The sequence below is a fragment of the Hirsutella rhossiliensis genome (genome assembly GCF_020360975.1).
Source record: "Hirsutella rhossiliensis strain HR02 chromosome Unknown scaffold00004, whole genome shotgun sequence".
Taxonomy (NCBI): domain Eukaryota; kingdom Fungi; phylum Ascomycota; class Sordariomycetes; order Hypocreales; family Ophiocordycipitaceae; genus Hirsutella; species Hirsutella rhossiliensis.
The window spans coordinates 4,227,308-4,285,583 of NW_025408670.1; the positions used below are offsets into that span (position 1 = coordinate 4,227,308).

Sequence of the window (58,276 nt, forward strand, 5' to 3'; positions counted from 1 at the left end):
GGTAATCCTTTAAAAGAGGTGCCTTTCTTACCCCCTTAAGGGTCGAGATAGGAAGACTAATAGAAAAAGCTACTTTTAGATCTTCTTCTTATATAAGAGGAGGCGTAGGAAGGTAAGTATATTCTAGCTCTATTACTTTCTTATAGTCTCTTTCTTTATTTAGATTATTTAATCTAGTATCTTCTTTTTCTTTAAAGTTAGCGTTATCCTTAACTACTTCGACGTTAGTTTCTTTTTTTATTTCTTTATCTAAGACTTCTTCTTAAGAATATTAAGAAGGAGGGATTTAGATATTTTAAATTAGCTAATATTATAAGAGTAAGAGGGGCTATTAATCTCTTTTTCTATTAAAGAAGCTAGATTTATCGAAAATTATATCCCTAGTTAAAATAACCTTCTATAAAAAAAGAATCTAAATCTAAAAGATATTTTTAGAATTATAGCTAATAAGGTAACTAATAAAGGCTCTAAGATTAAGCTTTCTTTTCTTCTTTCTTTTTAGCTATATATTAGTAGTTATAGCGTATACTTTATAGCTATAAGTATAAAGGTAGGCTAGTAAGGCCCTCTTTTTTATAAAGAGCTTAAAGGGTAATTTTTAGTTTATTCCTTAGGTCTTAAAAAGGGTTTCTAGGTCCCTATAGTCCCTTAGGCCCCTAAGGTCCCTTAGGGTCCGGTTCTAAAGGTAATAGGTAGTCTTAACGACTTCCCTTTAAAAGTTATAAGGAAGCTTTATAGTAAGTCTTATCGTATAGGCCCTTTTTATTATAGTACCCCTTAATCTTTTTACCCCTCCGTTCTAGGCCTAGGTATTTAGTACTAATAAGAGGGGTAAAATACCCTTTTCTTAAAGCTAATTTAAGATATCCTTTATAAATAGCCCTTTATTAAACCGTATTTACTTTACCTTATAGCTAAAGTAGGATTTTATTTAGTTAATAAAGTCTTAAAAAGTAAACTAGTTATACTTACTTAAGTAGGTCTATAAGAAATAAGGAAAAACTATCCCTAAAAAAGCGTTTATAAAAAACATTACCTTAATAAAGCTTTCTTAGTCTTTAGAAATATTAGTTTAGTCGACCTAAATTTCCTTATATAGCTAGTCTAGCTATATAAGGGTTTATTTAGAAATTCCTTTCTTAGTCTTCCCTTAGCTATAGTATTTATATTTAATAGTCTTTAAGCCCTTTATTTATACGCCTTATTATTAGCCTAGCTTATATAAAGCTAAGGGGCCTAGGTAACTAAGTTATATATACTAAAAAAGACCGTCTCCTTAGGCTACTAAAAGAAGGTCCTTAGAACCTACCCTCTTAATAGGGAAAGCTAACTTTTTAAGAGGTTCCTTTCTAAGGATAGGTCGGAATTTAAGAATAAATTAACCGAATTTTTCCTTAATAAGCTTAATTATTTAATTCTTTTAGACTAGCCTTATAAGCTTAAACGTTATATCCTAAAAGATTCCTTCCTTTTAAAGAAAGCGAAAGGAAATTAAGCTCGTTAAAAATAAAAAGTAAAAAGCTACTATTTTTCGTCGAAGAATTTATATAGATCTATTAAGTAATTTTATCGTAAAATTTACCCTTTTATATCCTTTTATCTATATAGTTAATTCCCTAGTAGTAAGGTATTCCTTTTATACTTTCTTAAAGGACTAAAATTATAAGAGTATATTATAGATATTAAGGGAAGTACTAAAGTTAAGGATAGCTAGCTTTTATAAGGGATAGTTAGAGGGTCTTAATAAGTAGTCTTATTAATTTATAAGGAAGATAAATACCGGATTTACTATACTAACGATTTTTCCTTAAATTTATAGCTTAAATAAAGGTAGCGGCGTTATTAGTTACTATTTCTTAGTAACCTAAATCTCGTTTATCTTCTTTTATAATAAGGGGTCCTCTTTAAGAGACTTTTTAATAATATCTTTTAGTCCTTTAAGAGGTATAATTCTAAAAGGTCGAATTTCCTTAAAAATCTACTAGTAGTCTTTTAGCCGATAGGGCCTTTTATATACTTAGTAGGTAGGTCGATTCCTCCTTATTCTTTTTTTATCCTAGTTTAAAAGGTCTACTTAAAAACCCCCCCTTTTTACCTTTTATTACTAATTTTAATAAAGAGGTTCGATTTCGACTAGTTCCTTAATTTTTTAACTAATAGACTAAAAGGTTTATTAAAGGACTAGTTAGGCCGGTCTAACTAATAGGACCGGGGCCGGGCCTAGAGTAAGAGGCGGAGCTAAGGCTATAGCTATAGTTAAAGATAGCGTTAAGGCTCTTAAAGGAGGAGGAGCTAAAAGGGCAATAGCTATAGTAGTAGTAGTAAGGGCTATAGTTATCGCGAAGCGTGGCCTGATTTCGTAGTTCTCGGAGATATCCCTTAGCACGAGGGACCAAGGAAGCTAAAAACACCTAGTATAGAAGAAGGAAGAAGGAGCTAAAAAGAGGTGCAGAAAGGAGGGTAGGGGTATAAGGGGAAGTAGAAGTAGCGATGGCTTCCTATAGAGGTAGCGAGAGATAAGACGGATGGGCCGGCAACGGCTAGAAAGGAGGGGAAAAACCGGCAAAAAGCTCGGTAGTCGAAAGGACATTAGTAGCTTCTTTAAGCAGGATGTTCTTTGTTAATCGAGATGCTAGACGGGTATAAAGAGGGGCGTTGGATAGAGGAAAGAAGGACAATTAAGGCAATATAACAATCACTCCCCTACCTTTATTACTGCTCCTATAAGAATCAAATCTCTCTGCCCTGCCTGTCCGACCCCTTACTTCTAATTTCACCTTCGTGCATTTTATATATATTTCTCGTATCTCTCTTCGCGAGAATAGTAGCTATAAGGGTAGTAGGTCGAGCCGTTTAGATTAAGTACTAGCTATAAAAGAATAAGACTACTTACTATTATACTTTAATAGCCTTTTATAAGGGAATATATATTATAGTATAATTAGTTAAGTAGTAAAGATAGCTAGAGGTACTATACTATATATATTATATTCTCCTCGTTATAAGACTAAAGCTTATAAGAAGAGGGATTTCTCCTCTTTAGTTAAAGTAGTAAGTAGTCTATAATATATGTAACGGGCTGAGCCCGTGAGGGTCTCGGCTCCGCTCTCGACAAGACCCACCGGAGCTCCGCTTATAAGCTCGTGCCATCTTCGAGAGCTTTCCTTTCTTTTCTTTTCTTCTTCTTTCTCCTTAGCTTTAGGATACTCGTCGCAGTCGCTCAGCTAGTTGTCAACACACTCAGTTGAGACCGTTACATTATCCTAAAGCTCCGCTTTCATCGTTAAAGCCTTTGATCACAATCAATTGGCAGCGCTGTTCAGTTCCCTTTGTGGGTACGCGGGTGGCAGTAGCTTGGGCAATCCTGTGTGGAACGCCCGCGACGAAAGTGCGTGTGTACGGCGCCAAAGCCAGCTTGGCTCGCGTCGCGTAGCTCTCATCTCCCGAGCAAAGGACGTGGAGCGTCAATCTGCTCTCCGTACGGCGTGCGGTTGAGCGAGAAGTACGTGATTGCTGCTTGGCTCCCAGTGTGGACGGCAGCAGCTGGACTAGAAGCCCTGTGCAGAACGTCCAGCCGTGTAGGAAGGAGCCTTCGAGGCGTTGATAGCGTTCGACCGTTGTCGAGATATCCTTCCGTATCAGACTTGCTGTGTGATCAAGTCGCCCTCAGTCCTGAGAGACGAGGAGAAAATCTTCAGTCATGGAGGCAATCGATTCCCAGCAAGGTTCTTTTGAGCCTCAATCGATGATGCAAGCCCTGGCTGCAGTGATGGACAAACTAGAAAGTGTGTGCAAGCCAAGAGGCCGAACGCGAAGAGATGCGATCGCAGATCCGAATCCTCCAAACAGCCGTCTCAACTCCGACTCCGGCAAATGAACCAGTCGCTCCTATCGAACCGATGTCCGACAACACGCCTCAATCGATCGAGACATCCGAAAGAATCCCATCAAAGAGGGTAAAACCAACCTTGCCTGATCCGCCGAAATTGATGGAACCAGGAAAACTTCCGTCCCTGGTTCTTAGAGATGAAAGCGAAATTGGCTGTGGACCGACAGGCATTCGACAATAAAGAAGCACTCTTCGCCTATGTGTACTCCCGGTTGGCGGGAACAGCCCAGAACATGGCCGCTGCTTATTACGAACAGGGCGGTATCGATGGTGCTCGCTCCCAGATCTGTTTCTCGACTACTTGAACCGTCGGTACGGGGACCCGAACGCAAAGGCACGAGCACTGGATCGACTTCGATCGTTGAAGCAGAAGCCTGATGAGAGTTTCGCCAGTTTCTTCCCAAAGTTCGAGAAAGAGCTTGCCGATAGTGGCGGTGGCGAGTGGGCCGACGTGGTGCAAATCAATTACTTGGAAGGAGCAATTAATAATAGGCTCAAGTCGAGTCTCGTCAGTGCCGTCAGTCTCCCGAAGGATTTCAACAGCTACGCCGAGCTACTCTTGACGATTGGCTCGCGCCTAGATAGCCTCAATTTCCACCAACGACAACAAGGCCGCGAGCAGAGGTCAAGAAAGGAGTATGGTCGTTTATCCGAACCGCTCGAGTCCCGACAAAAGCCCCCGTCACCCGGATCGCCAACCACGTCGTCCCCGTCCGATGATCAGATGGATTGGGAACCCGTGAAAGCAAATCGGTTGATAAACGGCAGGAGGGCCCCGGAGGAAAAGCAATTTGTTCCGTTGGAGGAGCGCAAATGTTACGAGTGCGGGAAGCTTGGCCATCTTGCGGCCAAGTGTCCCGGAAGGAGCGGCAGCAGAGAGTCAAGGTCCGTGTCGAAGAGAAGACAAGAAGCTCGAGAGCAAAGCACCAAGAGCCCGCGGAGAGTTCTAGCGGGGATACCTCCGATGACCATTCGGAAAACGAGTAGCTCCTGACGAAAATCGCCGTCAGGAGCGCGCAAAGGCTGAGGCGGAATGGGCAACTCAGAAGGACGAGATGGACTGTGAAGGCCTCTACGTAAATTTCGGTATCAATCGAGAGTATTTCACCACGGCCTTCGTTGACTGTGGTTGCCTGTGTTATGGGACCATCAGTGAGCGCCTTGCCCGCAAGCTTCACCTGCCGCGTATTCCGATTAAACCTCGAGCGTTGGAGCAGGTCAACACATTCTCACCCGAGGCCATCTGTGCCGTGACCTACTTCGACTTCGATATCGACGGGTACCAGAAGAAAAGAGCTTTTTTCTACGTTGTGCGAGACCAGACCGATCCTGTGATTCTGGGCAAGAAGTGGTTGAACCAGGAGGATGTCACCTTGCGATTATCGCAGAACCTCTTGCATATCGGGACGCACGACCATTGGGTGAAAGGCCGAGACCCGAAGGAGGAGGAACGGTGCAACATACGAGGACAGGCGGCGTTCGTGTTCGCCGGAATGGTTCGCCGAGCAAGAAAGTTCAAGCATCGAGACGATGGAGTGCGGATCTTCGCCGCAAGCCTGAAAGACATTGAGAAGGCATTGACTCGAGGAAGAAGTCAGACCCGAGAGAGAAGCTGCCCCGTCACTACCACGAGTACCTATCCGTCTTCGACCGCGACCAAGCGGACCAACTCCCACCGCGTCGTCCGGGGTGTGATCACAAGATTCAGTTAGAGAGAGGTCCTGATGACAAGGAGAAAGAACCGCCGTGGGACCATTGTACGGCATGTCACGAGAAGAGCTCATTGTTCTGCGAAAGACTCTCACTGAGCTACTCGACAAGGGTTTCATTCGAGCAAGTAGTTCTCCAGCGTCAGCACCAGTTTTGTTCGTGAGGAAGCCCGGTGGTGGTCTGCGCTTTGCGTGGACTATCGAGGATTGAATGCGATCACCAAGAAAGACCGATATCCCTTGCCGTTGATCGAGGAAACTTTGCGGTCGCTGTCCAAGGCCAAGTGGCTCACCAAACTTGACGTTATCGCAGCATTTCACAAGATTCGCGTCGAGGAGGGAGACGAGTGGAAGACAGCATTCAGAACACGTTACGGACTCTACGAATGGCTTGTCACGCCATTCGGGTTGACGGGTGCTCCCGCAACGTTTCAGCGTTACATAAACCACACGTTGCGAGATTTCCTCGACGAGTTCTGTTCCGCTTACATTGACGACATCTTGATCTACTCGAGCGGTTCGCTCGCAGATCATCGCAACAAAGTCAGGCAGGTCCTTGCTCGACTGCGAGATGCAGGCCTGCAGATTGATATCGACAAGTGTGACTTTGAGGCAAAGAGTGTCAAGTACCTGGGCTTCATCGTCGAAGCCGGAAAGGTATCCGCGTGGACCCGGAGAAGGTGCAGGCAATTCAGCAGTGGCAGCGACCCCGTTCTGTCAAAGGCGTCAGAAGCTTTCTGGGGTTTGCCAACTATTACCGGCAATTCATTCCCAGATTCTCCAACATCGCCGCGCCTCTAACGGCGTTAACAAAGAAGGATGCGGTGTTTGCGTGGTCGAAGGAGTGCGACAAGGCCTTCGAGGAGTTGAAGGCTCTTCTGACCAGTGCGCCGGTCCTTGCGCAATGGGATCCGGATAGAGAGACGATTGTGGAGACGGATTCATCCGGTTATGTCACAGGAGGGGCGCTCGCAAAGGGCGATGACGGCATCATGCGGCCTGTGGCCTTCTTCTCAAAGAAAACGCACCGGCGGAGTGCAACTACCCAATCCACGATAAAGAGCTGCTGGCGATCATTCGCTGCCTTGAGCATTGGGACGCCGAATTGAGGAGTGTGAAGTCCTTTACCGTTTTGACGGATCATCTCAACCTCCGTTACTTCACCAAGAAGCAGCAACTGAGTGAACGTCAGGCGCGATGGGCTGAGACGCTATCGCGGTACAGCTTCACCATCAAGCATCGACCGGGCAAAGAAGCCGTCGTACCGGACACGCTGTCTCGACGAGAACAGGACATGCCGCACAGCGCCGAAGATGATCGGTTGCAAGGACGACGTGTTCAGCTGCTGCAACGTAACAAGGGTGGCCTGGTGACAAAAGTCAAGAGCGGTTATGTCACCAAGGGCGACACGGATCAACCCGATGACGCAACAACTGACCAAGACGACTCAATCGAAAACCCTTTCTCGGACCCGGAACTGCAGAAGTTATGGGACGAAGGTGTCAAGAAGCACAATCGTTATTGGCTCATCCGAAAGGCCGTACAGCAAGGCGAGAGGCGTCTGCCGTCGCATTGGGGACTGCCCGTGATGCTCTCGGAATGCTCGATTGACGATGGACAGCGGCTCTGCTGGCGAGAGCGAATTTGGGTGCCGAACCACGAACCCCTGCGCACGCGGCTTATGCAGGAGACGCATGACTCAACGCTTGCAGGACACCCCGGACGGGACATGCTGAAGTCCTTGTTGAGCCGCAAGTTTTATTGGCCAGGCCTCGATTCAGACGTGCGTCAATTTGTGAGAAATTGTGATGTGTGTGGCCGAAGCAACATTTGGCGAGAGAAGCGTCGCGGTTTATTGAAGCCGCTACCTATTCCAGACAGGATCTGGTCGGAGCTGTCAATTGACTTTGTGACAGACCTGCCACCAACCAAGTCGAACGGTTCGACCAACCTTATGGTCGTGACGGACAGACTGTCCAAAAGTGTCGTTCTTGAGTCATTGAAGGACATCACGGCCGAGACGACGGCCAGAGCATTGCTACGGAACGTGGTGCAACACCATGGCGTGCCGCGCGCGATCGTCACTGACCGTGGCACGCAATTCACCAGTAGACTATGGCAGAGGCTCTGCGAGCTGCTACGCGTGAAGCAAAGATTGTCTACGGCGTGGCATCCCGAGACTGACGGTGCAACAGAAAGGGCGAATCAGGAAGTCGAGAGATATCTGAGGATCTTTGCTGCTTATGCTCAGGATAACTGGGAAGAGCTGTTGCCAGCGGCCATGATGGCCATCAACAATCACAACTCGACGTCGACAGGCCTGAGCCCGTTCTTTATCACGCATGGGTATCATGTTGACCCGATACAAGTCAAGGAGAAGTTACGGACGGACGGAAGGTCCCCAGTGACCAGGGCTGAAAGCATTGTGCAACGATTTCGAGAGGCAACGGAATGGGCCCAGGCGGCAATTGCGTCAGCGCAAGAGCAGCAAGAGAAGAACGCCAATTCGCGAAGACAGCCGTCAGACCAGTTCAAGCCTGAGACAAGGTATGGCTGCGACTTCGCAACATCCGATCCAATCGGCCATCCAAGAAGCTCGATTGGCTGTCGGCCAAGTACACCGTCCTGGAGACCATTGGGTCACACGCGTGCAGGCTGGACACGCCTCCGGAATACACAACGTGTTCCACGTGTCGCTCTTACGCTTAGCAGCGGACGATCCGCTACCGTCACAGACGTCGGATGACTACCGCCCACCGGCCATTTTGACGGACGATGGCGAGCTGTGGGAAGTGGAAGAGATTCTGGACAGGAAGAAAGTCGGAGAGAGTGGAAAGTGTTGGTGAAATGGGTCGGATGGATAGGTCCGACGTGGAGCCAGTCAAGTACGTCGCAGACACAATAGCACTGGCTAGGTATGAAGAAGTTCATGGGAAAGTTGGATCGAAACCACCCCAATCGAAACGATCGAAACGGGGAGGGAAGGAGGGGTTATTGTAACGGGCTGAGCCCGTGAGGGTCTCGGCTCCGCTCTCGACAAGACCCACCGGAGCTCCGCTTATAAGCTCGTGCCATCTTCGAGAGCTTTCCTTTCTTTTCTTTTCTTCTTCTTTTCTCCTTAGCTTTAGGATACTCGTCGCAGTCGCTCAGCTAGTTGTCAACACACTCAGTTGAGACCGTTACATATATAAGCGGGGTAGGTATAATTCCCTACTAATACCCTACTAATATATTAGTACTATATACCTAAGTACTTTATTAGCCTATACCTCTTAGTAGCGCTCTTATAATTATCTCCCCTCTTATATAGATATCTTAGCTATATCTTTAATATATATTACTTCTACTATACTATATATATTCGGTTAAAAAGAGAGGTAGTTTCGGTTATATATTATATATATATACCTATATAAGTATATATTAGTCTACGCTCTATAATATTAATAGTTATAGTACTAATAGTTACCGCTAAGTAACCGTTATAGTATCGCTTATATATTAGTTATATAACTATAATATAAAGAGTATATATATATATCTCTTACTTCTTTTATTTTCTTTTCTTTTTTAACTCTCTTACTTACGATTACTATAAAGTTTTATACCTTTTTTTATTAATCCCTTATACCTTTTTATATTACTTTTTATTAATAATTTATTAACGATAATACTTTTTACGCTAAAGAAAATAAAGAGCTATAACGCCGAATTCCTATACTATATATAAGAGTAAGTAGCGGCGGGTTCGCCCTTAAAGTATAAGCGATTAGCCTAGAGGTCTTATAGTAACGCTAGTTCCCCCTTAGCGAAGAAAGCTAAGAAAGGTATAAGGGAATCCTAGTCCTAGGAGACTTTTAGTCTAAGACCTAATATTAGTAAGGGTCGTGCCCTTATTACCCTACTAAATACCTTAACTCTAACTACTAATAAGCTTACCTTTATTAGCTAGGAAACTTATAAGTCTATTACCCTTATTAGCGATATTAATACTAGTAAGGAGATCGTGCCTAAGCGCTCTTATATAAGTACTAATAACCTAGCTACTCTATCTTAATAGGGCGGCTCTAGCTAATAAGAGATTATCGCTTAAGCCGCTCCTTAGAACGAGTAGGCTAATATTAACGATAAGGCCTAGCTAAATAAAGGCTAAGATAACGATAACGGTAATAATAAAGACGGCCGCGATCTAACTCCTCCTACTAATAAACCTAAGAACGGCGGCGCTAGGAACGAGGGCACCTAGGCGGCGGTATAAGGCGGTCGCGCTCTTATAAAGAAGCGTACCTAATCTAAGGCTAAAGTCCGCTTAGTTAGGGCCTAGGAGGTTATCCCTTATAAGCTTTAGTATATATATTATTTTAGGACGGTCGTTAAGGAGTATAGTATAACTAAGCTTAAGCCTATTAAGGTACTCTCGATTAGCTATATTTTCTTAGGGGTTTCCTTAACGCGCTATAAGTAGTACTATAAATATACCGCGACCTATAATTAAGTAAGTTTCCTATTAACTTAAATATTATAATTAATAAGCTAATTTTTCTTAAGGCCGCTACTCTTATATTTAGCGACTAAGCTAATATAGTCGCTATCGTTAAGTACCTACGCGAGCTTAATAAGCTAAAGACCGGTAATAAGGATACTAAGGATAATAGCTTAAATATAGGCATGCTTATTTTTAAGGAGGGTAATCGGCGCCGTCTTACTATTATAGTATAGTATTTAGCTAAGGCTTTCGACGCCGCTAAGACGGCCTATTATAAGTCCTTTAGGACTATAGGTATATAGAAGTCTATTATCGTAAGTTTTATCCGACCCTTTTATTAGCGACCGCTTAATAATACGCTAGGTCGAGCATGCCGACTACTATACGCTAATTAATAAGCGCCGTAAGCTTATTATTTACCTTAACCCCGCGCCCTTATTTAATATCGCCTATATAAGCCCGGAGTACTAAGCCTAGGAATCCTAGGTAAAACTCTACTTTATCGATAGTAATATAGGCTATACTTCTTAGTAGCACGCCTTACTATTTACTAAGGCTAAGGTAAGTGCTATACTAATAGAGATAGGTCTTAACGTAGAAGATAAGGAAGGAGCGGAGGATAGGGTAGTTTTAGTATTTTTAAAGGTATTTAGTATAGTAAAGGAGGCGCCTTAGTTAGTTCCTACTACGCCGGCGAAGAAGAGGGGTAATCGGAAGTAATAGATAGGTCTTATCTTTCTTTTATTTAGTTATAACTATCCTTTTCTCCTTTATTATTAAGGTTTTAATAGAGTTATAGTTTAGTTTTATTTTCCTTAATAATATTTAATAGGTAGTATAAATAGTTTTCCCTTATTTTCTTATTTTACTATTTTATATATAGTTATAGGACGTTTAGGCGTGCTAATATATTAATAAGTTAGTAGCGATTTAATAGGGATTTATTACTAATTTAGTAGCGCCTCTTTATACTAATAAGTTTCCTTACCTTACTTAGTCTTATACTTTTTTTTCCTAATTAAGCGAGTAGTATATTCTTTAATAAGGTCTTAGCTATTCGCTATATCTTTAGTATTAACCTATTAGTTATACTTAGCTAGCTATCCTTTCTATTTAATAAGGAAAAAGGTATTATTCTTAGATCTCTTTTAGTCTTTAATCTCTTAGACTTCTTATTCGCTTTCGTCGTCCTTTAAGTCTAGTATTAATAAGGTTTCGCTATCTCTTTAAGTTCCTTTATACCCCTTTTATAGCTCTAAGAGACTAATATAGAAAACGTTATAAAGATATAAGTACTTCTTAGGGAGTATAAGATAATATACTTACTTTCTAATAGCTTATAAGACCTAAAATAGTCTAATATACTTAGGTAAGAGTTTTCTTTTTTTATCCTTAAGGCGTAAGTTCTTTATCGATAGTACTATAAGGTCTCTTACTTTTAGTATAAGCGGTTAGTGCCTTAAATCGTAGTATTTTACTTACGATTTAATAGCTTTTTCCTAGTATTCCTTAAGCCTCTTTTATAGCTCTTATAGCCTAGTAACTCTTACTCTTACTTTAGATACCCCCCTCTAAATAATATCGTCCTTAATATTAATATAGAAGTTTAGTTAGTAACCTATTAATACTTTATTAAGTAATAACTTAGTTATTGCGTTCTTTATATTATTATATATAAATTAAGTAATATATAGGAGTAACGCTTAGTTAGTTTATTCTAAGTTAGTAAAGTATCTTAAGTAGTACTATATAGCTTAGTTTATTTATTTTATTTACCTATTAGTTTATAAGTAAAATACTATTAATAGCTTATATTTTACTTATAAGATAAAATAAAGATCTAACTAAAACCCACTTATAAATAAGGACCCTCTATCTAAGATAATACCTTTCGAAGGTCTATATATTAATTTAACTTAGTAATAAAATAATTCTACTAGCTCCGGAGCTATTATTATCTTAGAGATAGGAAAGAAGAGGTAATACTTAGTATATTAGTCTACGATTACTAAGATCGTATTAATATCTTATTTATTATACTATACTTTAGGTAGACCTATAGTAAAGTCTATTAATAATTCTTCTTATAGTTATATAGGATATAGTAATAATTATATAGTACTATAAGGGCGATGCCTCTTAGATACTATACCTTAATTTACTAGGTATAACTAAACATATTTATTTATATCTTTTATTATTCTATCCTAGTAAAAGTTCCTTATTAGTAGTTCGCTAATATATTAAGAGCTAAAGTATCTTATTAATAGATCGTTATAAAAGAGCTATATTAGCTCTTACTATAAGGCTACCTTTAGAGGTACTATAATACGACCTTTCTATAGTAGTAGTCTATCTAAGCGTACTTATTAAAAACCCTTTCTTTTTAAGAAGTCTTTAGTCTCTTTTAGCTTACTTATCGCTACGTTAACCGACTAAGTACGTTTTAGTAACTCTAGTAGCGGTTTTAAAACTTCTACTATATAAACCTTTATATAGTAGGCTGCTTTTTTAGCGGTCTTTCTTAAGAGTAACTATTTATAACTAGCTCTCTCTTTAGCTTAATTAGCTAATCGTTTAGGTCTTAAGCCTAAAATATTATAGTTTTACTATAGATAAGCTTATATATTTTCCTTATATAAAAGCACTTTACTATACTTATATTAACTTAAGGTTAAGTATCTCTTTACCTATAAAAATACCTTATTATTTCTCTATATAGATATAGTATTAATAGTAGCTAGCTTCGCTTATAGCTCTAGTAATAATTCTATAAATAAGGGCTTCTTACTTTTATATCTAGGTATTCTTAATAGCGCGTTTACTAGGTTTAATTTACCTATATAATACTTAATTATAAAGTTAAATAGTACTAAATATATATATTATCTTACTTACCTCCTATTTAAGGAGGTCTAGTATATAAACGTCTAAAGGTTATAGTAGTCTAATAATACCTTTACTTTATACGCTACCCCTTCGATATAATATTACTAGTATTTAAATAACTTAATAATAGCGAATAGTTCTTAGTCTAGAACTCTATAATTAAGTTTAGCTCTAGTAAACTTCCTTAACTAAAATACGATCGGATAGTAGTACCTTTCGTTATTAGGTTAAGAGATAATCCTTACTATCGCGAATTATAATATATCTATTTTAATATAAATACGTCTTTCTAGATTATAATATTAAAGGAGTATAGCTCCTTAAAAAGTATCCTTAAGAGCCTAAAACGCTACCCTTTTAGTAAGGTTTAGCTCTATACTCCCTAGCTTCTTTTTATTCTTATTCCCCTTTAGTAATATAGTTAAGGGCGCTATAACTCCTAAGTACCTATATATAAATCGTTAGTAAAAATTATAGAACCTAAGAAAAACCTAAATATTATAATAAGTTATAGGTTTAGGCTATTAAGCTATTACCTCTACCTATTAAAGGTCTATTAATACCTTATTAATAGATAAAATAAACCTAAAGAACTTAACTAACTATTAATAAAAGATATACTTCGATAGTTTTATATAGAGCTCTATAGCCCTTAGCCTTTCTATTACTTATCCTAAGTATTTAGTATATCCTTCTCTTATCTTAAAATATATAAGGATATTATTAAGGTAAACTATATAGATTATATCTATAAGCCCTTAAGTGCTTAATAGATATAGCTCTAAAATATAGCTAGTACGTTAGTAAGTCTAAAGGGTATTACTAGGTATTCGAAATATCTATAATACGTTTAAAAAGCGGTCTTTTATTTATCTCCTTCTTAAATTTAAATACGTTAATATATATTTTATATATTAATCTTAGAAAAATACTTAGCTCCTTAATAATAGTTAATAATCTTTAAAATAAGGGGTAAAAGGTACCGATTCTTTTATATAACTTAGTTAAGTCCTTAATAGTTTATATATAGCTATAAGGTACTATCTTTCTTTAAAACGAAAAGAATAAGCGCCCTAGCTAAGCTCTTTAACTCTTAGATTATTTTCCTTTTTATTATATCTTAGATCTAGTCGCGTAATACTTAGAGTTCCCTTTATAATAAAGGGTAAATCGGTCTATAAGGGGGTTTTATATTAAGGATTAAATTAATTAAGTAATCCGTCCCCTTTCTAGCTAGTAATAAGTCGGATTTATTAGCTAAGAAAGTATCTTTAAACTAGTAGAGAGTTAATAGGATTTCGGCCTATTCTTCCTATAAAATCCCTTTATCTTTATCTTTATCTAGTAGCGGGATTAGCTTAGGGTTAAGCGCTATTATATATACCCTTACCTTATTCCTATATTCTTAAAGGAATCTATAGGGATTTTATAGGGTTTCGCTACTTAAGTAATACTTAAACTACTATTATTATTTCTATAAGATAATATAAATACGTTTATCCTTTAAGGTAGTAACTAATAAAAGGATTAGTACTTAATCGTTTAGCGTTAACTTATTAGTATTAATATAGAAATAAGTAATTATCTTTTTAGTGCCTCTTATATCTATTATTTAAAGTAGTACTAACTATACTTTATACTCCCTTACCTTACTATTACTAAGCCTTAATAACTTAGGGTATAATAGCGCTACTTATAGTAATCCCTATTATTAGGTAAAGTATATATTTATAAGGTTAACGGTACTATAAGTATCTAAGTATATAGGGACTTTAATAAGGTTTCGCTTTAATATCGTTATAAGAGTTTTAAGTAACTATCCTATAAGTATTAAGTTTACTAAAGGAGAGGCGTTTACCTTAATATCTTACCTTTTCCTTATTTTATAGTATTAAGTCTAAGAGTCTTTACTAGGGTTTTTACCTTTAAAGAATTAATATATTTTATAGATAAGTATCCCGGCTTATTATATTAGAAATATATAATTCCCGATTAAGTAAAAGATCTTCTTCCTTAATAACGTCCCTTAGTTTAGCCCTTAGTAAGTATATTACTAGCTTACTAGTTATCGGTTAAATTAGTAGTATTTCTTTAATAATTCGGCTTAGCTTATTAGCCTTTTTAATTTCTTCCCCTATATATACTACCTTAGGGTATAGTACTACTTCTATTCCTAGTTCCTTTAAGGGTAGAAGTAGTATTAGTACGTCGCCTCTTATTAATAGTAGTATCTTAATATCGTTAAGCGACTTATATAAGCTCTTCCTATTAATAGGTATAAATAGGTATTAAATAAAAGTTAATTTAGTCTTAAAGTTATAGCTCTAGCTTAGTAAAAAATATAAGAGTACGCGCCTTTTTTAATAAGCGTTCGAAATACCTCTCTAAGGAGTTAAGGTATAAGCTAAACTCTAAGAGGGACTAGCTTTCTCGTTAGCGAGCCTCCTTTAATTATATCGCTAATAATATCTCTTTATTTATAGTATCCTTAATTAGGATAAGTATCTATTCTTTAAAGTATACCTAATCTATACTATATTTAGTTTAGTTAATCGGCGTTTATTCTATAAGGTATTAGCGCTATCTTACTTTATAATCGCTATATATATAATTTACTATATAAAGGATCTTCGTTTTATTATAATAAAAACGTCTAGGCGCTGCCTTAAAGGCGTCCTCTAAGTTATAAGTCTAGTTTAGACGTTTCTATATATTAGTAAGTTAAGATAATTAAGCGATATTTTTAATCTTAACCTTACTACCGCGACTACCGTCCGATTTAAGGGAGTAGGACTATTAACGCTTTCCTAAATAAATAGTAATAGCGCCGGTACGTTTAGTAATTTCCTCCTTTAATTATATAACGCGGTCTTATAGGCGTTTTATCTCCTTTAGCTCCTTAATACGCGCTTATAGAGCTATAAGCTTTTCTTTATAAGTCGATAGTCTTACGCTTATAGGTAGCGATATCTTCGATATAGTTAGAATATTATCTATAATAGGGGTTTATTCTAAGGATATATCTTCCGGTTCTTTATCTCTTAAGTAGATACCTAATATATATAATAAAGAGGCCTTAACTAGTTAATTACTATATCGCGCTATAAGAGCGTTACGTAGTCTTCTTTAAGTAGCTATCTTTACTAAGTAATTAAAAAGAAAAGCTTTAGAAATTATAAGGGAATATATATTATAGTATAATTAGTTAGGTAGTAGAGATAGCTAGAGGTATTACGCTATATATATTATATTCTCCTTATTATAAAACTAAAGCTTATAAGAAAAGAGATTTCTTCTCTTTAGTTAGAGTAGCGAGTAGTCTATAATATATAAGCGGGGTAGGTATAATTCCCTACTAATACCCTACTAATATATTAGTACTACGTACCTAAGTGCTTTATTAGCCCGTACCTCTTAGTAGCGCTCTTATTTTATAGCTAGGGACCTATTTTCCTCTTACTTTTTCCTTAAGGACCTCTTCGAAAGACCCTATCTCTTTATATAAAGCTAGGTAGTCTTTTTAGGCCTAGAAAAACTAGTCTTTAAAGGGGTGTTTTTCTAGCTGCTTTTAGTTTACTAGTAGGTCTAAGAGGTCTCTTTTATATACCTTCCTTACTAATAGCTATAGCTTAAAAAGCCGGCCTACTATAAACGCTTTATAGGAACCGTCTTTTATTAGCGTTAGATAAAAGTCGGAAAAACGATCGAAATAAAGGAGAGGTTAGTCTTCTTTTATATCGGGCCTTATACCTTTCTTTACTTCTTAAAGCAAGGATAAAAAAGCAGCTAGGTAATCTTTTAAGAGAGGTGCCTTTCTTACCCCCTTAAGGGTTAAGATAGGAAGACTAACTAAAAAAGCTACTTTTAGATCTTCTTCTTATTTTATAAGAGGAGGCATAGGAAGGTAAGCGTATTCTAGCTCTACCGCTTTCCTATAGTCTCCTTTTTTTAGATTATTTAATTTAGTAGCTTCCTCTTCTTCTTTAAAGTTAGCGTTATCCTCGACTACTTTAATATTAGCGTTATCTTTAACTACTTCGACGTTAGTTTCTTCTTCCGTTTCCTCGTTTAAGACCTCTTCTTAAGACTATTAGGAAGGGGGAATTTAAATCTTCTAAATTAGCTAACGTTATAAGAGTAAGAGGGGCTATTAATCCCTCTTTCCGTTAAAGAAGCTAGATTTATCGAAAATTATATCCCTAGTCGAAATAACCTTCTATAAAAGAGGAATCTAAATCCGGAAGATATTTATAGAATTATAGCTAATAAGGTAACTAATAAAGGCTCTAGGATTAAGCTTTCTTTTCTTCTTCCTTTTTAGCTATATATCGGTAGTTATAGCGTATACTTTATAGCTATAGGTATAAAGGTAAGCTAGCGAGGCCCTTTTCTTTATAAAGAGCTTAAGGGGGGATTTCTAGTTTATTCCTTAGGTAGTCCCTCTAGGGTCCTTAAGGTCTTAAGGGGTCTAGTTCTAAAGGTAATAGGCGGTCTTAATAACTTCCCTCTAAAGGTTATAAGGAAGCTTTATAGTAAGTCTTATCGTACGGGCCCTTTTTATTATAGTACCCCCTAATCTTTCTACCCCTCCGTTCTAGGCCTAGGTATTTAGTACTAACGGGAGGGGTAAAATACCCCTTTTTCGAAGCTAATTTAAGATATCCTTCGTAAATAGCTCTCTATTAGACCGTATCTCCTTTACCTCGTAGCTAAAGTAGGATTTTATCTAGTTAATAAAGTCTTAAAGGGTAGACTAGTTATACTTACTTAGGTAGGTCTATAGGAAATAAAGGAAAACTATCCCTAAAAAAGCGTCTATAAAAAACATTACCCTAATAAAGCTTTCTTAATCCTTAGAGATATTAGTTTAGTTAACTTAAATTTCCTTATATAGCTAGTCCGGCTATAAAGGGGTTCGTCTAGAAATTCGTCTCCTAGTCTTTTCTTAGCCGTAGTATTCGTATTCGACGGTCTTTAGGCCCCTTATTCGTACGCCTTATTATTAGCCTAGCTTATATAAAGCTAGGGGGCCTAGGTAACTAAGTCGTGCGTACTAAAGAAGACCGTCTCCTTAGGCTACTAAAAGAGGGTCCTTTATAGTAGACCTATTCCTCCTAGTAGGGAAAGCTAACTTCTTAAGTAGTTCCTTCTTAAGGATAGGTCGGAATTCGAGAATAAATTAACCGAATTTTTCCTCGATAAGCCTAATAGTCTAATTCTTTTAGACTAGCCTTATAGGTTTAGACGTTATATCCTAGAAGATTCCTTCCTCTTAAAGAAAGCGGAAGGAAATTAAGCTTATTAAAAATCGAGGGTAAAAAGCTACCCTTTTTCTTTAAAGAATTTATATAGATCTATTAGGTAATTTTATCGTAAAATTCACCCTTCTATATCCCTTTATCCGTACGGTTAATTCCCCGGTAATAAGGTATTTCCTCTATGCCTTCTTAAAGGACCGGAATCGTAAGAGTATATTATAGATATTAAGGGAAGCACTAGAGTTAAGGATAGCTGATTTTTATAAGGGATAGTCGGAGGGTCCTAATAGTTAGTCTTAGCCTTATTAATCTATAAGGAAGATAAAGGCTAACGATATTTCCTTAAATTTACGGCTCGAATAAGGGCAGCGGCGTTATTAGTTACTATTTCTTAGTAACCCGAATCTCGTCTATCTTCTTCTATAACGAGGGGTCCTCCTTAAGAGACTATTATACTATTTCTTATAGCCTCTTTAAAGGGTTAATTCCTTTAAGTCGGTTTTCCTTAAGGAACTATTAGTAGTCTTCTAGCTAATAGGGCTTTTTATATGCTTAGTAGGTAGGTCGATTCCTCCTTATACGTTGTCTCTTCGAGGAGTCCTTATCTCTTTCCGGAAGGTCTACTTAAAAACCCCCCCTTTTTACCCCTTATTGCTGATTTTAACGAGGTTTGATTTCGACTAGTTCCTTAATTTTTCGACTAACGGACTAAAAGGTCTATTAGGGGACTAGTCGGGCCGGTCTAACTAACGGGACCGGGCCTAGAGCAGTAGGCGTAGCTAGGGCCGGGACCGGGGCAGCCGTTAAAGACGGTATTAATACTCTCGAGGGAGGAGGAGCTAAAGGAGCAACAGCCGTAGTAGCAGCAGTAGTAGGAGCCATAGTAATAGGGGCTGCAGCAGTTATAGGGGCAGTAAGTCGAGCCGTCTAGGTCGAGTGCTAGCTACGAAGGAATAAGACTGCTTATTATTATACTTAAGCAGCTTCTTTATTTAGTTCCTAGCTAGCTTCTTAAAAGATAGTCGAGTAACCGTTACTAATAGGCTTTATTAGTAGAGATATATCCTATAGCTACTAGCTAGAAAGAGCTTTTATTAAGAAGTATTAGTTAGCTTCCTTAAGGATTTCTTCTTACTTAGCTAGCTATAAAGAAGCTAGTAGGTTCCTAGTAGAAAAAGCTCCTAGGTATACTATATAGGTCTTCCTAATACGGTTAGTTATATAGCCCCTCGAGGGAGCTATTAAGGTCTTAAGCTTTAAAAGCTACTACTTAAGAGTCTCTTCCTCTTAAAGAGAGATTAGCTTTATAGTATTAACGGATTCCGTTATTACTATACGAGCAGTAGTTAGCAGCTTCGTCTCGTAAAGGTATTCCTTACGATAACTCTTATAGTTACCTAAGGTAGTAGAAAAAGCTCTCTATTATATAGAGGTTAGCTCGGAGAAGAGGGAAGCTCCCTCTATAAATTCCGTTGCCCTAAGATAAAGAGGGGGCTCGAGAGGGTCCTACTTATTAAAGAAGACTAAATATAGATAGTATTATTTATACGAGCCTATAGCTCCTTTACTTACTTATCTTAATCTTAGGGCTCTATAAGAATCGTCTTATAAACTATAAGGATAGTAAAAGAATCGTTTTTCGATATTATTATAAGAGAGGGGGTAGAAAAGTTAGTTAAAAATCGGCTTTTTTAGTAAGAGGGGTAAAAGGGAGCTATAAGGGATATAAGAAAGGTGCCTTTTATAGTAGCTAGAAGGTATAGGAATTCTATTCCTCCTAGGCTTATAACTCTCGCGAAGAGAGATATAAGAAGTATATAAAAATATATAAAGGCAAAATTAAAAGTAAGGGGTCGGACAGGCAGGGCAGAGAGATTTAATTCTTATAGGGGTAGTAATAAAGGTAGGGGAGTAATTACTATATTACCTTAATTATCCTTCTTTCCTCTATCTAACGCCCCTCTTTATACCTATCTAGCATCTTAATTAATAAAGAAGATCCTACTTAAAGAAGCTACTAATATCCTTTTAACTACCGAGCTTTTTACTAGTTTTTCCCTTTCTTTCTAGCCGTTGCTAGTATATCCGTCTTATCTCTCGCTACCTCTATAGCAAGCTATCGCTACTTCTACTTCCCCTCTTACCCCTACCCTCCTCTCTATACCTCTTTTTAGCTCCTTCCTTAAAACCTATTTTTTAGCTTCCTTAGTCCCTCTTACTAAGGGATATCTCCGAGAACTATAAAATTAAGCTATGCTTCGCAATAACTATAGCTTTAACTTATTTTATAAGCGGTAATATAAAGAAGTCTAGCTATATATTTACTTAGTATATAATAAGCCTTTAAATATATATACCTATTTAAGAGAACTTATTAATAAGTACTAAGGGAATTATACTTTTATTATTTTTTCTTTTAAGGTAAAGAGTTTTATTTACTACTTTATATATTATAAATCCGATCTTATAGTCCTAAGAGTATACCTTATACTTATTAAGGTAGTATCTTTCTTTACTATAATAAAAGTATCTCTTAAGCTAGTTAAAAGTAATAACCTAAAACTATATATATTAATTAAATAAGTAGTAAAGTCCGATATTATTTATACTACCTCTTTATTTTTAACTTAAAAAGTAGCCTTTACTATTAATATATTTTTATTTCTTATTAAGCTAGTTAAATATCTACTTTTACTAATAAGTAAGGTTAATCTTTATTTCTTTAAAGGCTTTTATTAAGTCTAAGATCTCCTTCGCGGGCTATCTAGGTTTCTTATCTATTTTCTTTAACTCTTTAAGAAGTTTTTCTTTACTTTTATTAAATTTAGCTTCTTTTATTACTTTATTAGTTTTTTTAAAGAGCTAATCTTTTTTTAGGTTCTTAAGCTTTTAATTATAAACTTTAAATACTATATCTTATTACTTAATATCTTAATAAGGTACTACGTAGTTATTAATTATATAGATAAGGCTTTTATATAAGAGTTTTAAGATAACTTTAAATATCTTTTTATTTCTTTTTATAATATTAATAATAAGTTCCTTTAGTATTATATAGTAGATAAAGTATAACTAAACTATAGATTCTTCCTAGCTATTAAGTTATACCTTATACTATAGGTATAAGTAAAGACTAAGCTATTATATAACTTTTATAATAGTCTTAGGCTTTTTAATATTATAATAGTCTAAGTAGTTATTAATAGTTTTTAGTTATTTAATATTATATATATAATAGTATTAAAGGAGTTTCTTTTTTACTTTTCTTAAGTAAGTCTATTTATAAGAATTTTAATAGTAAGGGCTTATATAAAAAAGATATAGACTTTAAGCTACTTTATTTTATTCTTACTATAAATATAGTTAATATATTATTATTATTAAGATTATACTAAGGACCTAGCTAAAGGTATTTAAAACTTTAATATTAAATAAAAGGGAAAAACTAAAGTACTTAAGAGAAAACCCTCCCTTCTTTTAGTATAGGTCCGCCTTAAACGAGGTTATAGTAGTAGTATATAGGAAATTTACGCTAGCTACTATAGGCTTCTCCTATATATTTATATTTTAGTATAGGCCCTCTTAGGCTATAGCCGCTACTATCCTAAGCGGCCGCGGCCTAGGCTCGCTAGCCTAGGCCTAGGGTTATAGGTAATAGTCTCTCTTTAAGGGCCTAACTCGCGGGCGCCTTTATTTTCTACGGCTCCTACGTCGCTACCGCGTAGCCGCGGCCGCGTCGGCCTATCGGTCTATTAGTTAGTAGGGCAGGTAATATCCGGTTACCGGGCCGGGCACTAGTATAGGTCGCTCTTAGGTAGGGTCGGCTAATCGAAATTTAGTCGGCTAGCTCCGCTAATCGAAAATCGGTTCCTATCTAGCTACGCGACTTCTTAATCGGGGGCGCGGCGGCCTATATTTACTATCTATTATATAGTTACTAATTATATACGCCCGGCTCGCGTATATATATACCTACCTTCCCTCCTTAGTTTTATTCCTACCTCCTCCTACCTCTTTATTTACTATCTCTTTTATAGGTCTTAATTTCTTACTTATATTATTTCTATATCTTAAGGTCTCTTTAATACTATATCTAGTTTATTTATTATTATATTATAATATCTAACTAAAAAGCTAACTTAGGTAGTAGCGGCTTACCTCCTTTAAAACCCCTTCCTTATAAGAAAGTCGCTACTATAGTAAGATTAAAGCGCTCTATCTTATATTTTATATATATTAAGCGCTTTATTAATAAGCTTACTTATAAGTCCTTTACTAGCTATTAAAACTAGTCTTATAAGTATTAGTCCCGGTCCTATCTTAAGTTAGTCTTACTTTTAATACTTTTTTATTAACTTTACTAGCTATAAAAGCTAAAGTATATATTACTTATACTAACTTTAACTAGTCCTATTACTAAGTAAGTAATCCTATCCCGCTATAATACGGTCTAAGTTTAGTATTAATCTATATTTTAGATTACCTTTAAGGGCGAGGAGGCTACTTATGCTTTTTACTAAGCTTAGTCTAAGGTTAATAGCCCCTCCCTTATTAAAGGCTTAGTATAGGAGCGCTTTTACTACGCTACTTTAAAAACTTATATTCGCGCTAGTTAAAAGGCCTCTACCGCTAAAGGTAAGGGCACGTTAAGCGAGTCTGCCCTTAGTTTAGCTATAGTCGCTAAGAATATTAAAACGCTTGCCTTAGCTTTTACCTATTTTATAGATAATACCTACTATATATATAAGTCCCTAAAAAAGCACCTAGGTAAGTTTAGTAATACTATTAAGACCTTAGCCTAGGTCGGGCCTAAGTCGCTTTTAGTTACTTAAAAGACTCTTATAGCGGTTAACGATCTCGCTAACTATTTCTATCTTATCGCTAGCGACGACTATAATAGTAGGGATAATAGTCTTAATCTTACTAGGTCTAGTTTAGCTTTAGCCCTATTTAATAAGGGGAAGGGCAAGGGCAAAGGTAAGGGTAAAGCGGCTATCGCGTTTAAGGCTTTATCTAAGGCTAAGGGCAAGGATATAGTTAATATATATTTCTTATTTAAACTTCTTAAGGAATTTAGTTATATTTTTACTATTAAATTTACTAATAAGTAAGAGTTATAGTTAATAGAGTCTTCTTATAAAGTTATCTTAGCTTTTAATAAGTATATCTCTAAGTTTATTAGTAATCTTATTAATATTTACTTTAATCTTTTTAGTATTATTAATAGTAAGATTAAATAATCCCTTTTAATAGCTAGCGTTTTTAAATATAGTATACTTATAGATTATAAGGTTATAAAATTTAAAGTTAAAGCTTTTAAAGTTAAAAGATATCTTATTATAACTATCTTATTACTTCCTTTCTTATTTATTAAAAGAAAGTAAGCGTTCTCTATAAGCTATTATATAAAGGAGAGCTAAGGTTAAGGTTATTAAGGTATCTCCTATTAATACCTATATTAATATTATTAGTATATATATAAGTAAGAGGTCTTAGTAAGGTTCTAAAATAGTTTAGATTATATTATTATCGTTATTTATATCTTTTAAAGTATTATATAAAGATTATAGTTTCTTAACTAAGTCGCTAATATTAAGGGTTATAGGGCTAATAATAAGATCTTAGGGGTTTTTTAGCATTAGCTTATTACTTTTCCTTTACTACTAGTAAAGGTATAATTTAATTATTTACTTCCTAGTAAGCTTATTACCTTATTAAGTTCTTAACTCTAGCTATTAATCTAAAGGTATATGAGCAAAAGCGGAATTTTAGGAAATCAAGGAATCACGTAAGACTACATAATAGAGGGGAAGAAGGAGTATAAGGTAGGATTTTCAACGGAATTTATTGGTAGTGTATTGGTGTGTGGAAGAGGTGTTAAAGTTAATAATCCTCTATCTATCTACTAGCGGACATGCTGTCTTATATAGACAATTGTAGCTGAACGGAAGAACCTTTCGGGACCAGATTTAGGCTGCCGTATAGCCCTGAGACTGGGGAATTCCGTGATACCTCGAGTGAATCTAGAAGTGTCTTGGTTCCACTGATATTTATGTTTAAAGGAGGTTGGTCGTGCCGGTGTTCTTAAGAGGTCTTAGCTAGTATTCTAAGCTAGCTCTGTTCCTTCGATTCCCGATTGTACGATAACCGGCAACCCGTTTAATGCATAATGACATGCAAAATAACGAGCGATTCTTACTCTATAGGATAAGATTTTGTCTATAATTAATATACTACTTATTAGCTTATATAATCGGGAGAGTATATTATAGCTGCTTTATTTATAGTAGGAACACCGTTCCTTACAATTAAGGTAGTTACTACTTTAATTATTAAATCCCTAGATTTTATTTTTTTTAAATAGTACTATTATCCTTTAAATATTCTTAGCTTTATAAAGCTACTTATCGCTATATAAATAAAATAGAATAATAAGTTTACGCCCTAGAAACTAGTTTTAATAGGGACGAGGGTATATACCTAAAGTATATATAGTATATAGCTAAGGATTAATAAAGTAATTAACCGCGTAATTATTTAATTATCGGTCCTATATATAGCTCTAAAGGTCTTAGGTTATTAATATAAGTCTTAGAGATTTCTTTACTTTATACCTCTTTATCTTTATTAAAGTCGCGTAACTAATAGCCTTTACTTTAAAAGGGAAAAATAAACGTTTAAATTAATTATAATTAAGGAGAATACTTAATTAAATAATCTTAGCTTTTATAAAGCCTTTAAGTATACTTAGGAGGGGGGGGTAGATAGGAAGTACTAAGGGTCTTATCCCTTTAACGGGCTAATATTTATAAGGGTGCGATCTTACCTATTAAAATATACCTCTCTTATACCCTCTAGACCTTATACTTCTTACCTAGTTACCCTATAAAGTAGGCTTATAACTGTTAAAAGGTATAAGCAATAAGCGTAGGATCGGGTAATCGATAACGTAAGCGGAAAGATCGGTCGAAGGAGTATAGGGTGGGATTTCGTCCGGAATTTATAACGAGCATATAAGGGGCTGAATAATATATTAAAAGAATAGCGTTGCAAAAGATGCTTACGAACTTGCTTATTCTATCTACTACTCCCAGGGAAATCCTTCGTCTTTTATAGACCACTGCTCGCTTACTAGTAGACCAATTAGTTAGCTTTCTAGCACATTCTATAGTGCTTAAAAAGCTCTATCTATAGTATATCTTCCTAACTTAGTAGGTGGTCTGATTGTGACGTGATGGTTAACGTAAGACTATGGGTTCTGGTATAAGTAGTAGATTTAACCAGAATGTTCTATGCCCTACCTATTCTCGTATCGCGGATATCTTCGGAACCGCTAGGCCAAAATAGGCAATAGGGTATCCGTTCTGCTCGTAATTGACTTATGCATTTTATGCATATTTTTATTTATTAAGATAGGCTTATCTTAACCCGCTTTTCCTAAAGGAAGGTATAGATGTCTAGTAGAGGCCTTTATCTTTAAGGGTTATTCCCTTAGACTATATTATAGAGCCTCTTTTTACTAGCTTATTCTATAGAGCCTCCCTATGCCTATTATTTCTTTATAATAGTAAAATAGGAATATAAGGGTATATTCTTATAATAACCTCGCTAACTTAGGCTCTAACTTAAGGGCCTTAAGCTATATTAAGCTTTATATATAGCTCTTTTACCTTCTTAAAGGCCTAGTAGCTATTATAGGACTTAATTATAACTTAGAAAAAAGGAAAGCTAACTAAGAGCCCTTATAAGCCTTAAAGCCTAAAGCCTTTATTATAATAATAAAAGCTTATAAGCCCTTAGCTAAGAAGTAGTACTAATACCTCTTAGCTAGCTTAGCTAGCCTAGAAGACTTTAAGTTATAGCCCTTAACCTTCTATACTAATAGCTTTAAGGGGTGCCTTAAAGGGTCCCTTATAGAGACTAACGCTTACTTTTTTTATAAAATAAACTTAGAAAATAGGCTTATTAAAGCGTACTATAAGAACCTAGGGCCCTTAATTAAAGTAGCTAATATAGAGCTATTCGCGATACTAAAGGTCTTAAAGGACCTAGCTAGGAGGCCTTAGCCCTTAAGGCTTAGCTAGCCCCCTTAACCCCCTTATAGATACCTATATCTTTATAAATAGCTAAGCTATTATAAGGAAGGTTATAGGTTTCTTAGACCTAGCTATATATATTAAAAGGCTCCTATCTAGCTTAGAAGCCTTTTATAATATATAGCTATACTAATACCTTAGCTACCTAGGGATCTTTAGTAACGAGCTAGCTAACTAGCTAGCTAAAAGAGGCTTAGGGGCCCTTACCTAAGGGACCCCTTTAATCTCTATTAGCTACTTATAAAGAAAGGTCTAGTAAGCTACTAAGGACTATTAAAAGGGCCTCTAGGCTACTAAGGCGGCTAAAGGCCCTAGGGCTAAGGGCCTAGGTAAGTACTATATATCTATTTAAAAGACCCCCTGCCTAGCCCTTAGCCCGGAAAAGGACCTTATAGGGCGGCCTAGGCCGACCTTCTTAGCTTTCTACTAGCTCCTCTTTAAGGCTAGCTTCCTATTTTCCTTCTTAAAAAGGACTAATAAGGTAGACCGAGACGACTACCGCTGCGGCTAAGGAAGGTATATAGCTAGGCACCTTATCTTAAGGTGCCCGAACTATAGGAGGGAAAGAGAGGTCCTTTACTAGACCTCTAAGAGATAGAAGGGGGCCCTTAGCCTACCTATTCTCTATAGCTTTAAGGAAGGAAGGGAAGCCCTTCTAACCTTCTTAGCTAAAATAGAGATAGGGATAGCTAAGTAGCTCGAAAAGGAGTAACCTAGGGGCCCTAGGGCCCTTAAGGAGGAAAAATACCGCGCGGGAGGAACTAGACTAACCTTTCCTTTATTATTGCCTTTATAGCTACCCTTTCCCTAATTAGTTATAAGCCCCTAGGCTCTATAGCTAGCTAGGACTACTAATAGAGGCCTAGGCCCCTACTAGCCTCGCTATAGCCCTAGAGGCTATATACGAGTAATAATATAAAAATAATTCTATAGTATCCTATTTCTAATATTAAAAAGGGCTTCTTAGAGCTAATCTTTAGTATATTTAAAAGCTTAAGGTATTATAATTCGAATAGTATATTATTTATAATTATTAGATAGAAGATGTAGGAGAAAACGCGGTTGCGATATAATATTAATATCGGCGCGAGGGTGGTAGGGATATGCTAGAAGGGGGGTATGCTGTAAGCTAGGTAGCTGACGTTAATATAGGCCTAGGTAGCTTCGCCGCATCTAAGAGATCCAAAGAGAGCAAGGCAGGGACACTGCGTCTTAAGCTTGCACCTTTCCTTGTGAAAGTGCTCTAGTAGAGACCGGAGCCCCCAAGACCAAGGGACCTGGCAGTTGGTGCCTGGTTCTTTCAGCTGGAGGAGTAAGGCAATAATGTACTTGCACGGCAGCCAAATTTAGCGGGTAAAAGCCATTTAAACACTCCCCAAGCGGCTGTTCCCCTCGTGGTGCTATTCTATTGCGATGCCGCAAGGCTATAGTGTTATAGGCGGTGAGTCACGGGCTACGTGTTATTGGCTTTGTACGCTAACGGCCAGTACTTGCTTATGCCCATTGATTGCGCCTGCAATCATGTACCATGCGTTTGCGGCTGCAGCTATACCTAATAATACAGCTTAGATAGGGGGAGGGGGGGGGAAGCGCACGGGACGATTAAAGGGAGTCAACGTCTTCTACCTGAAACAGGCCATCGTCATCTTCCACGGTTGGCAGTGGGATCTGGAGCTTATGCTGGCTTCAGCCCTCAAAACCTCCACCTCCTGAATAGTATTCCCTACGGTCAATGAGCCAGCGATCAGGTGTAGGGTCTCGATTTTGACGGTTTCGCCTTTCTTTCTCTGGCACCCCTGGCATCTCTGATGCAACCTGGACCATGATACGTGTAACTGACGTTCCCGCCAAGCAGCAGCTTGTCGACAAGCTGCCCAAGCGCTTCAAAGAAATCAAGTTTGGCATACAGTGAGTTCATCCATACTTTAAGTTGTTCGCAATATTGCTTGCTAACCATCTATCATCACGATGACAAGATCCGTTCAAGATGTCGCAAATCAAGCCGTCGTCGAGGTCTCTGATAGACTATTGTACGACATCGAAAACAACCGTGCTCCGTATCGCAATGGGCCTCTTGATTCTCGGCTGGTAAGTGGTAACTCAGGGAACCTATAGGGGATAGCGCTGACGGAAGACTGATCGCAGGGCACCTCGAGCAAGACCGGGAGATGCTCCACGTGCCAGGACACGCTGCAGCAATGCAACGGTCATTTCGGCTATATAAGGTTAGCCTTACCGGCATTTCACATCGGATATTTGCGCTTCATCATCTCCATGTTGCAAAACATTTGCAAAGTACGTAATCACTCCATATCGTCGCAATCTCAGCTCGATGAACGCAAAAAGACCTGACCGCGTTGCAGAACTGTGGTTGCGTCCTGCTTGGAGAGCATGATCGACAGGCCTTCCTCAAAGAGCTACGACACCCGCATCTCGACAACCTTCGCCGTACCCAGATATGTAAGAGGATTAATGAGCAATGCCGCAAAGCCAAGGATTGCCTTAAATGTGGCTCTACCAACGGCCAAATTCGCAAAGTTGGCGTGCTCAAACTCGTACACGACAAGTTCTCGTCTTTTAATAAGTCGACTTCCGCAAAGAAAGCACCGCCGGCAAGTAAGGTTGCATTTAACGAATCCTTTTCTCAAGCTCGCCGCGAAAACTCTGAGCTCGATAAGCATTTGCGTAAGGCCATGGAAGATCTTAACCCACTAAGAGTTCTTAACCTTTTCAAACGTGTTAGTTTGGTAGATTGTGAGCTGCTTGGTTTAAATCCTTCCGAGAATCGGCCCGAGATGTTCATTTGGCAATATCTTCCTGCCCCTCCTATATGCATAAGACCCTCTGTCTCCCAGGACAATGCCAGCAATGAGGACGACCTGACTACTAAAATCGCCGATATTGTCTGGGTTAGCGGCATGATCCGCTCCGCACTACAGAAAGGCTCTTCTATTCAGACTATCATGGAGCAATGGGAATATTTGCAAACCCAAATGGCCATGTATGTCAACAGTGATGTACCAGGCCTACAGCAACCTGGCTTTGGGAAGAGTATAAGAGGTGTCTGCCAGCGTCTCAAGGGCAAGCAAGGGCGATTCCGCGGCAACCTCTCCGGAAAACGAGTGGACTTCTCTGGCCGAACAGTTATATCACCGGACCCAAATCTCGATGTCGATAAAGTGGCAGTTCCTCAGCTTGTTGCACAGACTTTAACCTATCCAGAAAGAGTCCAGCGACAGAATATTGAGAAACTACGGCGATGTGTCATCAACGGTCCAAACGTCTGGCCTGGTGCTCAATACGTCTTGAAAAAGGGTGATAGAGGGTACAAGATATCTCTCAAGTTTGCTGATTCTGGGTCCGTCGCTCGCGAGCTTGCTATCGGAGATATCGTCGAGCGTCACCTCGAAGATGGCGATATTGTGCTGTTTAACCGCCAGCCGTCGCTTCATAAGCTAAGTATTATGAGCCACTTTGTTAAGGTCCGACCTTGGAGGACATTTCGACTTAACGAGTGCGTATGCAATCCTTATAATGCCGATTTCGATGGCGATGAGATGAATTTGCACGTTCCTCAAACAGAAGAATCCCGTGCCGAAGCTATGACTCTAATGGGCGTTAAGTATAACCTCATTACTCCGAAGAGTGGAGAGCCTATCATCGCAGCAACCCAAGACTTTATTACTGCTGCATTTCTATTAAGCAGTAAGGACCGCTTCTTTGATCGCAAGTCTTTTGCCTCTATATGCATGCATATGCTAGAGCAAACTCCACTAGACCTTCCGCCACCAGCAATTCTCGTGCCAAGATCATTGTGGACTGGCAAACAAATATTCAACATTCTAATGCGGCCAAATAAGCAGTCCCGTATTAGGATCAACTTTGACGCCAAATGCAAAAGTTTTACCACGCGGCTTGGTCAATCTCCTGATATGGATCCCAATGATGGCTGGCTTGTTATTCGCAATTCCGAGATCATGTGCGGTCAGATGGATAGGTCTACCGTTGGACCAGGGAAGAAAGATTCTATTTTTTACGTCATTCTCCGAGAGTATGGGCCAAATGAAGCTGTCATAGCTATGAATCGCTTGGCCAAGTTATGTGCCCGGTATCTCGCGAATCGTGGTTTCTCTATCGGCGTTGACGATGTTTGCCCAACCGAAAGTCTAAGGATAAAGAAGCAACAGCTCGTCTCTATCGCGTACGAGAAATGCGACAATATTATCGAGACATTTCAAGCGGGAAGACTGGAAAAAGCTCCTGGATGCAATATGGAACAATCACTAGAAAATTCCATTTCAGGCGTACTCAGCAAAGTCCGCCAACAAGCTGGCCAATACTGCATTAACACTCTCAGTCGCAATAATGCCCCACTGGTTATGGCTAAGTCAGGCTCTAAGGGCTCTGATATCAATATAGCCCAAATGGTGGCTCTCGTCGGCCAACAGATCATTGGTGGGCAGCGAGTCCCCGATGGTTTCCAAGATCGAAGTTTACCACATTTCCATAAAAACGCTCGCCAACCCCCTTCTAAAGGATTTGTGAGAAATAGCTTCTACTCAGGGCTTCTCCCCACCGAATTTCTTTTTCACGCTGTCTCTGGACGAGAGGGTCTAGTTGATACAGCGGTTAAGACTGCAGAAACTGGGTACATGTCACGGAGACTTATGAAGTCTCTTGAAGATCTCTCAACTCAGTACGATAATACGGTGCGGACATCTGGCGGTAAGATTGTGCAGTTTCGCTTCGGCGCTGATAATCTTGATCCCGTGGATATGGAAGGCTCTGGCACACCAGTTCAGTTCCAACGGACTTGGACCCATGCCGAGAGCTTGACTCTGGATAATTGCGAACCTTCTTTAAGCCCTAGCGAGGTTCGCGCACTCTGCGACTCTATGCTCGAGATGGAACGTCGGCGCTTTCCACGCAAAGGTCTTCTACACGAAGATCTTCAATACGAAGATACCAGCGATTACGCAGTTGATGAACACGACAGTGGACGGAACTTCCTCCGATCGATCGAAGGTTACGTTGATGGCTTGGCTTCAAAGCTGTGCAAAGTACGGAAGGTCGCTGGGTTTACCAACGAGTACATGGCGAAGACATCTCAGGACCATGTCAACCGGACAGCCAAGGTATCGGCCACAGCACTTAGACTCTTCATCAAGCTCTGTCTCGAAAAGTACCAGAGAGCTCATGTCGAACCCGGTCACCCCGTCGGCGCCGTTGGAGCCCAATCGATCGGCGAGCCTGGAACCCAGATGACGTTGAAAACCTTTCACTTTGCTGGTGTAGCTGGCATGAGCATTACCCAGGGCGTGCCTCGCATCAATGAGATCATCAATGCGTCGAAAGCCATCAGTACGCCGGTCATCACATGTCCGCTGCTTAATGACTGGCAAATTGAGGCTGCACGGGTCGTCAAAGCACGCATCGAGAAGACACATTTGGCTGATGTCCTTCACTTCATCGAGCTTGAATGGCACCCCGATGAAGGGCACATTATCCTCCAGATGGACTGCAATGCGTTGACAGACATGCATTTGGGTATCGGTACAAGCGATATCGCTCAAGCTATCTGCCAACAACGAAACCTAAAGATCCTGCTGGAAGACCTGACTATTGATAAATAAAGGATCATTATTCGCATCAGAAACGCGACCGACACGCCGGTAAGAAGAAGGAACCAGAGCAATTCAGCAGCAGAGGAATCTGGCGATATGCTGCTCAGGGCCAACGCTCTTCGTCGAAAGCTTCCAACCGTGCCGATCTCTGGTTACCCTGAAGCTACGAGAGCTCTGATTGAGACTTCTGAGGACAACACGCACAGAGTCTTAGTGGAGGGCTATGGTTTTCGGGCGTGCATGACAACAGAAGGTGTAGCCGGTACACGCACTCGGACGAATAGTGTGATGGAGTGTGCTCAGGTGCTAGGCATTGAGGCAGCCAGGACGACCATTGCGAACGAGATCGCCGAAGTTATGGGATACATGGGTATCGATCCCCGGCACATGCAGTTGTTAGCAGACGTGATGACTTATAAGGGGGAGGTCCTTGGCATCACGCGCTTCGGCTTGGCCAAAACCAGGGATAGTGTGCTGCACCTTGCTTCGTTTGAGAAAACGGCTGATCATTTGTTTGATGCCGTCGCTGGTATGAAAACTGACCAGATCGAGGGAGTCTCTGAATGCATCATTCTGGGGCAGACCATGAATGTTGGTACTGGCGGATTCAACGTTGTGCGGCGCCTGGGCTTTCGACCAAGAGATTTCGGCCAGAAGTTAACTCTTTTCGAGCACGCGTGGAAGATGGTACAAATGATCAGAAAAGGTTCCCGGCCGATGTAGTGCGATGGGAACATGGGGGGTTTTGCTTTGTCCATATCCTCTAGAATGTTATTGAAGGCGTCGCGTAATTGATATCTTTATCCAGCATGGCTGTTGCTATCAAATATGGCGATACATTATTTAATCGAGCCCATGCCATGTTATCCTTCCACCCCTAGCGGTCAAACTGATGGGGTGACTTGCTCTGGCAGCCCACCGAACGCGAGCAAATCTAGATGGTTCCCTCGGAAGACATTCTTGTGAAGAAGGTACGGAGCTCAGTAATTTAATCAAGAGTCTGTAGGTAATCAACTTGGCCTTGAAACCTTCCAAGATGAGGATCAGTCTTGGTCGAATGAAATCTAATATGGGGAGAGAAAAACGTGATTCAAGATAGGGGGGTGTGGAATTGAGGTATTGACTACAGAGATAGTACGTTCTTAGGTTTAAATACAATTTCTTTTGTTTCAAAGTAGAATTTGAAGATCCGAAGCCCTCGCGAATTGATCTGTCCTCTTCAACTACCGTTGGTAAGTGTAGTGTATGCCAGGCCTTGAATCTGTTCTATTACTATTTCTTCCTTGGCTCAACAGGTGCAATAACCGTGGTATTTCTCCCACTTTGAGCAACGAGTATGGACCCGTTTGTCGCCGCAGACAGTTCACCCGAAATGAGATCGGACGAAACCTTCATTGGTGCAGGCCATGATTGCGTATCTATGGATTGATTAACAGTTGCAAGTAATTAGAGAATTAACATTGCTACCTTATTAAGAGGATCGATAGATTGGAGTGGGCTCAGTGCTATCAATTTGGCAGTGAAGAGGAACCGTTCATCTAATGGCTGCAATGAACATGCCTTGTATACTCTTTCGTACCTCACAAACTTGGTTCCAAACCTCTTTCTAGCGGAGATGTCCGAGGCGAGTTACAACGCTCGCACGACGCGCACTGGCACCTTTCTATAGCGTGACCATAGTGCATCAACATTCTCGTATACTTGCATTTATTACTGGTAGGCGCACCCTATGATGCTAAGCCTATGGCCAACTTCTATATATTTGCCTATAATGCTCTCTGGTCCGTAATATACCCCTTTAGGCGTCATAGAATGTATCGTAGTTCGGCATGATGAAGAGAGGCAGTATGTAGCTTGAGATCGGGCAAAAACAATGGCGACGTTGACTGTAGAAAATATGGCTGCAAAGGCGTCAAGCCTGTTGGATATAGACGAGGCAGAGGCAGTATATAGCTTAAAAACCCCGACGGCTGCAATTGCGCAAGTCGCCAGTCAGAGACATGCAGGTAAGCCAAGCTGTGGATGGCGATGCCTGCGTCGACGCATACAACGACACTTCCTCTGGAAGATTATTTCGTTGTTGGTGAAGAGCGGCACATATCTGTTCAATGACATAGGAACATCGGCACCAGAGGATAGGGAATCCGACTGAACACACCATGGAGCCTCCTCCACGTAACGCAACAGCCTGCGCAGTCGGGAATATTCCGGATAGGCGACCTCTCCTCCAAGTACATGCCGGTTATCATGAAGTCTCGCAATGAGCCATAACCGCTGTCCTGTTCCTCCAGCCATGTCCTCCAATCGACCCGCCAGGACCTAGCAACTGCAACGGCATGATGCTGTTGGTCAGATAGAAACTGTGTTTTTGTACCTGCACGGTGACGTGCCGCTCCGGTGTGCCCCGGACTGGTTGTTCAAGCGAATCATGAATGCCCGTGCATGTGCGCCCCACGCTACCAAAGACGCGCGTTCATGAGTGCATACACTCTCGCAACCTATGGTGGTCATAATAAGACCATCTTCTGGGGTCTAGAACACGAACTCTGCTCGAGTGCCTGCTGTTCCTTGAGACGGGAACTGAGTCGTGACTTCCGAGTGAGTCGGCTTAGATGAGCATTGTCGAAGGCCAGTAAGGCAATTCTAAGTCGTGGCTCCCTCGCTGAACATGGCAGGCATGGCTTTCATATGGGAAATACCAATAAACTCGGGCAGTGAGGCTATCCGGCTCACATTGCCGTCACTCCGGAGCGCCGCGAAGCAACAGTCATGTCCAGGGCGTAAACAAAGGCGATAGTCCACGCCGTTGGTAGCAAGCCACCTTTCTGACCAAGGAATGCAATTGATTGCTATTGCTCCACCCGTATCTCGCCCAGTTTGATGCCAGTTGTCCAGCCTAGTTCATGGGTCTGGAACCAACAGACGGCGGCGAAGAAAGGGTTACGGCTTGTAGGGAATGGCGGTGATGCGAATCGTCATCGATGTCGGTGCCAAAGGCGGGACGGCAGGAAAATAAAGCTTGTTAAGGAACGATGAGGATATGCGGGCCGTGTAGAGCTATGTGAGGCGCTGGAGAGGAGCCTTGAAGGAACACTGGAGCAACTGGAGCTGCCTGTTGGTCCAGTGCGGTGGGGCAACAAGAAGTCGTTCTCGGCAATGAAGACGAGCTATTTGATTGACGTATAGATTATCGGCCAAAGATATGGATAAGACGGAAGCATCAACGATGAGGGCCGCATCGCGAAGTCATTTGGCATGAAGTGAGAGCCTCAGAATTCACTCGTGCTTGCCTGTACGGAGAGTGGCTCGCTACCTTCACTTGTCCTCGCACTAAGGTGTTAAAGCTCCGACGGCTCCTGTCCGACATTACACTTCGGAGGAAGACGCAGAAAGGGATGCCAAGCATGGAAGCCGTCCGGACGCACAATGATGCGACCCACGATTCATCCCCCACCGAACACCTCGTGCCACTAACAGCAGGCGCCGCTTCAGTCGCCGTAGATGTGACACTGGACAGTATGGGAACACAGTAGCCTTCGAACTAGCTTGCTAATAATTCAAGCCCATGAGTCCCCGCAAAGAGACGAAAAAGGAGGAGGCAAAAGCGGCGTTTATAATACCGAGCGAACATGTACCATAGCATTGAGCGCCCGTATTGACAACCACCGGGCGTAATCAATCTCGTGTGTCTTCGAGTGTAACATGAGCCTCATCGGGGAATCGAATCTCCCTTTCCCGCCGAACGGGGATTTCGGTCCCCGAATCACTTTCCGCATGGCCAGCAGCGCCGGGTGCGATACCGGCTCGGTCCCGGGTCGGAACTTCAACCGCCGAATAAAGCGGACGGGGGTCGGCTGACACTATAGGTCCTTGGATGTGCCTGGGCTGAGTGGGCTCCATGTCGCCAATCTTGCCGGTAAGATACCTGCCGATGACGGGAATCCTGCGTCGGGCCTCAATCGCTTGCGGTTCGTCACTCAAGCTCTCACTCAGGACGCGGCCAATCCTCTTCGGCGCGAGATAGCCCATCCTTCCAAGCGGAATGCTAAGTCCGTGGACCACCTGCCACGGCGTCAGTGCGGCACGGTTGAGAAAGATGGGGGTTGCTTACAGTGCTGCACACGGCAAGGAACCAGACGACGACCTGAAAGGTTTCACCGAGGTTCTTGACATCACCTCGCGGCACTCCCTTTTCGTCGCTCAGGTGCTCGTCGATGAAATTGAGGCTGATAAACAGGTAGAAGATGGCGGAAACTCCGATGGGACCGAAGAAGCCCACGAAGATTGCCTGCTTTACCTCCTCGACTTGATGAATCCACCTGTGCATGCCGTATACCCACGGCAACCGCCTGAAGATGAGGACAAGCAGGCCGAGAATGACAAGGCGCCAGGTTGGGACAACAGCGTTGCTGCCAAAAAGCTCCCAAGGAAGGGACGCGCCGAACCACAGGAAGACAGTAACGTTGAGCAGCATATCGATAGTCGGCTGCAGAGAGTCGTCCTCGGTCTCCAGCCGAAACCAGTCGTCCCATGTAAAGGTATTCCCGGCAATGAAGCAGGCGAGGACATCATCGGTCCCAATCAGGCCGCAGGTGCCTAATATGAATAAGGCGAGGGCGACTGCGAAAACGAGGAAGCTTTCGCGGTCCACGTAATTGCGCTCCTCCGCCCAGTGTAGCAGCTCTTTGCCTATCCAGCCTACCACGGCCCCGTAGACGATGCTAAATATGATTGTATACCCCCAGGTAAACGCAAACCAGAGACCCATGGCGTCCTTGGCACTGCCAGACGTGGCCCCCGAGCCCACGTACTTGATGAGGTAAAGGGCAAAGAATAAAAACGGGTAGCCAAGTCCATCGTTGGCACCCGATTCGGCGACGATGAGGTCTTGAAGATCCTTGGGAATGTTTTTGTCGGCAAATTTCCCTTTGACTATTACGGCCGAGAGAATCGGATCCGTAGGCGTTACACACGCGCCGACGGCGAGGGCATGCAGAACGCTGGGTGTCCCTACGAGGGCCCAGATAAGCAGACTGGTGGCCAGCCACATGCATACCATGCCGGGCCCGATGAGTAGGAGGGTGGGCTTCAATTCCTTCTGAAGATATTTACTGGGTAACTGAATACCAGCCAGAACAAGCTGCACTCCGAGCACCAGCCGAGAGAAGTTGAGCGTGATGCTGTCTAGGTTGCTCTGACACTCAATCTCGGACACGCCGCTCTGGTAGCATTCGGCATATGCCTTGGGCCGGATGAAGTTGGCGGCATTTGGTCCAAACGCGACGCCCACGAGGAGCGATATGACTGTTGGGCGCAAAGCTTATTAGCACTCGTTATGCTGTAGTCAAGACAGCCAATGCCATGGGCGACTCACGGGCTTCGGAGAGATAAAAATTCTCTTTAAGAAGAAATGAAACCAGGCCAAAGAGCGAGATAAAGCCACCTAGCAGGGCCAGGATGATGTTGAAGTTGGACAGCTCCAAAGGGATCGCCCAGATATTGCGCGCCATGCCGAACACATGAGTTGAGCAGGGCAAGAATTGGCCCTCATTGGCAGGAGGCGTCGAGGGCGGCCGCGATGGCGATGGCGATGGCGGCTTGACGCCGGAAGTTCCGCAACCGTGCGGGTCAACAAGCACCCTCAATGATCCTGGAAATAAACTTGTGTGCCGCGATGAATCGATCCCGGATACGGTTAGTTCTGGGTCCCTAGTACGTAATCCGTCATGATTACGGATTACTGGCTAATATTAATAACTTATCCACCCATCTGCGTCAAGACTTGTTGAGGCAGACGGTGTTTCTGTCGTGGAGTCGCCTTGCTCCTGGCTGACCTCCGGCTTCCCCTCCCTCGCCTAAGCCCTTGGGCCTCGGGCTCGTGAAACTTGGGAGGGGTTTCACGTATCTTCCCTGAACCCTTGGTCAAGTTACACAGCCTGCGCATGGGTCCATTGACAGGCGGGCCTGGCGGTGTTGATTGTATCCAATGGCCCAGAGGCCGAAAGCAACGCTGTCGAAGAATGACGAGCGCGCCAACATTATTTTGCGAGACGAACACAAGTAGAAGTCGGAGATGTCGGCCGAGGCCATGCGCTAGGCACCATCCACCGGTAACCGACTTGGTTTGCTGCTTAAGTTGGAGTACCGTGTCAAATGTAGCAATATTTTTCTTTGACCGCGCGATGGCCGGCTGCGCATGGTAAACCAGTTTCACAAAGGAGACAATGTCGTCGCAGTTGCCGGCGACGGCGTCAACGATGCATGTACCCGCCTTACGGGCCGCCCGTGTCACGATCGAAACCCGGAGAGATATCACCATCGAGGTTGCATATCACATTTTACAAGATAAGGGCTGTTCTGCTAGGCCGTTCTATCTTCTAGAACCTATAAAAGGCTTCCCTGGAATTTAGCTCCAAGAATATACCACTCTGTGGCAGTTCTGAGTTAGATTTCTCCTGAGCAAGACCGGTGACTGCCGTAAGCTCGCCGTCGCTATGCTTCAGTTCTTTTTATCGTTTTTAACACTAAAATTGCCGTAATGCATTGCGCGTATATCCCACCAGCGGATAGTGTCACCATCGATTGCCTGAGGCGGTCGTGCGAGGATAAGTGGTATTCGATCTCTCTCATCTCGATATGGCGACTGTGAAACTTGACCTGTGTATCCTTGCGACCGATAAAGTTCAGTCCCATTCGCATTATATCTCACCAAGTCTCCGGTCTTATAGCACCGTCGGCACTGACCGGGCTGTACCTCGGCCCATCTTGGATTCTCGATAAAGGACGGTTTTGTCTGCTCAGCATCTAGGTAGCCCCTAGCGAGCACTAGGCCTTCTATAAGCAGCTCACCGATGCATCCAATTGGGCAAAGTCGGCTGTGACTGGTGCTTCTTGTGATCCAGAGCAATGCTGCAAGGCCGCTGCCAATATTGTTCGAAGAGCTGTCGGCTTTCAGGCCTGTTTGTGTAGGGCACCAGACCGTTGCTTATCAAGCTCCCAATAAGTGAAACTGCCGCCCGACGAGCAAATTTCTGGGGCTTCTGGCGCATGCTGGACGGTTGCTTGGAAGCGCTGATGGGAGCAGCGGGCGTTAGGGGACCGAGGTTAGCGGTACAAGAAACGGCTTCTAGAAATGGGACCTTGTATAGCCCAAAATGCCTATAATTATAGAATATTTTGTACGTGCTACGACGACTTGCCGTAAGGTAATGTTTTCTCAAAATTAAAGTGAAACCTGAGGGCTTAATCTCCCTACATACATGTGCTTCTCCTTGATTGCGTGTTTTTGGCCGTAATGTCCTCACGTTTGGTTGACCCTCCCGGGCTTTCAAAGAGCAACTATGACCCCATTAGGGCCTCAGTCTCTTCCGCTCGGGGAATCCCTACCTCCCAAGACATTCACGTAAGTAATGCTGGATGCGGCGCCGAACGTCGAGCTCATTCATCTTCGTAGGCCCTGAGCGTCTCCCTCCCAACTTCGGACAGTATAGTACGTTATATGGTGGGCGACGAAGGAATTCATGAGCAATTTCAATGCTACTATCCAAAGCATGGCACGCATCTCTTTTATCCTTTTTGGGAACTCTGTAAAGCAGTTAACACTTCCGGCAGGTTCTGTCAACACGCATGTGTCCATAAGTTAAACACCGCCATTATTGCCAGAGCTGGGGCCCTTGAAAACATGCGATGCATGATTTTTCCTTCTGTAGATGGTATGAGGCAATGCGTCCAGTACCTCCGGGGCTGCGCCGGAATGCCTTCTGTGGACTCTCTCAGCATGAAGCGTCATTGGGGTGCTCTATACATGTACTTTGTAGCGCCATTAATATACCCAATTTAGAAACGCTGAGTCGATATGTTATTATTAACTCCAATCTCTCTTCAATAAAAGCGCAAGGCTCTGTCAGGGGACTGTCAGGAGACATACCGGCTGGATTGAGCACACACACCTAGGCCACTGTGATGTCACGGGGCTTATGAAGCTTACGGTCCTACGGGCCATAGGATATACCTGGGCCTACAGAGCAGGGCAACATTTAGTTAAGGTCACCGTCATACCTAGCAGTCAGTAATAGAGATGCCCGTGCCTACATGTACCCACCTATCACCTAGCTACCTACCCCGGCATCTACTGGCCAGACTCCCTCACTCTCCCCTGAGCACGATCATAGTTTTTGGCATTAATTATCTCTGCCTTAAACACATGTGAGGCTCCCATCTAGCCTTGTTTATAACTCTTGGCTTTGCTTAGTAGAGTTGGTGCTTGTGCAACTGGACAGAGGTCGTTTGTTGGTGAACCCTACCTCTGGCCATCTAATGCCGATACTGGAGCCTGGAATAGCCTAGGCCACCCAGCGATAGCTCGAATACCGTTGCTCCACCGGGGTGCCTGGCCGTGTTCTCCTTTCTGGAACCACTCGTTCCACGCGGCGTACTGCTCCTTGAAATTGATAATCCGCAGGCCCGTTTTGCTATCGAAACCATGTACCATCTCGTGTAGCAACTCGAACCAGAAGCCTGAGGGTTCCTTGGACGCGAGCATCAGGTGGGAGATGATGCTGCCACCTAGCTCGCGTAGCCCGTCGTAGTCTTCGCATTCAGTATCCATGCTCGAGTTGCTATGGACATGGCTTCGCTTGCAGTGCGCTTTCAAGGCCTCTATGCGCGCCTGGACGAGTTTATTACGCTCGTAGTTTATATCGACGATCAGATTGGCCTGGCGCTGTAGGACGTTATAGTTGAGGGGATCACTGGGGTCCACTAGGTAGCCTTTATTTTTCTCGAGTTCATTATCTACATCAGTTAGCTCCATTTATATCAAGCGGGCAAGCTGGCGTGCTCATACATAGATCAACGCCTCTAAAGTTGTCGGACCTGCTCGCCAGCTTATACGACGAGGGGTACGATCTTTGGCCCGAGCACGACGAGGTTATCAAACTCGGGTACCATACAACAGCTATCGGGAGCGCTGATATTACCGAAATGCGTCTTGGCTTTATCAGCTGCATGGAACGTACCTGGATGAAGAAGGACTGTTGGCTGGGAACCAAGTCTTCTGCCAAGCCTGCCATTTGGCCTCAAAGTCGACTAGGGCGCCGGGATATGCATTATTGATGGAGCTATAAAGCTGTTCGGCCGAGTCGGCGGCCGCTGGGTCGGCTTTGGGGATACGATCGTGGGGATTCATGCGGGGAAGCTTGCGGTATGTGACACCAGAGCGCAACAGAGATGGAGGCGAAGTTGGAGACGGTGGCGTTGAGGATGAAAGACGCGTGGCCACAGCGGCGGAGGCACGTGATCCAGCCGGAGTTTTGCCATGACCTCTTTCCGATGCAGATGCAATGCTTGCCTTAGTGTCGGTCGACGGTCAGGATTGCACTGGTTCTGTCTTCGCTTCCGGAGTTGCTACTGACGTGCTGACCTGGCCGGCGCGGGGATTGTTGTCGCCAGCACCGGGCAGTTCCGTGTCATTCCCAGGGTGACCAGCTGGATGTGCACAATCGCCCTTCTCGAAGATTGGATGGTCGGGAGCATGGCCCTTGGCTGGCACCTGGCTCCTTTTCTTGCCTGGCATGGGAGGGATGCTCTGCGGACCGTTTCCAGCATTGATTGGTAGATACTAGACGGAGCCAAAGGTGACGACATCCGTCAGGTCGCCTCTGTTGTGCGCAATCAGTGGCCCGTGGCCCCGTGTAATTAGAAGAGCAGCCCGGTCCGGGCGGGCAATCCAGACTGGCTGGGGTTGTCGCGTCGAGGAGCGTGCAAAACACACGGCCTCGGGTTCGGCCCTGTTGTGCCCACCTGTTGTCCTCTAAACATTTCTCGGCAGCACCGCCGGTGTATCGATGATGCGATATGGTTCTGTCAGCAGGACCAAGACTTATAAACTATACAATAAAACCTCCACTGGGGGTGCCCCTATTTTGCTAGTGGTCAAGTGGTATTTGCTATGTTTTGACAAGTTCAACCTCGGCCGCCGCAGGGGTGCACTGCTTGTTGAGACGTCTGCCACCACCGCCTCCACCTCACGCCTCCCCCCCACCACGAGTGCCGCTGTCACGTCATTGTGCTAGGCAAAGAGTACATAGAGTGCACACTCCAGCAGATAACGCTGCAAGTGACTGTTTATAATTATTAGAACTGTTTTTGACACGTGACAGCTGCCAAGGAGGTACCGGCAGTAGTTAAGATTGGTAGCTCCACTATAAAATGCGAATTGGCTACGTACAGTACGCTAGCCACGTTAATGTAGCAACGAAAAAAACCCCGCGAGATGAAATGAGATTAAGTTAAGCGAGGCCCGAAGTGGATCCCACCTTGTCTGTGGGCTGAACTCGGGCACTCGGGCGCCATGCGGGGGCGCCATGCGGGGGGGGGGGGGTGGAGTTCCGCTGCGAGTTACTTGTACCTTTGTACGGCAGTTACGACCTAACAGACATTATCACTTGTGTTGGGTAAAAGGCAGCGAATCCGAGACATTGCCCGAGGAAAAGGCGTGAGAAATCGGAGAGCATTACCGGTGATGTATTAAAGAAGCAAATTGAAGAGAAAGGTAGAAGACAAAAAATTGGTTTCCATCGGTTGCTGCCCCTCGCCTGCTCCTTCGCAAGGATATATGAGAATTGGCACCGGTTTAACACGCTGTCTTTCCCCCTCCAGAAGCCGGGGGCTTGGAGTCCCCTTGGCCGTGGCCGTTGCCTACATGTAGTTCTGCCGCCATGTGCACCCGCTCTTGGTAGTTGACTGTCGGTGCCGACGCCGGGAGCTCGTTCTCGTCCGGTTTGTGGCTAACGTGCAGGCCACCATTCTGAGGGTGAGTGGCGTGCGCGCTGCCCTGGCTGTTCACTGCGCCAGGAAGGCAGGTTGAGCAACCGCTGTTCATCTCCTGCTTGCTGATCATGTAAGCCGACAATAGCAACTGGATCCGAACGCTCGATGCCGTGGTTGAGGTGGTCGGCTCCCGTTCCGCCGACTCTATCGCCTTCGCTATCGTCTGCGCCCGGGCCGGCGCTGGCATCACGACCTCGTCACTCGGCTCAGCCTCTTCTTCCGTGACATTACCGACGTAGCGGATCATCAGCGTCCTGATTTCAGACTTCATGTCGGGCCCAAGCACGACATCGCCAATCGTCGCCGTGTTAGATGGGGCGGGCTGGACCGTGCTGGTTGTATTGAAGCCCTTGGTGAGCCTCGTTGGCGGCTCGACCACGTTGTCCTTCTGGGCCGGCACGGCGTCCTTCCCCAACGCGTCGCCCCCATCAAGACAAATCTTATGGCCGGGGAAAATGCTGCACCTGGTGCCGAGCAGGGGAGGGTTCCATCTGCTCATGTCGTCGAGCGTGACGCCAAATTTCCGACCAATTTTGGCACAACTGTCGCCCCTCTGCGCCGTATAGGGACGCTTTCTGCACTTGACTGGCTGCGTCTTGGAGACGCAAAGGTCGAGGCCCTCCTTGATTTTGCAATCATCGTCGAGTTTGTTCCATGCACGGAGTTTGTGCGGCGCAACCTGCTCCTTGAGGGAAATCGCCCAGCAAGACTCGCCAGCCTCCACCTTGTCTTGTGAAATCGGCTCCAGTCCAAGGACGTTTTCCCTGTCTGTTTCCTCGTTCAGACTAGTAAATAGTGGAATTGAGTTTGACAGTCATCGACGATGCTTAATGCAATTATGACGGGAATAGCAAGGCCTCGGTTCCTGATTCGGCCTCGCCATTATTGCACGAGTGGAGAGGACAAGACTTGAGGCGCATGACTTGGCGTGATTTGGCGTCGACAAGGGCCTTGGCGAGGGCGTGGCATGTTGGGCTTGGCAGAACTCGCCTATTGTTGCCCTCGAATCCATCTGGCAGGCTGCAGTTAAGTAGTAGTTGCACAAAAATACCGCGCGTGCGTGATCGACTCCTTTGTGGAGCCTACTGTATGTCGAATGGATTGATTACCCCTTTAAAGGTCTTAAGGCTGCAAACTGGTAGCATTCAGGGATCTCGACCACTAGGAAGCATACGGTACACGAGTTTGCCACCTATTCATCACCGCATGGGCTTTCTTCTGCGAACATGCAACCGATCGATTGGCTTATACGTCCAATAGCCAAGGTTCTCTTATTAATCCGGCTCCCCGAACAGCCGAGATACTACAAGGACGCTCATCAGCCCTACCAATGGCTGCACGTGGCCGCCTGTCATGCCAAGCACAACCTCAATTTACAGCCAGTACAGCCACTGAGAACTTGGCGTAATGCACGCCGTTTATACCAAGACAAGCAACAAACCCAAGTGGCTCGCCGGCACCTGTGCTACCTCCGCCTCCCCGCCTCCGCCTTCTTACGCGCGGCCAGGCGTTTTCAACAGCGAGTATGGCGTCCAAGCTATCCCGAGAACTCCAGCCCAGTTTGTATCCAAGGCATATAGACAACCGTCCTTCTGGCTTCCCCAAACTCTGGCTTACGAGTGCATAACCGCACAAATCCACACACCCACTTCCCCTTTCCTCACGATTCAGACACTCAAGAATACCTCCCTCCCTGTTCAAGCACAACTTTGACGCCCAACAATGGACCCAACCCGAGCCGTGCGCCATGAGTCAGGGCTTAAAAGCCCTCGATTCCAAACCTCATCATGCCAGGAGCACAGGGGCTAAAAGGGGAGATTGAACTCCCACATGATGCCCCCGGTTGGTACCTGGCCAATATAACGCAACGACAAAGATCCATACCAACCACTCCTCGGAAACCAGCAGATTTTTCAGTGGAGTCTGGCAAGAGCCGGGAGTAAGAGTAATCTGACCTCTCTCGTGATGGCATGAGAGCCATGCCAGGCCCGCTGCGCGTATGGGATGCAGGAGGGCTTCTAGAACAGGGAGCAGTGTTCTGAAGCCCGCGCATCGAATACGAGGCCTCCCCACAGGCCACCGGCTTCGGGCCGACATTCAGATCCAGGAATACAGGAATCAAGTCTTGCTGTTCACGATTAAGTCTCCAGCTTTGAATACCGCACCCGGGAGATGAGCATTCGATGTTTGACCGAGTCATATTCATGTCTTTGTCTTCAATGATTTTGATGCCGGGACTCAACTTCTTTCCTCGCCACCAGGCATTTTGATTTTATTTTCCTGCCTAGATACGAAGAGGTGTACCCCTAGCCATATTTTGCCTTCTGCACATTGTTCCATCACCATCATTTGCCTCTTTTTTCTTTATGGCTTTAATACTTTTCCCCTAATTCTCCCCGACTCCTCTACATTCGTTCATCATCTTTCCCTTGTCCCATCCTTGAGGCTGGTCAGCGCCTCTTGGCCATGTCCTTCGACACGCTTCCCCGGCCCGTCACAGCCGTCACAAAAAAGGAGCAGACTTGGAAGTTACCGATACAGTGGCCGTCAAGTCAAGACTTGCCACCAAAAGCTCTGACGAGGCCATGGCCCAAGTTTCAACAGTGTACCCCTTCCGCATCCAACGGCCGGGCAACGAGCCCGAGTACCGAGTGGGCTCGGGAGAAGTGCTCGAGCTTCAGCGACAGCTCAATTCTTCACCACAAGCGTCATGACTCCGATGGCGAAAAGTCAGATGCTTGCCGGGCCGCGTGCGGCTATCCCATCCTCCCCCAGCCTCTCAATCCAGCTAGGAAGCTGACGCGAACCGAGTTGCGAACCCAACGGGCCGTCTTCATCATCTTTGTCCTCGTCGTTAATCTCGGCCTAGCCGCCGTGACCCTGTTCGCCAAAATCGGAGTGGCGACGCTCGTCTTCGTCCTCCTTTTCAAGCTCCAAGACTGCCTGTCGGCGATTATAACTATCCTCTGCCTCTCGTGGACCTCGGTGGCCAGTCTCTTCCACAAATCGGAGCCCGTATCCCGTCAATGGGTTCTGTCTCTTCTCCCGGCATACAACGAGTCCGAGGAGCAGATGCTCAAGTCGATCCGCGGTCTCCGAGAGAATGTTGGCGACCCGCACAAGCAAGTCATTGCCATCGTCCTCGACGGCCAGCCCAAAGATATCAGGGGCGAGTTCTCGAGAGTCGTTGCCGAATTTCAGCGCCCCTACCTCTCGCTCAAGCAGAAGTCTGGAATTCTCAAGGTCACGGCCGGCTTCTTCTTCCAGGACCTCCCCGTCATCCTGATTGAAAAAGTACAGAACAGCGGCAAGAAGGACAGCTTGGTGCTGACGCACGATCTCTTTAACCACCCGCGCGACAACATGCCCGAGTACACTCGGCTTCTGCGCGAGGAGATCTGGACCACGGTCCTCCCAGCCCTCACGGCCGAGACCGACTTCCGCTCCTTCGATATGATTTTCTGTACCGACGCCGACTCCCTCATCCACGAGGGCTGCATGATAAAGCTCATCGACCGTCTCGCCCGCGACGAAAAAGCCATCGCCGCCTGCGGACTTGTCCTCGTTGAGTTTGAGCCGGGATACGAGTGGTCGCCCTGGAACTTCTTCCAATTGCTGCAATATGCTTACGGTCAATCCGTCCGCCGCTGGGCCGAGGGCTTCGTCGGCAAGGTCACCTGCCTCCCTGGATGCGTGACCATGATCGCCGTCCGGAAAGAAATGGCCGGCGCCATAGCCATGTTCGCTCGTCCCGTCAAGGAGAATTGGGTGCTCCACCATCAAGTCCAGAACCTGGGCACCGACCGTCGGCTGACGTACTGTATGCTCAGCCAGTCTAAGGGGCTGCGTACACTCTTCGTCCCCGATGCCGTGTCGGAGACGGTGGCGCCCCAGTCGTTTAAGCATTACCTACACCAGCGTCGCCGCTGGGGCTCCAACGCTTACTTCAACAACTTCTTCTACTGTGGTGGCCGTAACATGATCCTTTACACTCGCTTTCTCGCCTTTCTACACATCATGCGCCAAACGTGCGTCTACTATCGCATTCTCAACACCATTCTCTTTATCCGCGCCTTGGTCATCGAATTTAGCTTTATGGACATCTTACCCCTGCTGGTTGTCGGTCAATTCCCGGCACTTTGGTTCTGCGTCTGCATGGTGATACAACGCGCTCTGCGGGTAAGGATACACAAGCTCATTGTTGGCTTCCTCATCAACAAACTGGTCTCGCCCATCATGTCCTCTATAGTCTTTGCCGCCGTGGTAACAAATTTGGGCAACGCTGTCTGGGGAATGAGTGGCATCACGGCTTCTTCTTCTGGCGACTCGCAAAGGCCTTCGACGCAAGCCTCTTCTTCTACCACTCAACAGCCGCCGCTGCCGCGTTGAGCTCTAGCACCCGGCGGCTTTCTTTTTCTTCCCCTCATTTTCTTTCCTGCTCTTTCTTCTCCCAAAGGACATGGTAGAAGACCTATAGACTGAGCTTCTCGGCAACACTTTTTGCGACCAAGGGTTTAATGGCGATTCACTTGGTATAATTCATGGCAGGTTTCCTATTGGAATCGACCACTCGACAGGTATCCCCGCAATGGTCATGCCTGCGCACTATTTCCTGAACTCCACATTTCTTGGAAATTCCACTTCATCTCTGTCACGCTTGTTTTGGTGCTGTATCCGTGGCACTGATGGACAAAAAGGACTGCCGTGTTTACACTAGCTCTAGTTTTACAAAGTACTTGAGATTTAACCTTCCCTGGGCGCATGAATATCGTTCAACTCACAGAACACCGACATACAGAAACTCTCGGATCACGGGTTATCCTTCACTAATCGGTTTTACGTATTTTGACGTACTGAGGAATTATACCCAATTTAGATGCATACAAAACTGAAAGTCTATCGCTATAGTAAAACATAACTGGGTAAATTTAAGTCGGTTCACGTCCTCGTCAAGGAATACCTGGCTGGTCATGGTAGATAAAAAGATGATTTCTCTCTCCATCCAAACGGCGGTATGAATTTGGCTACATATGCTTCTCGCGAAGAGAGAATGCAATTGGGCATGAAGGTTGGAGTGTGACCAGGGCAGCAACTGATGAGTCGATTGAGTGACTGACCAAGTTGATAGTTGGCTGTCTGTCTAAAGATGTCGCCACCTAGGCCGCTTATAGGCCTCTTTCCCCTCGAGTATATGGTCAAGCCGGCATCCCACCCCCGCCCCCTGGTAACCCGACTGTGCGTAGTAGTCAAGCTGGCCATAAATTTATAGTTCTGTCAGGTATAGGTAAAGGCACCTAAAAGTCAACCTGACCAGTAAGCCATCACCACGTGATTCCTTTATAGCATTCATTAGGTTAAGTTAGGAATTAGAGTTATTTAAAAAGGTAGCAGCTTACCTATGTAAGATCGTTAGGTTAGATACAAAGACACCTAAAAGTCAAGCTGGCTATAGATTTATGGTCGGACCACTATGGAACGGGAGGCAACGGGCGGGTTACCAGAGTGGGGGGGGGATGGTCGGCTTACCAACCACGCCCAGATCGTCCACCGGTTTTCGTGGCAATAGAATCGCTTGGCTCTTAGTTATGCGACAGCGACGTTATTGCGCATTTTATTAAACATTAAATCGTACGTTATTATCACGTCGGTATAGCAGCCCATTCCGGACGAGATATCTTTTAAAAAAACCCTTTGGTCTACATCTTTGAATATGAAAAGAGCCTTAAAGGCCTATCTGGTATTTATCGGAATGTACCTCGAGCAAACGGGCCGATTGAATACAGGTAAAATTTATGTATGTACCTGGGAATAAATGTTGAACGTTGCGGCGAAAATCAAACCATTATGGAAGCGGTCGTCTATGCTTCAGTACATGGTGACTCAATTATAGAGGTATTCCGATAAAATCTCTTTTCCAAAGCATCTATCTACTGCGTCATACTTAAAGTACCTTGCGGCGCCACCCTTGCTTTATTTTTTTATGCGCCGGAATTCACGAAGTAGAAGCAGTGCCAATTCCCCTAACTCGGGCCCCTTGAAACTCTAATAAATCAAGGGCGACTTTTTTGGGGGCCCAGTAATATAACAGGGATGGCACGGAACTGCCTTTTAACTATAAGTAAACATCGATGCCCCCAACTGAAATAATACTTGACACATATCACCGACTATTCGCCCACGATTCCATCGCGCAAAACGCATTGTTTCTGCGATGCGGTTTATCCTCCGCTCGGCTCTCTGCACCTTCTTGTTGTCCCGGTCCAACGCCCTACGTATGAACTGCGCCCCGGGTGGCAATTTCGACTTGGGAGCCTGGAACCTGCAGCTACCGACCGGCAGCAACGGGTTCGATGTGGTCAGAAGTAAGGACTTGCAAGGCTGTGAAGGCTATTCCGACCAATACTTTTCCACCGACTCGTCGTCGGGCACAATGGTGTTCGTGGCTCCTGGCAACCCTCGTCTAACGGGATGCGTGACAACGCCCGGCAGCAGCCATTGCCGCACCGAGCTGCGCGAGGTGAATAAGAACGACGGTCGCAATGCCGCCTGGAACTCGAGAGATACAAACGTTCTCGAGGTGACAATGGCCGTCACCAAAGCCGACGACGGCACCTACGGCACGGCTATCGGCCAAGTCTTTGCTCAGGCGAAGCCCCTTGCGGCCATCTACTATAGTCAGCAGGGCAACATTACCTTCGATATCAAGCCGGGGCCGCAGCAAGACACCCAGAGGTTCAGAATGAGTCAGGTGCCATTGGGCAAGCAGTTCACCTATAAGCTATCTTACTCTAGCGACATCCTATCGGTTGCCGTCGACGGCATAGAAGCGCCGCTTAATTTCACCGCCTGGCCAGCTCAAGACTGCTCCTTCAAGCTAGGCAACTACAACCAAGGCAGGTCTGGAGACAGAGCAGAGGTGCATGTTGCAGCCATCCATCTGCAGCACGATAGCTTAGGTTCGGCCACCTTTGGCCTACTTCGCAAGTCCCTATACTTTATTTTGCCTTCGCTATTAGTGCTTTACTGTGAAAGGCTGGCCCGGAGTTTATTCAACAAGCAGGTGCCTAGGTGTTGTCTATCTAGAGCTAAGGAGGAAAAGAAGCTGAACTCGAGGCGTAGCCTCGAGTGCGAGCTTATATTGCCCTTCTCGGAATGTTCTCGCAGCTTCTGGGTCCGCGGAGCGGCCGGTGTTGCCACCGAGCACGACCCACCGGACCCGGTACAACCGGGTTCACCAGCCGGGCACAGCCCGTGACATTACCCCCCTTGTCCCCTCCGACCAGGTCGGCGTCTGCGGGGTTCTTGCGTTCCTGCCAGCGTCTCGTACCTCTCCCTAGGGCCATCATTGGTCTTGATTGGCCCGTACTTGTCCTCGAATGCCTTCATCGCAATTGTTCCTTGCAACCACTCAACTGGCTCCCAAGTCGGCTCTGCGTAGCCCGTCCATCGCACTAGTGCTTGCCTGAATTCCTCGTCCGCGCTTCTTCCATCTCGCGCAGAGGATCTCGTCGACATCCCACAGATCCGTGCCGGACTCATCTTGTACCGGTGGTGGCTGTGCGTCATCTACCTTTGGCCAGGAGCCGGATCTTGATGCGCCCGCCGCAAAGGTCAACATGAAATCGCGGGTAAATTGAGCCACGAACATCGAGCTCAACAACGTGCGAACTAATTACCTTCGTGACTGTGTACTTGTGATGCAGCCAGTCGAGCTTCTTGCACGGTCGTGGCGATCTGTAGTTTGCCATCGAGAGCCACACCTTGTCACCAACTTCAAATCGCTCCGCAGGCTGTCGCTTTGCGTTGGCAGCCTCTTCTTGTTGTTGCTGTGAGGAGGCCATCACTGCTTGCATGTACTCATTGACCTCCTGCAGGCGACTGAGTAGGCTATCAGCTCTGCTTTCCTCTCTATGCCTCGGTGGCTCTTCCGATTCCTCGACGCTGATGGGATCGACGTGGTAACCATGCTCAGCGAAAAAGGGGCTGATCTTGGTCGCTGCGGATTCACGATTGTTGAGTGCCAGCTGCGCGGCAGGGAGCAGTTCTCCCAGTCGTCCTGCACGTACGACACGTAGGCTCTCAGGTAGGCCTCGATCTCCTGGTTCATTCTCTCTGGCCTCCGTCCGTCTGAGGATGATAGGCCGTGCTCAATTTCTGCGTGACACCTGCAAGACGGCAGAACCTCTTCCAGAACCTACTTAGCCAGTTGCTCCCGCGGTCGCTGACGATGGACCGTGGCATTCCGTGAAATCGGTAATGACACTGGAGAAAACGGTTTGCACACGGCTCAGCTTCCATGTTGTCCATCACCTCGAGGGTCACAGCCTTTGTCAGTCTGTCCACAATCACCCACAGGTACCTTGCCTTGCTCAGTCCAGTAGGCGGCAGATCTGTGATGAAGTCCATGGACAAATGGCTTCGGGGTCGATCTGGAATCGGCAGAGGCTTGAGAAATCCCCTTCGACTGGCGCCAGATGTGTGCTCTGCCGCAGGTGTCGCAATTGGCTACGTACCGGCGAACCAGCTGGGACTGCCCAGGCCAGTAGAATCGCCGAGCCACAATAGCCAGCGTACCTTCCCTGCCGGGATGACCGGTCGCAACAGAGTCATGCGACTGCTGCACAATGCGGGTTCTCAACTGGTCTTTCTCAGCTTCCTCCTGGTTACCCTCCTCTCCGGATCCACCCGGCACCCAAATACGGTCTCTGAATGTCAGCCTTTGCCTGCGTCGATCGCACATTCTGAAATCTGGATCTTCAGGCCCAGCGAGGGCGGGAAGGCACGCTCGCGATCGCGGACTGCCTTATAGGCTGCCCGGAATATCGAGTCCTTCGCCACCGTTTCGTCCCAGAGTTGCTGCAGGTCCGCTACCTCGAAGACCTTCATCTTCGGCAGGGTGGATGCCTCTGAACAGTCAGAACTCATCGCGTTGATACATGCTCTTGTCGATGATGGAATGGCACTATCCGGTATCAACTGTATCATTCTTCCTTGTTCCCGCTCGTCGTCAATGCCCTGTGGCTTGTCTTGTTCACGGCGGGACAAAGCATCAGGCACGACAGCCCCCCTTCCCCGGCGATACTCGAGCTTGAAGTCGAACTGGGGCAAATTGGCTGCCCCACCGCTCTGCCGTTCCGTGAGCTTCTGGCGTGTCGCGAAATACCCAGGTTGCGGTGATCGGTAAGGATTGTAAATGGGCCGCAGCTCCTAAGTTCGGCGTTCCAGTTGTCGAGACATCTCATGATGGCAAGCATCTCCTTGTCGTGAATGGGATAGTTGTACTCCGCTGGCGAAAGTCGCTTCGAGAAGAAGGCGCATGCGTGTCGACGTCCATCTGGGCCTTCCTGCGACAGGACGCCTCCCAATGCGTAGCCTGAGCAATCCGTCTCCAAAAAGGTCGGGAGGCTCGGGTCCCACTGCTTGAGCACCGGTGACTCGCAAAATCGTCGCTTCAGCTCCTGAAACGCCTCGTTCTCCGCTCGTCCCCAATGAAAGGCAGTTCCTTTCTTAAGCAGGGCATCCAGAGACTGCGTGATCTTGGCATAGTCGGGGATGAAGATCCGGTAATAGTTGGCGAAGCCCAGAAAGCTTCTGACACCCTTCACCGTGGTCGGGGCCTCCCATTCGCGGATGGCGCGCTGCTTTTCGGGGTCGCAGGCGATTCCTTTCCTGCGTTGACGATGAACCCAAGGTATTTGACCTCTTGTACCGAAAACTCGCACTTCGCTGGGTCTAGGTGCAGCCCAGCGTCGGCGAGTGCTTGGAGAACTCGTCGCACCTTAGCCTCATGATCCGCCTTCGAACCGCTCGAGTAGATCAGTACATCATCCAGGTACGCTGTGACAAAGTCGTCCAGCCATTCGCGCAATACACTGTTCATGTATCGTTGGAATGATGCCGGGGCGCCGCTCAGGCCGAAAGGGCACACGAGCCACTCGTAGAGCCCAAACCTCGTGCGAAATGCAGTCTTTCCTCATGTCCCGGAGCCATGCGGATCTTATGGAAAGCGGCCACCACGTCCAACTTGGTGAACCACTTAGCCTTGGCCAGATTCTGCAGGGTCTCCGCGATGAGGGCAGTGGGTATCGGTCGCGCTTGGTGATTGCATTCAGCGCTCGGTAGTCGCAACAAAATCGCAGCCCTCCATTCGGCTTCCGCACGAACAGCACCGGCGCGGCAGCCGCTGAGCTACTCGCTCGGATGAATCCTCTGTCCAGCAGGTCTTTCAGGGTCTTTCGCAAGACCAACAGCTCTTCTCGTGACATGTTGTAGAGTGGGCCCCACGGAAGGGGTGGCTCGTTGCCGTTCTTGTCAGGCTGCAGGTTGACTTCATGATCCACACCCGGTCGATGTGGCGGCAGCTTCATTGCCTCTTCTGGTGAGAATAGGTCGCGGAATTCTTTCAGCACTTCTGCCGGGACCTTCTCGCTCGGATCGACTGGCGGCTTCGGCTGAAGCGCCCTCTATATCCGACAAACTGATTGCATGAATCGAGATCGCGTTGCACTTCTTGCGTCTCTTTGCGCGTCGACACTCCGCCGTGAATACGGCTGCCGACACGAGTCTTGCGCTTCGAATCGCGCGTATCTTGGCGGGCTCTTCCTGCCCAATGAGGCGTATCGTCACACCTGCCCTCCCATGGTACATTCGCTGCTTGGCAGCATCGTACACGACGTGATTTCTCTCCATCCAAGGCCGGCCGAGGAACATGTCCTGGCCCAGGCTTGGGATCACGTATGCAAAGACACGTTCGTCAAATCCAGCTGTCTCGACCACAACAGCCACGACCCTGGGGATATGACACTCTTCGCTGACTCTGAGAATCCCCAATTTCTCGTGGTTTCGAGTCGACGAAGGGTATCCGCAGCTTCCGAACAAGGGCTTCGTCGATCACGGCATAGCAGTCACATCCACAGTCGACAAGGGCGCGTATTCGATAGCCTCGGTTTACCCGCGCGTTGACTAATACAGTCCGACTATTCATTCGTGGCTTGAACGCTTCCCAGTCCCGGATGTCTGCCTTTGCAGGCCCCGGCGCCCGCTTTCGCCCCGGGGCTAGTCTTTTCCGCCGACTCGTCCTCACTGGATGCTGCGGTTGATTCCGAATCATCTGCGGCATCGGGCTTCTTCATGCGCGCAGCTTTAGGTCGCTGTTGCTTCCTTCGCCAGGAAAGACCACCTGGGCTGGGCAGTCCACGATAAGATGATCCGTCCGACCACAGCGATAGCAGCGGCGCTCATCCTTCGGCTTCTTATCGACATGTCGACGACCCTTCGACTCGTGGCCAATACGGTTGATGTCCGTCATCTTAACATCTCCGTCGGGGTCCTCCGGTTCCTCCTTGGGTCGTTGCCTTGGTAGCTGTTGAGGCGTCCGCTCAGTCGACGTCGGCTGCCTACCGGGTTTCAGTCTCTCCAATCTGCCCGCAATTTCCTGAACTCTCGCAAGCCATCCCTGGTAGTCGTCGGGTAGGACGGCTGTGACCAAACTCTCTTGGAGGCGTGCATTTATTGCGTTCTCTAGAAATACGATCTTTGCACTGTCCGGCCAGTCTGCTCCCCCGGCTTCAGCTAATGCCTGTTCGAATCGGGGAAGGAAGGACGCGAGAGGTTGGTCTTCGCGCTGCCGCATAGTTCTCAGCGTGGCAGCAGCGCAGGATTGGATGTTGCTGTCCTGGTAGGTTCGGTCGAGGTATCGCATGAACTCTTGGGGGTCGTAGCTACCCCCAGGGCCTCCCGCGGCGTAAAAGGTAGCGACCACTTGCTGTGGTCGCTCGTCCAAACATGAGTTGATGAGGTACCAAAGTTCGCGATTTCCACTGTAGTAGTGTGCATCAAGGTCCAGCTTGTCTCGCATCTGCCTGGCCCAGGAGGAGTAGCTCTTCCGTGAGCCGTCATACTTGGGTGGGTTGGGCAACGGTTTCCGCATTCCAGTACCGCAGGTTTTGGGAGGGCGTGCCCAAGCCAGGCGTGCTCGCCCAATCCTCGTGCCACTGGCGGCGATTGCAAGTCGGCGCTCTGCGGCTGCGCTCGCCCGAGTTGCTCCATCAGCAAGGAAAGTTGGTCCTGTAGAGGGCTGAGAGTCGCATTGACCGCTTCTTGAATGCGTTGGTCAATCCATTGCTGCTGGAGACTTGGGCTCACTCTGCTGGTCCATCCTGACGAGCAGTCTGCAGCTTGCGGTATTTAGAAGGAGCTCTAGATATGTGAAAGGCTGGCCCGGAGTTTATTCAACAAGCAGGTGCCTAGGTGTTGTCTATCTAGAGCTAAGGAGGAAAGAAGCTGAACTCGAGGCGTAGCCTCGAGTGCGAGCTTATATTGCCCTTCTCGGAATGTTCTCGCAGCTTCTGGGTCCGCGGAGCGGGGCCGGTGTTGCCACCGGAGCACGACCCACCGGACCCGGTACAACCGGGTCCACCAGCCGGGCACAGCCCGTGACATTTACATATAATAGGGCTAACTTGTAAAGACACATCGAGGCTGAAGAGGAAACATGTTTGATGGTATAGAGAGTAATAGCCGCAGGAAACCAGGATGGCCTGATTATTCATGATGGGGCAGGATTTGCCACGATGCTAGAGTTTCAACTGGCTAGTCATGCCAGATGAAAGGATAACTATCTTAATAGCAATATCAATAAGGGTTAATACGATATTGTTCGACGATAAAATCGATATCGTTATCGACAACCACCCTATACGTAGCAACGATTCTCGTTAGAATTCATGGTATGTTATTGTTAAATGCGTCTTCAGGCCTAACGTCCGGCAAGTTGTTATTATATTTTGTGCGCAAGAGCCAGTTCTGCAAGAGGATGTCCTAACTCCCTCTGCCTGGGTAATCCTAGCTGAGACTTACAAATTTCTTAAGTTATTTCACGATGCCACAATGGCCAATAAAGGTATGCGAGATACTATCTCCGATGCTCTACCTACCATGAATTATCTCTTATATTATATCGAGGCCGCCAAGAAGATTACTACCGTCCCTAACTTGGCTACAATAATAGAGACTGCCTTAGCCAAACTGGCCGACTACTATAAGTTGATAGAAGATACGCCGGCATATTTAGCTGCGATAGTATTAAACCTCTTTCTAAAGTAGGCATATATAGAGAAGACTTAGGAGGATAATACTTAGAGAGAGCCAAGGATCGTATAGGGCAGCTATAGTAGAAGACGTATAAATTAACCACCTCTTGCCCTATTCTTTAATAAGGCTTTATATAAAAGGCAAATATAAGACGACCAAATACGTATAAAATATAATTAAAAGAGCGGCAATCACCTAGATGCGCACGGGAAAGATCGGGCTTAACGACTTCCTCTTCGACCGACGGGTCCCCGGCGTAGTTTCGCTAATATGCACCTACGGACAAAGACGGGACACCATCTACTATACGATGATCGACTATCTACTAACGGTAGGGGCGAGGGAGTCCCTCCTAATACGGGCCCGGGACGTAGGTGACGTAAGAGCGGGCCTCTAAGGGAAAAGGACTGCGGCGCCGCTAGCGCAATAGTTCCTCCGCTTAGGCAGGCTCCGCCAGTTCGACCTAGCTCGGAGGCTACACGTAGATATGCCGGATAATAGAACCGGGGTCGCGCTAGGGACGGAGCGGCCCCGACTAGGACCACCCTAGCTAACTACCTCCCCTACTAGGGCGACCTAGAAAGGGAGAGGACTTACGATTATAGGACTATAGCTTCGACCGAACCGGACCTAGACTAGGCGTAAACCTCGCCGATTAAACTATAGACCGAATAGAACTAATATAACCTAACTAAACCGACCTTAATAGCTATAGAATAAGACCTATTACCGAAAGACCGCAACCGAATAAGACCCGACCTAGAACCGAACTAAGACGGAGCTAATAACTAGCCCCCCCTAAACTACGACCCTAGCCTAGCTCGTCGGCAGCAATATCCGCCTCGTTATCGCGGCGGGAACGACGAGACCCCCCTAGGGTGGCACGCGGAGCATAAGAGGGAGTGACCTAAGGCTTGCGAGGAGTACGGGGACCACCACCGCCACGAGAACCCTAACGACGACCGAACGGACCCGACCCCGAACCCGAACCGGAGCCAGCCTAGACGGCTAGCTTACGAGATAGAGTAACGACCGGGGTCTCTACTAGGGTAGGACCTATACCGGCGGCGGCACGGAGGCGTTCGCCACGGCCTATACTATAACTATAGATCTAATCGAGGTTAAGACTAGTAATAATCTCGGCCGGGACCGAACCGCGACGGCTATAAAGACGCTACTAGACGAAGTCGGGAGCGTTAGCAGGATCGGTAGGCGACGTAAGACGGGGACGCTTTAGGGCGGGCTCGGCGCTAGGAGAACTACCGGGCTACGGCTCGGCGTCGGAGGGAGACGCGGTTAGCTCCTGAGCCGGCTCCGCGACGGCCGCGGGCATAGATACCTTAGCCTTAGCCTTAGATAGGGCCTTAGACGCGGCTACCGCCTTGCCCTTGCCTTTGCCCTTCCCCTTATTAACGGGGATTAAGGCCGGAACGGGCCTAGTAAGACTAGTAAGATTAAAGCCGCTATCCTCCGCGTCGGGGCTATCGCTAGTAATAGGATAGAAATAGTCGGCGAGATCGTTAACCGCTATAAGAGTCTTCTAGGCGACTAAGAGCGACTTAGGCCCGACCTAGGCTAAGGTCTTAATAGCGTCGCTAAACTTACCTAGGTACTTCTCTAGGGACTCGTATATATAGCGGGTATTATCTACGAAATAGGTAAAGGCCAACGCGAGCGTCTCTATATTCTTAGCGACCGTAGCTAGACCGGGGGCGGACTCGCCTAACGCGCCCTTACCCTTAGCGGCGGGGGCCTTCCGACTAGCGCGAATACGAGTTTCTAGAGTAGCACGATAAAGGCGCTCCTATACCGAACCCTTAATAAGGGAAGGGCTATCGACCTCGGACTATACTTAGTAGAGGGCACTAGCGGCCTCCTCGCCTTCGGAGGTAATCTAGAACTTAGATTAGCACCGAACTCGGATAGCACTATAGCGGGAAGGGGTTACTTACTCGGTAATAAGACTAGTTAGAGTCGGCGTAAGTAATATACGCTTTAGCTTTTATGGCTATTAAAGTTAGTAAAAATACTAAAGGTAAGACCGACCTAAGATAAAGCTAGGATTAATACGTATAAGACTAGTTCTAATAGCCGGCGAAGGACTTATAGGTAAGCTTACTAGTAAGACGCCCGATATACGTAAAATATAGGATAGAGCGCTCCGATCCCGCTACTATAGCGACTTTCTTATAAGGAGGGGGTTTTAGAGGAGGCGAGCCGCTACTACCTAAGTCGGCTTCTTAGTTAGATATTACGACGCGACAACGAGCGAACTAGATACGGTATTAAAGAGACCTAGAGTTATAGAAACGAGGCGGGCGAGGTAGTAGTTAGGCCTACGAAAGAAATAGATAATAGAGGGATAGGAGGAGGCACGTACGGAACTAAGGGGGGAGGGCAGGT

General features: G+C 45.1%; 9 protein-coding genes across 9 annotated transcripts; 6 read left to right on the top strand and 3 right to left on the bottom strand.

Annotated features, from left to right (window-relative positions):
• Nucleotides 1-5,653: 5,653 nt before the first annotated feature.
• On the top strand, nucleotides 5,654-8,307 carry HRG_04720 (reverse transcriptase (RNA-dependent DNA polymerase) domain-containing protein; the record flags this gene model as incomplete). The annotated part of the gene is made up of 9 exons (XM_044863191.1): nucleotides 5,654-5,758; nucleotides 5,824-6,255; nucleotides 6,414-6,546; nucleotides 6,618-6,771; nucleotides 6,823-7,268; nucleotides 7,311-7,381; nucleotides 7,460-7,678; nucleotides 7,850-8,062; nucleotides 8,146-8,307. The coding sequence occupies 9 exons, from the start codon at nucleotides 5,654-5,656 to the stop codon at nucleotides 8,305-8,307; spliced, it is 1,935 nt and encodes a 644-aa protein (XP_044721805.1).
• A 19,842-nt stretch (nucleotides 8,308-28,149) lies between these two features.
• Nucleotides 28,150-28,908, top strand: HRG_04721 (RNA polymerase rpb1; the record flags this gene model as incomplete). The annotated part of the gene is made up of 5 exons (XM_044863192.1): nucleotides 28,150-28,235; nucleotides 28,304-28,415; nucleotides 28,473-28,622; nucleotides 28,691-28,787; nucleotides 28,895-28,908. The coding sequence occupies 5 exons, from the start codon at nucleotides 28,150-28,152 to the stop codon at nucleotides 28,906-28,908; spliced, it is 459 nt and encodes a 152-aa protein (XP_044721806.1).
• A 2,512-nt stretch (nucleotides 28,909-31,420) lies between these two features.
• HRG_04722 (RNA polymerase rpb1) lies at nucleotides 31,421-31,960 on the top strand (the record flags this gene model as incomplete). Its single annotated transcript, XM_044863193.1, has 2 exons — nucleotides 31,421-31,462; nucleotides 31,511-31,960. 2 exons carry the CDS (start codon nucleotides 31,421-31,423, stop codon nucleotides 31,958-31,960), a joined length of 492 nt encoding a protein of 163 aa, XP_044721807.1.
• Nucleotides 31,961-32,047: 87 nt separating this feature from the next.
• HRG_04723 (RNA polymerase rpb1) lies at nucleotides 32,048-32,674 on the top strand (the record flags this gene model as incomplete). The annotated part of the gene is made up of 1 exon (XM_044863194.1): nucleotides 32,048-32,674. One exon carries the CDS (start codon nucleotides 32,048-32,050, stop codon nucleotides 32,672-32,674), a length of 627 nt encoding a protein of 208 aa, XP_044721808.1.
• A 2,952-nt stretch (nucleotides 32,675-35,626) lies between these two features.
• Nucleotides 35,627-37,461, bottom strand: HRG_04724 (sodium/hydrogen exchanger family domain-containing protein; the record flags this gene model as incomplete). The annotated part of the gene is made up of 4 exons (XM_044863195.1): nucleotides 35,627-36,013; nucleotides 36,063-36,177; nucleotides 36,271-37,255; nucleotides 37,326-37,461. The coding sequence occupies 4 exons, from the start codon at nucleotides 37,459-37,461 to the stop codon at nucleotides 35,627-35,629; spliced, it is 1,623 nt and encodes a 540-aa protein (XP_044721809.1).
• A 5,123-nt stretch (nucleotides 37,462-42,584) lies between these two features.
• HRG_04725 (uncharacterized protein) lies at nucleotides 42,585-43,280 on the bottom strand (the record flags this gene model as incomplete). Its single annotated transcript, XM_044863196.1, has 1 exon — nucleotides 42,585-43,280. One exon carries the CDS (start codon nucleotides 43,278-43,280, stop codon nucleotides 42,585-42,587), a length of 696 nt encoding a protein of 231 aa, XP_044721810.1.
• A 2,086-nt stretch (nucleotides 43,281-45,366) lies between these two features.
• On the top strand, nucleotides 45,367-47,170 carry HRG_04726 (chitin synthase domain-containing protein; the record flags this gene model as incomplete). The annotated part of the gene is made up of 2 exons (XM_044863197.1): nucleotides 45,367-45,432; nucleotides 45,488-47,170. The coding sequence occupies 2 exons, from the start codon at nucleotides 45,367-45,369 to the stop codon at nucleotides 47,168-47,170; spliced, it is 1,749 nt and encodes a 582-aa protein (XP_044721811.1).
• A 1,885-nt stretch (nucleotides 47,171-49,055) lies between these two features.
• On the top strand, nucleotides 49,056-50,036 carry HRG_04727 (alginate lyase domain-containing protein; the record flags this gene model as incomplete). The annotated part of the gene is made up of 1 exon (XM_044863198.1): nucleotides 49,056-50,036. The coding sequence occupies one exon, from the start codon at nucleotides 49,056-49,058 to the stop codon at nucleotides 50,034-50,036; it is 981 nt and encodes a 326-aa protein (XP_044721812.1).
• Nucleotides 50,037-51,493: 1,457 nt separating this feature from the next.
• On the bottom strand, nucleotides 51,494-53,148 carry HRG_04728 (reverse transcriptase (RNA-dependent DNA polymerase) domain-containing protein; the record flags this gene model as incomplete). Its single annotated transcript, XM_044863199.1, has 6 exons — nucleotides 51,494-51,687; nucleotides 51,945-52,450; nucleotides 52,504-52,753; nucleotides 52,806-52,875; nucleotides 52,942-52,990; nucleotides 53,066-53,148. The coding sequence occupies 6 exons, from the start codon at nucleotides 53,146-53,148 to the stop codon at nucleotides 51,494-51,496; spliced, it is 1,152 nt and encodes a 383-aa protein (XP_044721813.1).
• Between the last annotated feature and the right edge of the window lie 5,128 nt (nucleotides 53,149-58,276).